This window comes from Zonotrichia leucophrys, chromosome 20 (assembly GCF_028769735.1).
Source record: "Zonotrichia leucophrys gambelii isolate GWCS_2022_RI chromosome 20, RI_Zleu_2.0, whole genome shotgun sequence".
In the NCBI taxonomy this organism is placed as follows: Eukaryota; Metazoa; Chordata; class Aves; order Passeriformes; family Passerellidae; genus Zonotrichia; species Zonotrichia leucophrys.
The window spans coordinates 12,776,848-12,848,338 of NC_088189.1; the positions used below are offsets into that span (position 1 = coordinate 12,776,848).

The following is a 71,491-nucleotide window of genomic DNA, read 5'->3' on the forward strand; positions in this document are numbered from 1 at the left end:
TTTTCCTGACATTTGCTGTCTCCCTTGGATTCAGTAATGAGATCTCTGGTTTTAAATGTCAGCTCTCACGAGGTGATGCTATTGTATTTAGCTCTGTGCCCTTCTCCTGGCTCCAAAACACTTGGCAGAGTTTCTATAAATAACCCAATAACAAGAGAGCCAAATGAGTGGTTACTGAGCAAGGAGAGGAAGCTGGAGCTTGGAAACCAGGAGAGCTCCAGGAAGGCTGGCTGCTGCAGGGGGGACAAATGGCCCTCCCCACAGCAGGGACAGGGGACAAGGCTGCCCAGGGGGACAGGGACAACTGCTCTGGGGCCTGGGCAGATCTGGGAGGTGGGAGGGTGGCATGGCCAGGTGCTCGTGTGTGGCATTCACATTCCCGGAAAAATCCCTTCACCCAGGGTTCTTGTCCTGGGAAGCTGAGAAGCCTCAGAGAAAAGGAAAACAATTCTTCTCTCATTTGCTTCTCCTGTGTTGTGCTCACATGTGGAATGTGTTTGGAGATTGTTTACCCACAGGTGATTGTTCCATTGCATTCTGCTGGGAATTGTTTTCACTCTTTGGCCAATCAGGGCCAAGCTGTGTCAGGACTCTGGAGAGAGTCACCAGTTTTCATTATTATCTTTTTAGCTTTCTGTCTGTATCTTTTCTGCATTCTTCAGTATAGTTTAGTATAGTATTTTTTTATATAATATAGTATAATAAAGTAATACATTAGCCTTCTGAGAACATGGAGTCATATTCATCATTCCTCCCTGCCATGGGGATCCCTGTGAACACAATACGCATGGCCTTGGCCAAGAGCTGCAGTGTCTCCCAGCCCAGATGCCCCAGTAAATTGGGGCAGTTCCCTCTGCCAGCCCTCCCTGGGGCTCAGCTCCTTGTTCCCTGCTGCAGCCTGGAAGCAGTGGGGTTTCATCCCAGGGACCTGCCTGGGCTCTGTCTGTGCTCACTGGGACACCCACCCAGCTCCTTCCTGTCCTACCACAGGTGTCACTTCCTAAACTGAGGTGAGAAAAATCCTGCATAGCAGAGGCTGCCTCTAACTCTTCAAAACTCACACCCTCTGAATTATTTGCTCTCAGCCACCAGCATTTGTGTGAGCCACCATGTCCTTGTGCCAGCTGGATGTCACAGAGAACAACATGCAGATGTGCTGAGCTTGTGCAGCAGCTGCAGGTCACTCCCAGGAGCCTTGTGGGCCACCAGCCCACAGCTGGGGAACCAGGGACCTGCACAGACAAGGACAATGCTTTATGAGACAGGAGAAGGCCCACAGAAGATGCTCCATCCCCTGCTGGGCTTGTGTGCTGCCCTGGCAGTGAGGCTCTCTTGTATTTGTGGGGTTCCCAGACAAAGGGAGGAATGATGAATCTGACTCCATGTTCTTAGAAGGCTAATTTATTATTTTATGATGCTATATTATATTAAAGAATACTAACCTAAACTATACTAAAGAATACAGAAAGGATACTTATTGGAATTATATGACATCACCCTGCAACAGATACTTACTGAATGCTAAAAAGATAATAATGAAAACTCTCCAGAGTCCCGACAGAGTTTGGCACTGATTGGTCAATAAGTCAGAACAATTCACATGAAACCAATGAAACAGTCAAACAGATTGTTGGTTAACAATCTCCAAACCACATTCCAAAGCAGCAAAACACAGGAGAAGCAAATCAGATAATGTTGTTTTCCTTTTTCTCTGAGGCTTCTCAGCTTCCCAGGAGAAGAATTCTGGGCAAGAGGATTTTTCCAGAAAATATGACAGTGACAAGTCTCTGTGCCCTTTGTAGAGCCCACATGTGGATTTTTGGTGCTGACAGGAAGGTCAGCAATGGGATGTTGCCCTTCACTGGCAGAGGGGAAGTGTTTTAATCTGGGGAGATGCATTTGCCACTTTCTTCTGCCTTCTCCTGGACTGCAGTGCTTTGGCAGGGGCAGCTCCCAGCACTGACACTCTCATCCCTCCTGCCTCAAACTGGAACTGGGTGATGCTCCTGCCTCTGCAAAGGGGTTTGAGGTGTGAACCACAGAATAAGAAAGGTTCCATGGGTCCCTATTCCCCAAGAACATCCTCAGAAAGAACTTCAGGATATCCCTGGGTTTTTTGAGTGTCCCCTTTGCAGAGGCAGCATAACTTTGTCCAGTTCAGCAGCAGCATGAACTGACCTGAGCATGGCTCACACCAGGCCAGGATGCACTGGAGACCTCTTCTTGGTGGGCTCTGCTGTTGTTTCTGTGAGGGGAACGGGATGAACATTAAAACATGAGCTCAGAGGCATTTCAAAGGAAGGATAGCATTGACCTGCAGCATGCTGTCACACAACAATTTATCTTTCACCACCAGGGCCAATCCTGCCAGAGAACCTCCCACATTCTGAGGTGTCTGAGCCCTTCAGTGTCATAGTTGACATGGTCACAAAACAAAGCAACACTCTGTTTTCAGAAGGCTTCAAACCTGTTGTATTCAAGCATGCATGCTTTTTATACATTCTTACAAAACTCCTAAGTTTACACTTTACTCACTGGTCAGGAAAGACCAACAAAGTGCTCATTGGAACAGGCAGTTGCAGGTTTCTCTTATTTATCCTTCTTCCTTTCTTGGCCTCTATGTCAACAACCTTGGTAGGAAATTCTTTCAGGGTAAACATGGATCCTCCTATCAAACCTCTTTGGCTCACAGAAGTCACTGTGAAACCTCTTCCACACTTCAGGATGAGGAAGGATGAGTGACACCACCTTTCCCAGACAAGACGAAACCTCAGGAAGAAACTGGAGAAGGCACAGAGCCTCCAGCAGCCATCTCCAGCCCCTGGCTCACCAATTAACAACAACCCAGACTAATTAGCAATTACCCCTTGGCTCTGCTCATCCAGGCTCTCCAGCAGCAAGTCCCAGAGCAGATCCCAAGTAAAGGGAATGGCTTTATCCATTAAACTGTTCCTGGGGTTATTAATCATGGAACAACTCTGAGCACTTCATGGCTGTCCCTGCCTCCCCTGCACAGCAAGGGCTGGGCTGGAACAGAAACCTCTCTGTCCAGAGCCCCTGCAAGAGAGGGAATTTCTCCATCAGCTGCAGAGTCAGACACAAGTGCACGGCACAAACCAGCTCTGGTGGTGCTGTCAGGCAGCAGGCCAGTGGGATACAGCCAGCCCACAAATATTAATCTCTGCTTCTGACAGGCAGCTGAGAGTGCCTTTAGATTGGCCAGATTCCCAAATCCCTGAAGATTTGAGGAATTTTTCTCTGTTTTTCACTTGTATAAACCAACACAACCTCAGGTTGGTGGCTGTAAAACAAAGGGTGCAGCTCCCAGGTTAGAGAGAAGGGTGGGAAAAGGCTGAAGGGCTTCCTTGGATCCTGGAGTGGAAACTCCCTGTTACAGAGCAGTGACAATTTCTAACAATTAACAGGCAATTAAGGCACCTCCCACCAAGAGCACCTGGACTGTGGATGCTGCAGCAGGAGCAGCACTGCTGTTCCAGTCTGAGGGCATCAAACCTGCTGGGCTGAGCACACCAACGTGGCAATGGAGCAGTTTTGCTGCAGGCTTCCTGAAATACCTTCAGAGGGTCGAAAAAATCTTGACTATCCTTAATTTCACATCCACACAAGGAAGCAGAGGAGCACTGGGAATTGACTGGGGATTTTTACTGTCCATATCAGCTCTCCAGCAGCAGATAATGGAGTAAATGAATTGTGCACTGATTCAGTGCCTAGATATCAACAATTAAGTAGCTTGAGATCTGCAGAAAAAAGAGGAGCATTGATTACTGACAGTGGGAGCCTTTAAATACTTTGTGCTGCTGCTAGCTGCAGAGCAAACCCTTCCAGTTCCCCACGTCTCATCTCCCTGGGCTGCTCTTTTTTTGTTGTTTGTATCTGTTCAGCAGCAGAGAAAACAGCCCATGGCATGAGTGCAGACAGCAAAGGGCTTGGCAGGTCTCCTCTGTGCATAGATCTCCTAGACCCAGGTCAGGCAGCAAAGCCTCATCTCCCCCAGGCTGCTGAGACGTGGAGGAGCTTCCTGAGTCTCTAATGTGACATGAAACCACCAAATCTCCCTCCTCTCCCCGAGCTAATAAGAGGCAAGGAGGCAAAAGCACAGGTATTAATGCAGCAGGCTGACAAACACGCTGCTGACAGCAGCAGAATGGGGGAAATCGCAGAGGGAGCAGAATAATAACCCAGCCAGAGTTAATAATAAAAGCTTGAGAGCATTCTCAGGGCTCTGGAGAATGGATGTGTCACTGGCTCCTTCCTGCCTGGGCCTGGGCACAGGGATGTGCTGGGTTTGGGGCTGTGTCAGCCTCCCTGTGCCCTCTGGGCAATGCCAGCTGCTGATGGGCAAAGCCCAGTGTGGAATGGGGATAATGGGATGGGGGGGTTGGCATGAGCTGATCTTTAAAGCCCCTTCAGCCCAAATTATTCTGTGGCTCTGTGGTCCCAGCCAGGTCAGCACCACCACAGATCTTTGCCCAGAGCTCAGTGCAAATAACAGTCACTGCAGAGATGCAGAAACCTCCATTTTTGTGTGTTTTTAGGCACCATTACTGCAGCTTTCCATGGTGGCAGAGGCTCTGGAAGCCCCCTGAGGTGGTGCTTGTGCAGCATGTCCTGAGCTGTAAGCAGAGCTCATCTCAAAAAAGAGCAGATTCTAACACAAGGTTTTGGGGCAGAGGTTTTGAGAGCTTCAGCTGAGTAAATACCCCAACACTGAGCTCTTTAACCAGAGTGATGCTCAGAGCAGCTCCCAATTAACCTTTTCCCTTGGTTATTCCAGCAGGCTCCAGGACACAGCAGGAGTGACAGAGCAGTGAGAACAGCACTTTAACCTGTCAGGGCAAATTTATAATTCAGCACCAGGATTAATAGCATGTATCACATTTAAAGTCCTTAATATATGTGGCCAGGCAGATTAGCAGATGAATATGAAATCAGTGCCCCAGTAGCAGGCACAAATTATTCAGGCACTGACTGTCCTACCCTGCAACAACAGCAGAGCCAGGGGGCTTTGGGTGCACCAGGAATATGGAGCACCCATAAATCTGTACCCAGCCCACATCCAGCACTGCAAGGCTGAACAGGGATAGGGAATTGTGGTGTTCACATTCTCTGGAAAAATCCCTTCACCCAGGATTTTTCTCCTGGGAAGCTGAGGAGCCTCAGAGAAAAGGAAAACAATTCTTAGCTCATTTGCTTCTCCTGTGTTGTGCTCACATGTGGAATGTGTTTGGAGATCGTTTACCTACAGGTGATTGTTCCATTGCATTCTGCTGGGAGTTGTTTTCACTCTTTGGCCAATCAGGGCCAAGCTGTGTCAGGACTCTGGAGAGAGTCACCAGTTTTCATTGTTATCTTTTAGCATTCAGTAAGTATCCTTTCTGTATTCTTTAGTATAGTTTAGTATGATATTCTTTAATATAATGTAGTACTATAAAAGAATAAATGAGCCTTCTGAGAACATGGAGTCAGATTCATCATTCCTGCCTTTGTTGGGACATCCCTGCAAATACAATAGGAAATGTCAGTGATTAGAACCTAGAGAGCTTTGTGTTCTCCAGGACACTGTGAATTCCAAACAGCACATCCAGAGAAGCAATTCCCACGTTTCACCCAAAGGATACTCAGCTGCAGGGAGAGGCTGTGCCTTCTTCTGGGCTCACCTGAACTCTGCAGAGTCCAGAGGATGAGTTTGGTGATGGAAGTGCCCAAGGCCAGGTTGGACAGGGCTTGGAACAACCTGGGATAGTGGAAGGTGTCCCTGCCCAGGGCAGTGCAATTGGATGAGCTTTAAGATCCCTTTTGACCCAAACCATTCAGTGATTCTGCATTTTCTGACCTTGCAGAGTTGCGGGTGACCATCCTTGCTGAAGGGGAAGGAGGAAAACTGCAGGGTGCTTTTTGTCATTAATGCTAATTTACCAAACTTATAAAACTGCCTGCACCCCCATGGGGGTGGGCTGTTGTGGACATTTTTCTATAACTGCCCCTGAAGGCCTCCAACAAAGACCAGCTTTCATATCACCTCCTGTACTAATATCATCTCAAATTTGTTGTTTCGTGTACAGGTTGTAAAGGCATCACCAGGGCACGGCCAGCAAAGAGCAGCTGCAGGGCTGGGGATGCCCCGTGTTGGAATGTTGGGGGACACAACACAGATGATGGCCTTGGACCTGGTTAACATAAGAGATTTGATAACAGGATGCCTTGGCAAAAACAAATGGAACTTTGAAAATTACACCTAGATTGGAAGAAGATTAAATCAGACAGGTTTACCACAAAAAGGAAATCCCATTAAACTCTGCAAGCAGATGTTGTTATATGCATAAGTTTGTGTGTTTGACTTTAACCTAATCAATGTAGTACACATTACTAGTCTCCCTAAAATAGTATATAAGTGTTTGTATCTCATAATAAAATCAGGTTCTGATCACCAAGTCACTCTCCCTGTCTCTCTCCATTGCTGCAGCCGCCATCCCCAGGTGTGTGAGTGACACCCAGCAGGGCTGGGCTGGTGACAGGCTTTAAAACCACACAGCTGGGACAGGGAGAAAGCAGAGCCTGCTCCTGGTGCAGCCAGGGTGGGAAGGACTGTGCGAAACAACCCAGCAGCTTCTGCTCCACAGCTGGCCCCAGGCTGACCACAGAGCCCAGCAGTGCCTGTCACTGCAGGGCAAAAAGGCATTGAAATAATGTGTAATGAGAAATATTTTTTTTTTATTTTATTTTATTTTATTTTATTTTATTTTATTTTATTTTATTTTATTTTATTTTATTTTAATTTTCTGACACCTGGCTACTTGCTTCCATTTCAGGGATAAGGAGGTGGAGCTGAGAAAGAGCTGGGCAGGTTCTGGTGCTCCTGGGGGCATTGGACATGGACACTCTCTCCCAAAAGCAAAGGAGAGAAACTGCTGGTGAAAATCTGGGATTTCCTCCTTCTTTCCTAATGCCCATCTGCAGCTTGAATGAAAGCCAGCACTGCCTATGCTCACCTGCTCACCTGCACATCTCCCTTGCCAAGGGCATCACCACAGGCTCTCATTCCTGCTGGGACTTCCAGTGGGTCCCACAAACATATTTTACACCTTTGGATCCTCACAGTGTTGCCTGTGAGTGCTGGTGGCAGGAATTCAGCCTTTGGGTTGCACAGCCTTCACTGCAGAACTGGACAGAGTAGGCCACAGATTGAATTATTTTTAATTGTTGTTGTTTGTTTCTTTGAATTGTTTTAATTTTATTAAAATCTGTGTGATTTTATCCATGTCAGGTTGCCACATGAGGGAGGCCTGGGTCCCTGATAGCTCAGCCTGTGCAGAAATGAGACAATTCAGAATTACCCTTGGTGCATCCCAGCCCTACCGTGGGGAACTTTAATGTCCCAAAGGGGGATTGGGGTCACCTCCACACCAGGGACATCCCTGTGCTCCTGTTTGAACTGAGCTGCACCCACAATTAACACATCCAGCTATTATTGTTCATTGCATGTGGTGGAGAAGCCTTCATTCATCATTTTAACGAGGATGTTCTTCGTTAAAAGAGCCCATATAGTTTATTTATAGCCTGGCTGAGTTTATCCTGTGCTTTTAGCTTCAGATCCTACCAGACCTCTGCTGTTAAATCTCTCTGCCTTATTTTGGGACCACTCGTCCTTAACCTCCTCTTGGCTAAGTTTATCTGACTGAACTTTGGGAATCATTCACCTGCCTGACTTTACCTCATTATTGAATCTTTGCTCTGGTGCATTCCTAAATATCTCCTCCAATTTAGGGGAATCCTCCTTTGGTTGTGGGAATTGCACAGGGATGGATCCAACTTCCCATGACTGTGATGCCTCAGGGTTCAGCATTTATATTTTTCAGATTCTGTGCTGCTTTAGTGTGTGGGTCTGGGCTTCATATGAGGGGATGGTACTGATCACCTGTGGCTGGGACATGCTGTGGACCTTCACTCCAAGTGCTGATTCCCCTCACACCTTCCCTGTCCCACTGATTTCCATCTCAGCCCTGCCCCACTGCAGCCTTTCTCCAGGGAATGGCCCCACATCCAGCCCCACTTCACTGCTCTCAGTTTATAACCCAGATAACCCAGCCTGCTTCCCAACAGCAGTAAGACCTCTCCACCAACTTTTTGCTGCCTGAAGCTTTCCGAGTCACAGAATGTCCTGGGCTGGGAGGGACCCCCAGGATCAGCCAGGGCAGCCCCAGCCCTGCACAGACACCCCAACAGCCCCACCCTGGGCACCCCTGGCAGCTCCTGGAGCTCTGGCAGCCTCAGTGCCCATTCCCTGGGGAGCCTGGGCAGTGCCAGCACCTCTGGGGAAGAGCCTTTCCCTGGTATCCAGCCTGAGCCTGCCTGGCACAGCTCCAGCCATGCCCTGGCTCCTGTCCCTGTCACAGAGCAGAGATTGGTGCCTGTTCTATATTTTCTCCAGGGTCATCAGTACAAATATTGAACAGCACAGAGCCCACATGCTCATCCTTGCAGGAGCTCATTCCAGCATCCTCCTGACCATGGCAGGGATTCACAGCTCAGATTCACCACTGGGAAGGTTTAAAGGTCCAGAGAGTGACAGGACAAGGGGGACTGGCTTTATTTAAACTGAAAGAGAGGGGGTTTAGATGGGATATTAGGAAAAAAATCCTTCCTGTGAGGGTGGGCAGGCCCTGGCACAGGGTGCCCAGAGCAGCTGTGGCTGCCCCTGGATCCCTGGCAGTGCCCAAGGCCAGGCTGGACAGGGCTTGGAGCAGCCTGGGACAGTGTAAGGTGTCCCTGCCATGGCAGAGGGTGCAATGAGGTGCTCTTTAATTCCCCTCTCAACCCAAACCAGTCAGTGATCCCATGGTTCTAAGTTTTCCATCTACTTAACATGCACCATGTTGAATTCATTACACTGTAATTCCTTAATTGCAATTAATCTTATTATATCAAGGAAAACATTATCCTCACACTCATCACAGTGCTTACAAGAACCACACAACCCCTTTGCAAAGCCCAGGCATGCAATTACTAAAATTATTAATTTTATAATTGACCACTTAATTTAAAATTAATAGAGAAGCACCGAAACAACCACTAGAAAATTTTTGGCAGTAGCTGGAATGCACCTTTCCATCCCAAAGCTCCTGGAGAGTAACTCTCAAAGCTCCTTGTGGACTGAGGAATCCTTCCCATTGGTTCATCTGATTTGATATAATTTCTGGAGAAAAATAATGAGGTTTTTATTCTGAAAGGACCCCAGGAGGGGATTTACCTCAGCAGGGCAACTCTACCTGGGCAGGTCTGGACCTCCTCATCTTCTCTCTTTCCTTCCCAGGTAGTGCTGGAAACATTTCTTCTCAAACTTCTTCCTGGGATCCCCTGCTCTGCCTGTCCCACTCTGAAAGAATAATCTGAGGGATTATTCACTCTCATGATCTGCTCCCCCTCCTGCCCCAGGAGAGCTGGAAGGTAAAAATCCACTGCAGAGATTTTGGGAGGAATTTTCTAGTGGGGAGAATCAGCAAAATGAAGATGAGTCTTTCAAAACCATGTTGCTACTCTTCAGCTCTCTGTGCACAGAGGCAGCAGAGGAGCAGGAGCTGTAGGCACTGGGTTTGAAGTCTGGCTGACAGCAGACTAGGGATGCTGGAATAATAGGGAGGCATTGTCAGTGCTCAACAAGGGCTGGAAATCACAGGAAGCTGGAGGAAAAGGAGTGAAAACACATAAAAAATAAAAGGATACAGAGGAGTAGCTGAGTGATGTTTCACTCCCTTGTGACAGTGCAGTGAGAGTGTGGATTTCTGCAGAGTGTATTGAGAATTTTGAATGTGCAGGTGATTCTTTAATTTTTTTTAAAAAATTAATGTCTTTTTAGTCAAGAAAAAACCTCCACTGGCCTTGTCTTGATGCTGCAGCTCCTGATGCCTTGCCTGAAAGTCCCTGGGGAAGAGGGAATATCTGAGAGCCACACCTGCTGCCAGAATGCTCTAACTTATTAGCAGGATCTCAGCAGCATCCCTTAGCACCTGCACCAGTGTCAGAGGGAGACAACAACTGCATTGATTTCAATTATCCTTTGCAGGGGGTGCTTAATGCCCAGATTTGTCTCTCCCTTGCAGTGCTCAAAGCAGATTCACACAGTGCAGCTTTAGCAGAAATGTATTTCAATAAAGGTAATGAAGAAGGAATCTTTATTTCCTCCAGTGCTTGTCTGAATTTCTTTCTTGGGCAATATCCCAGTGGGAGCCGAGGCCATGGATCAGGCCTGGGAGCACAGCTGGAAATGAGTTGATATTCCTCACACTGGCACCACACCACACTAAAAGCATTTGGGGCACTCTGAAACAGGTGTAAAAGCATCACTGTCAAAAACTGTGGCCTGCATTTATGGAAACAAAAGCCATCCTTGTGGGTGAGGAGTCCCTGAGGGGAAAATCGCTGGAGGCCAGGAGAGGATGCGCTGAGATCAGCCTGCCCTGGGTGTGTCCTTGCTCCCACAGTGACCACTGACTGCTGAGATGGTGTCCAGGCAGGGTGGAGCTTCTTTCCACGGCCATCCAGAGGTGCCCTTGTGTCACATCTCCATCTACAGAGAGATGCAGGACCTGCCCCAGCCAGGGTGTGTGGCTGGGGGGAGGAAATACAGCCCAGAGAGTGGAACTGTCCTGCTGCAAGGATGTGTGTTGTGTTGTGTTCTGTTGTGATTTCAGGGTTTACCCCAGAACCTCGGATCCCTGCCTGATAATTCCCTCCCAGGTGTGTCAGTCCCCTCTCCTTTCCCCTCCCAGCACTGTCTGTCAGTCCTGGCATTCAGAAGGGCATTGAGTGATTGGCAGATTCACAGGATGCCCTCTACCCCTGGGGGGCATTGGGCCATCCAGGTGTCCTTTGTCCCTTTGTCCCTCCCCTCCTGTCCCTGCTTGGTGGCTCCCTGCCCCTTCCCTGCCCCTCTCCCCGGGGTTAAAGGAGCAGCAACCACGGGCTCAGGGAGTTCTGTTGGAGCTGGTGCTGCATTCAGAGGCCTGTGGGCCAGAATAAAGCTCTGGATCCAAACCCTCCATCAGAACCGACTCCTTTCCTTCACCATCACCTTAAAGCAAGAGGGAAACCTGAGGAGCAGCCCCTGTTATGGGGGGAAGCTCCATCCCAGCACCACCAGAGCTCCTGCAGGCCTGGCCTTGTCCCCATGGGCCCAGCTCCAGCACCCAGCCAGGCAAAGGTGTCTGTGGGGTGAAACACCACACACCCAGCCAGCCCAAAGTGTCTGTGGGGTGAAACACCACAGTGCCACTGTTTGGTTCAGCACCAAGGGCCAGGCAAGCTCAGGCACGTCCCGACTGGCTATATTGGTATTATTCCAATATAGACGTGTTTCACCACTGCCCTGTGCTTGCAGAGAGTCCTGGCTCTGTCCCTGGCTGAAATGTCCCTGCTCCATCCTCAGTGTGCTTTAGGCTCCTGCCTTTGCCTCCAGGGAATCTCATTCCCTGTGATGCATTTGTTGTAATCTCCTGTGTCCACCAGGTTCAGAACCAAAATCAGCCAATAAATATTTGTCTGTTAGAAGGCATGAGCCAGGACCACTGAAGAGAAACATCTTTGTTGGATGTGTTTTTGAGCAATCTGGTCTAGTGGAAGGTGTCCCTGTCCATGGCAGGGGCTGGAGGGAAACGAGCTCTAAAATCCCTTCCACCCCAAACCAGTCTGGGATTCTGTGATCTGTCATTGATGCCCTGTGAGGGCTGACCTAGAACAGAGACTGGACAGAGCTAAAGAGTAAAATAGACATTTATCAAAAGGCCTAAATGGCTCCACCTTGGGCAGCAAGAGCCCAGCCAGGGCTGCACCCAAGATGAACCAAAATGGTCCCAAAATGCACAACCGGGCACAGGGTCTCTCCCTTTGATCAGTGTCGCAGACATCTTTTTGTGAAAATCCTTTTCTTTAGGATTTTCCCTTCTAAGAAGCTGAGAGGCCTCAGAAATAAAATGTAAACAATGGTTATCTGCTGCTGTAGAATGGAACAGGTGTGTCTGTGATTGGGCCATCTTGAATGTTTACAATTAATGGCCAACCACAGACCAGATGGCTTAGACTCTCTGAGCCACAGACCTTTGTTATTCATTCTTTTCTATTCTATTCTTAGCTAGCCTTCTCAAGAAACCTTTCCTTCTATTTCTTTTTAGTACAGTTATAATGTAATATATGTATCATAAAATAATAAATCAAACCTTCTGAACATGGAGTCAACATTCTCGTCTCTCCCCTCATCCAAGAACCCCTGTGACCACTGTCACAGATCAGTTCTGCTCCATTGTGCTGGGACAGTGCCCTGCTGTCCTGGGCTGCAGACTGGAACTGGCCCAGCCTAATTCCAGATCATGCCTGGGCTGCCTTTCTCTCATTTCTTCCTGTGAACCAGCCCTGGTGTGTTCTCCAGGAGCAGCATCTGCCTGGGATGCAACAAGCAGGACCTTCCCCAGGTATTTCCATTGCAATATCCTTGAAAATGTAACATAAATTGAAAATGTGAAATAAATTACATTCCCTGCAGCTGTGTGATCAGAGAAATGGGGGCACGCCTGCCTCCCAGAGCCATTCCTGGTGTCATCCATGGCATCATCCATGGCATCCTGACCCCCTCACACCCAGGCACAGACCCAGAGACAGAGTCATTACCCAGTCTCCCTGTACCCCAAACTTGCACAGCTCCCCCTGATCCCAAAACAGCTACAAAAGGGCTTGGGTACAGAGCTTGTGGCAGATCCCTGAGCTTGCCCTGGCCTCCAAGGACTCATCATTCCAGCTCCTTCCTGTGCAGGGGACCATGATGAGGTGACAGTGACACATTCACTGTCTCTTCCAGCTGTCCTCTCTGCCAGCCCCATCGTTCATTTGCCCCCTCCAGGACGTGTTGGCTCCCTGGGAATCACTCTGAGTGACAGAGACTTCAGAACTATAAACCACCTCCTTCTGTTTCCTCAGTGAAAGCCTAATTGATGGAACAAAAAGACTTTTGAGGCATGAGAAACATCAGACAGCGAGTTCCCAGGCTGCTCCCTCCTCTCTGCACTGCCTGCAGAGCAATCCTTGCTGGCATCCAGGTGCAGGATCACAGAGCCAGCTCTGCCTTTCCACATGACCCCGGGCACTTCTCATTATCCCAGCATGAGGAAGGATCCCCCCGAGCAGGGGCTCACACTGCCAGGACTCGTTAACCTTCTGCAGCCTGCCTTCAAAAACCTGCCTGAGAGGCTGCAAACATCTACCCTGGAACGGGCTTGCCCAGCTTTTGCTTCTCTTTGAAGGGAATGCTGGAATGGAGGGGTCTGGTGCAGGTTTTCAGGTGGGAATAGAAGCAGGGCAGTTTGCCAAGGGAGGGAGATGCAAAGCTCTCCTTGGAGTTCTCCATGGGTGGGAATGGAGCTGGGGAAGGGTCTGGAGCACAAGGAGGGGCTGAGGGAGCTGGAAAGGGGATCAGCCTGGAGAAGAGGAGGCTCTTGTGGCTCTGCACAGCTCCTGACGGGAGGGGACAGTGGCTGGGGGGTCGGGCTGTGCTCCCAAGAACAAAGAACAGAACAGGAGGAACTGGCCTCAAGGTGTGCCAGGGAAGGTTCAGGTTGGATATTATGGAAAATTTCATCACTGAAAGAGAAGTTGAGCACTGGAAGAGCTGCCCAGTGCAGTGGTGGAGTCCTCATCCCCGGAGGGATTCAAAGGATGAGTGGATGCGACACTTTGTAATATGGTTTAGTGGGAATGGTGGTGTCTGGTTGAAAGTTGGACTTGATAATCTTGGAGGTCTTTTTCAACCTCAGTTGTTGTGTGATTCTTAGTGACTGAGCCCAGCTGCATCATCCAAGGAGGGACCTTTCCTGGCTACAGGGGTGGCTCCTGTGCCAGGATGAGAACATTGAGTGTCCCAGACAATGAGATGGGGTGGGAAATGATGAGACTTAAAAGCACAGCCCCAGAAATCCCATCTCTGTTTCCTCTCCCTGCTTTCTTCAGCTTTGAGGTGCCTCAGGTCATTGTTTTCAAACTTTTCTTTCCAGTTTGGAGTCTCATTTACAAGGCAGAAGCTGGAGTTCAAAGCAATGCCTGGGAGCCAGGGTGCCAGAGCGTTATGGAAAAAAATAATAATTAGGAATCAGAGGAGTAGTGAGGAAGTTGGCAACTTGCTACAGACCTTTGCTAAATTCAGGCCACTGAGCCTGAGGTGTAAACAGCCCTATCTGATTGCTGCATCTTCATTTTCTGGTTTTGATCTTACCTTATTTATTTCAGATAGATAACAAGGAATGTGCTGTGCTGTAATGAGAAAGGCCCATCCTGAGAGCAGGCTGAATTTTGCTGTCACAGCCCCTTGTGAAACCAGGAAACTGCAACAGGAAAGGGCTGCTCATCACTGGTCCAATTTTCAGCCTGAACTGCATAAAAATGCAAGAAATAACCTGCTGTCATTAGTAGTCCAATTACAAAGTTCCTCAGACTCACAGAGTGGATTGTCTGCTTACACAAACCTCATTTCAGTAAAACATTTCAGTTAAATGTCAGGATTTGAAGACTCTCACCCACCTTCTCAGGAGCTTTGTCCATCCAAGGCCAGGTTAGATTGGAGTTGGGGTTGGAGAAATCTGGACTAGTGGAAGGTGTTCCTGCCCATGGCAGGGGGTGAGATAAGATTGAAATGAGGATGAGATTGAGATGAGGATGAGATTGAGATAAGGATGAGATTGAAATGAGATGAGATTTCAGGTCCCTTCCAACACAAACCATGCTGTGACCCTGTGATTCTATCAACACCAATGAAAACAGAGATAAAGCCGAACAAGTGCTGAAGAACAGCTCTGCAGTCTGACTCCTTGTGACCAGCCCAGGCACTGTTTGCAAAGTTGAGCCACCAGTTGTGTCCAGGGTTCCCAAATCCCATCACCACCATGGACTGGCACTGAGGACTCTGCAGAGCACAGCTGTTTCCAGCTGCCAGCATTGTTCTCTGGATTCTGAGGTGTCCCTCACCAAGCAGGGAGCCAGGAGGGTTTGAGGTGACACTGGGCACCAGCCAGGCTGCAAAGGCACCTCCTAGGAAACTGTCTGCCACCCTGGAGGATGGGCAGGAATCATCCTGGCTCCTTGACAATACCAATAATGTGGTTAAAGGAGAACAGGAGGCGCTCAGTGATACTTTGGTCAACTTGGTTGTCGCAGACATCTTTTATGAAAAATCCTTTTCTTACGATTTTTTCCTCCTGAGAAGCTGAGGCCTCAGGAACAAAATGTAAACAATGATTATCTGCTGCTGTGGAATGCAACAGGTGCATCTGTGATTGGTCTCATGTGGTTGTTTCTAATTAATGGCCAATCACAGTCAGCTGGCTCGGACAGAGAGCTGAGCCACAAACCTTTGTTATCATTCTTTCCTATTCTATTCTTAGCTAGCCTTTTGAGAAAATGTTTTCTTCTATTCTTTTAGTATAGTTTTAATGTAATATCTATAATAAAATAATAAATCAAGCCTTCTGATGAAACATGGAGTCAGATCCTTGTCTCTTCCCTCATCCAAGAACCCCTGTGAACACCATCACACTTGGTAACATCTAGAAGGATTTGCTGGAAAAAGTTATCTATGGATCAACTTTACACCAAAGCCACAAATGGATTATTGCTTTATTTCCAGGCAATTTGCTTCTAGCTTGGGCTTTCTAAATTCACCCTGAGTAAGGATTTTAAGCAAAGGAGAGAGTCCTTTGGTTTCCTGAGCAATGATTTGTTCCCAGAATTGAGGTTACCAGCAGAACATTTATAGAGGCAGGACCTCAATTATAACCTCTCAATTGCCTTCAATCCTCTCAGGCCCAGACAGCTTTTCTCAGGGCAGTGACACCTCTGAGGCTGAGACACCTGCACAAAAACCACAGTTTGTCTGGTATTGTGTAATTATAACCAGAGGAACATGCAAGATGTGGTCATCAAAACTTCATCTTTGCTTGGCTGATGTTAAACCAGCCACAGAGAGTCAGAAGCCTGAATGTCTGTGTTAGACTGAGCTGGCCTTCCTAAAGCATGAAAGATTGTTTGCCTGCCTAGAAATGTAGTGTATATGGGGCTGTGTGCATGTTCCAGTAGGGGAGATATCATAAAAATAGGTGGCAGGGAGAACAAAACACTTAAACTGATTTAGAGCAGGGAAGACACAAGATGGCACAAGTAGCATTTCAAGGATGCTCTGTGAAGTTGAGAAACGAGTCATTCCTGCACTGCCTTAAAGCCACAGCCCCCTCCCTGCAACACACTGAGCAGCACAATTGCACCATAAATCCTGGGCTTGCCCAACAAAGGTCCCTGGGCAGTAGCTCATGGGGGTGTCAGACAACCATGGGAGGCATCCTAAAGCTGTCTGAGCAGATTGTGTTATTCCACACACCTCCAAAGGCCCCAGACAAGGAGTTTGCTCTCAGGAGCTGCTCCCTGGGCTGGGTTTGCTGTGCAGCTCTCTGGGCCCCGTTGCCATCAGCAGAGTGCCCTGAACACACAGGGCTTGTTACAAAACCCACAGAGTGCTCTGGATGGGGCTGCTGCCTGATTGCTTGGTGGCATCCGCACAGGGACAGGGAGGTCAGAGCTTGTGGAGGACACACAGCAGAGCTGGGGCAGCAGCAAACACCCCTCCCTGTGCTCAGCCACCTCCTGGCAAGAGCTGAGCACCCTGAGCCCCTGCACAGGGCAGAGAAGATGAGGAGTCCTGGTGGTGCTCAGAACCCAAAGCTGTGGCTGCAGAGCTGAGCTGGTGTCCCCAGGAGCCTGCCCTGTGTCCTGCTGGCACCCCGGGGCCTGGCCTGGAGCCTGCTCACAAATCTGTCCTGAATGTGCAGCCAAGCCCTACTCTAATCCCCTCAGGCAGTTCAGGTCTCCAGGAGGAATTTGTAGCTCTGGTTTCTCTTCTCCCTTCCTGCAGCCTTGGGATGATCCCAGGGTGGCAGGCAGCAGGAGCAGCCTTCCCAAGTCACACTGACATATCAGCTCTGGGCTCTCCACTGGAGCACTCCCTCCTCCCCTTCCTCTGGGGTCCCCCACACCAAGGGCTTTGATTCCTTCTTTGCAAAAATGTGCTGTGCTATGATGTTAATGGGAGCCTTGAGACTGCAGCTGGGCCATAACATTATCCTGCTTTCCTTTCTTCCTTCATATCAGAAGCTTCAATTAAAGCACACCTTTCCCCCTGCTCTGTGTTGTCTGGTTGCTCCATTTAATGAGAAGTGTTTTCCAGGTGCTCGTGCTGAAGCACTGAATCCCCAGTCCTACTGCCAAGCCTTTTTAGTGTCTTGCTCACACTCTCCAACAGGGATTTCGATTTGAGATGCTCCTGCCTCCCCAGCTGTTGTAATTAGAAAAGCTACCCATTTTTTTAAAAGGTTGCAGAGTTCACAGGTTGGGCCAGTTGCTGTAAGGGTCGAGTTCTAACTGTTTGTTGTGGAAATCACCTGTTGTTATTAGTTTTCCGTTAGCTACCTGTCAGTTGATGGTTAAGAATTCCCCTTTTTGTCGGGGGCACCCTGCTGCTTCCTGGAGGATAGTACCTGGTGAAGAGGAGGGGACATCGGAGTTGGCATGCAAATGACCTCGGATCCAGCATACAAAGGGAGAAGCCCCTCACCAAACCTAGCAAAAACCTCTAAAAATAATGAGTCAACATGGAATTGAGGGATCAAAGTGATGTCTAGACGTGAGGAACAGAATCCAGTGTTCTCTAAGACCCTTTATACCCCTCACCCTAACCTAAAGAGATGTTGGCTGGAAAGAGGACCTCGAATATCAAACCAAAAAGCAGGGAATGTTTTAATGCTTTCGTGAGGGTGGAACCCTCTGCTCTGCCTGCAGACCAGCAGACACAGCTGCACTCCTCCTCCTCCTCCTCTGTGCCGCTCCTGGAAGCAGCAGCAGTGTGAGTGTGACCCATTGGTTCTCCCCACTCAAGCTGATTTTTAATAAAGGCATTAAAATGTAAAAAGATCTCCTGCCCTGTTTACTTCACCAGCTGAGCGCCTCACCTCATCTGCTGGGTGCTGTGGGCCCTGTGGGAGCCTGGCACAGAGCACATGGGGCTGGCAGTGCCCCAGCTTTGGGCAGGGAAACCCATGGAAAACACATTTCTGAGTGCTGGCCAGTGCCCTGCTGCAGGCCCATCTGCTTCTGCAGGGTTTCACCTTGAGGGGATTTGCCATTTTCACAGACCTGTGTTGAGCTCTGTGTTTCAGCAGTGCCCTCCTGTCCTGGGTGATGGAGGGGGTTGGACGAAGCAGTTCCCATCCCAGCAGGTGCACAGGGGAGGCCACAGGGCTCCCAGCAGGGACCACATCCCCTGGGCTGGCCCTCCACAGCCTCTCCAAAGGGTGCAGTGGCAACCTCAACATTCAGCCTGGAAAACTCCACCATGGGAGTGGCAGATACACCCGAGCCTCCAACACCAAAATTCCGTGTGTTTACTTAGAAACCCAGCACAAAAGGCATCCCTGCCTTAATTGCCAGATCCTTTTGACTTCCAGGGATCCTGGAATCACCTCTGTAATTAGCTCCCGTTCAGAAGATGCTCTGCCTTTGTGCCTCGCTCTTCCCTGACCTCGCTTCGAGCTCCTCTAATTGCCTCTCTGGAGCCGGCAGGGCAGGGCAGGGTTGCAGCAGATGCTTCCCAAAGCCCGAGCTCAGCACTGCCGAGGTGCTCAGGGTGTTAATTAGGTCGATAGCCCAATCACCGAGCCGCTGGGTAATGGTCAGAGTCTCCAGCCAGGGCTGCAGCCCGTGGTCGGTGTGTGGCTGCTCCCAACATCCCGCCTGGAAAATCCTCTGGCAAAGGGCACCGAGACCCCCCAGCTCTGCCTCTGAGCTTATCGGGGGCCAGCCTTTGCAGGGAGGCATGTGAAAATGTCAGCACAGATGGAGATTAAGCTGTCTTCACCTCACGTCAAAGCTGCCATCTGCTGCTCTCCTGCACGGCTTTAATCAGATTTTCTACAGAAAAAAAGAAAAAAGGAAAAAAAAAGGAGTGAGAGGGATGGGGAGGGCCCTGAGCACTCCCTGGACTTTCTGTGCTCGTGTGCAGAGGTCTGGAGAGCTGGAAAGGGTTTGTCTGGGCATTTCCCATGGAAAGGCTCTGTGTGGCTTCCTCTGGAAAGGCAGGAGCGGGCAGCAAGGACTCACATCCTGCTGTATGTAGAGCGGGCAGAAGCAAAGGCACTATTTGAAAAGAAAGCAAAAAAGTGGACCTTGTCCTCCAACACTGGTTTTGTTTGTTTAATCACCCAGCAAAGCCAAGTTTTCAGCTGATGAGGTTCCACCAGGAGCCTGCTTGGTTCCCCAGGTTGATCCCACCCCTGCACTCTCATGAACAATGAGCTGAGGAAGACAAGGGGGTAACAAAAAACCCCAACTAATGGGAGAGTTGGACAGTTTGCTCTACAGTCACATCACAATTTCAGTCTTGCCTTGCCTTCCAAGCCCAATATGTTCAAAGCTAAATATGCCATTGCTAAGTTGGGGACAAATCATTTCAGAGAACACAGAGTTTTTGTAGGGACACGGAGACTGGCTGAGCAGTAACCATATGTGTCCAAAGCCTACGAGATAAGCTGATGGAGGAGCTTCTGACATGGCTCACAAATCACAGTTTGTGTGGAGTGAGGCTTTGCCTTCTCCTGCTGAGCACCTGATCCACAGTAATCTCACAGACTTCCCTTCAGATCTGCTCATCAGCCACTCGTTCCCATCTGGAATTCCCACAGCTGGCCATTCCTTTCCAGACAGGCTTCATGCCCACCAAGCAGCATCTCCTTTTTATTTCAAATCATCTCCAAGTCAGCTCTGAATCTGTGCACTTCATTTGTGAGTCTGCTCATCCCAAATCCTGGCAGTCCCTTCCATGTGGAGGTGTCAGCCAGCTTGAGAAGTGTTTTCTGTGTTCCATCATCGGGACCATTAATGAAAGTGCTGAAAGCTCAGTCCATACTGCAAGCATCTTATTTTGACAGTAATCTGTCAATGATTGCTCCATCTATAATTTTCTAACCAGTTTTGCAACTACCCAATAATATATTCACTCAGATGGTATTTTTCTAGCTCATGGAAGTATCAGAGGAGACAGTGTCAAAAGCCTGACTAAAATCAAGATCTATGACATGGTCTGTTTCTTCTCTATCCAGAAGGCTTTTTGCACTGTCATAAAGGAAAATTAGATTGGTTTGACATATTTGTTCTTGACAAATCCATACAGACTGTTACTCATCCCTTTATACTCCTCTGTGAGCTCACAGATAGACTATTTGATTATCCACTTCAGTGTTTTCTGAAAACTGAAGTTTTATAGGTTTGAAAGGGAAGCTCCTGACTCTCTGTCTTCTTATTTAACATTTCAAAGGTTGGCATTTAAAAATGTCTCCTGTCTTTCAAGTTTTGCTGTGCCTCACACAGTGAATCCTTACAACTCTTGGTCAATTCTTCCAATATTTCCCCAGCTTCTGCTGTGGATACCACACAATGAAGTTCACCAAGACACGGGCAAATAAGAACATTGAGATTTTGGGGGGCACCTCTGTATTTCTCTTGGTATTTTCTGTTTTCTGGAGTTGTTCTTTGCATGAAAATAACCCAGTTAAGTGCACATTAATGCCTATCCCAGGTCCCTTGGGGAAGCCTTGCTCTGGTGCATCCCTGGGCTGTGTTATAAAGCTGCTTCCACTCCCCAGTACAAACTGGGAGCTGCTGTAGAACTTGAGTGCTTCCATGCCCTGGTGTGCCCCAGCCCATGGCAGAGTGGCATGGAGATGGCACAGGAATGGGGAATAGCTGGTCCCTTCACTGAGAGGGCTGCAGTTACCTGGAGGCAGCAGCCTGGAGCCAGAACCAGAGTTTTGCAGGACTGGCCTTTGAGGTGACCTTCAGATCAATCAGACTGATGAAGGGAGACAAGCCCTAACTCACCAGCCTGCAGAAGATGTCTTGTCAGCCTGTGGAGCTCTTAAATCATCCTTCTACTTGCAATCCATGGAATAGCCATGTGATCTGTCCTTCAGCATAAAGGCAGCTGCTGAGCTCAGAGAGGCTGAGGAGCAGCAGCACAGCTGATTTCTCTCAAGTCCGAAAGATCCAGCAGCTGTACCTGTCCCCATTTGGCTTCCTAATTTCACCTGCAAGTTCAAAAGCATTCCCAAGAGACTCAGTCTGCAGTCCAGAGCCTGCTGTCATTATCCACGACCCACCTGAGAGAGCAAAACATGCTCTGCTGTGCCCAGAACTGTGCTCCCAGGGGAGGCTAGAGAGGACACTGTTTCCCAGGAGGGATAAAAGGACCTGCTGGCCCTTTGCTTGACTGCTCTTCCTGCCCAAGTCAGATAATTAGGAGCAGCAGTTCCAGCTTTGGGGTTTCTACAGGGGAAGTTGTGATGTCTCCGAGCAGCTGCTCCTGAATTTGCTGCAGGATTTTGGGAAGTTTTTTACTGGATGGACTTCATAATATAAAGAGGCCACTGTAAAATCTGAACCTCCACTGCTGCTCTTGCTGCCTATGCTGTTACTCTGGGATCTGCTCCACCTTTGTGCAGAACTGCCAAAGGTCATTCATTTGTCAGAGACAATCAAATTTCCCTGCTGCTTCCTGAAAGATTGATGAGGTTTAAACATCTTTTATTTGATCATCTAAGCAGTTTGTGTCTGTCTATAGATTCCCTGTAGCTTGCACTTGGACTTTTATGTTTGTGCACACAGCAAAAAGGAGTGTGCAGGAAAAAAGGAGCATGCAGCATTTCTGGTGTAAAAATATCCCTTGGATTGTGTTGAAGTCCTTTGCCCATCGTGTTTTCCTCCTCAAACCATGACTGTGTTAATCAGGATCACTCACAGGGTTGTCTCAAGCCCAGACAGTATTCACAAGGCTCATTCCCTTCCTTTAAAAACTATTTCAGATAGAAAAGTGCCTTAGCGAGCCATAATTCATATAAGTGTCAGTAGAGGTTCATCTTGAAGATGGAATAAATGATTTTCATTATTAAAAAAAAAGAAAATATTTTATTTTGCAGGGGAAAAAAATCTAAACAAATTCCCCAAACTTAAAGGTAATAATGAGGGAAAGGGAGGACTTGCAAATGAAAAAAGTATATTTAAATAGAAACTCCTGCTATTTTTGAGAGTCCCTTGAAAACTGATTACCTGCATTGACCTGTGTCTAAAGCTATTGACAAAGATAAGCAAGGACAGGCAGTAGTCACTTCAGATTGAGTCCTGGTAGTTTGAATTAGATGGACCAAACAAGCTGGAATTATCCATTAAATCAGCAAAATCTGCTTGTCCTTTGCTTTAAAGCTTGATTAATGCTGACAAGCAGAGGACGTGGAGCCAGCCTTCCCCAGCCAAGCAGCACAGGAGATATGCCTGTCCATGGGTAGAGCCCCCCCTGCACCCCCTGTGCTGGAAACTGGGGTGGGATTCCAGAGGATCCTGAGTTGTAAAACATAATTTAGGGCTGTGTGTTCGGCCCCCATGTGTCAGAGCTGGGGCAGTTCTCTGCTGTTCCTGGGGCAGTTTTCTTTCTCTCTCCCACAGCCAACCCTCCCTCCAGGAGATCTCTGCTGTCCATGGCCACTGAGTGTCCCTGCAGGGCTGATCCAATCCCAGCATCCCATGGGGAGATGCTCCGCCCAGGGGAGGAGCCAAGCATTCCTCCCTGGATCCAATCTGAGCCTGGCCCAGCACAGCAGCCTTTGCCCCCTGCATTGCCAGAGGAGCAGCTTTCTGCTGCCCTGCATGGCCAGAGGGAGCCCAGGCCCATCTGCAGCAGCCCTGGAGCTGCAGAGGAAAACTCCCCCCTTGTGCAGGATCCCTGCTGCAGCAGAGCCACAGCTGGCACTGCAGGAGGGCTGAGCCCCCATGGGATGGGGCTGGGACACCCCCTGACACACAGGGGCCAGGGCCTGTGATCACTCTGGCAGGGTTGGTTTGTACTATTGCATTTATATTTTTAATTTTCCTAGTAAAGAACTGTCATCCCTATTCCCATATCTTTGCCTGAGAGCTTCTAAATTTCAAAATTATAATAATTCAGAAAGAAGGGGTTTACATTTTCCAAGGCAAGGGAAGACAAGGCTGCCTTTCAGCCCCCTCCCTTGCCTTCCCTTCCCCTCCTTTGCCTTGCCTTGCCTACCCCTCCCCTGCCTTGCCTTCCTGAGTTAATGGTTGGACTGGATGACTTCAAGGGCCTCTGCCCACCTAAACATTCTTTTATTCCACAAGTCTTTACATCTCCTGGTTGTAACACACACAATCCCTCTTCTCCCAGAACCAGCAGCAGAGCTCAAGCATGAAATAAAAAAATTGTTTCCAATAGGGAGTTTGAGTTAAACAAAAATTGTGCACAAGAGGCAGCAGAACGGAAACCTTTCAGAAACAGTCTTTTAACACTGACTTTAAATGCTTTGAAGTGAAAGGTTCAGATTTCCCTGTATGTTTGCAGGTTGGCTTTGCATTTTTCAAAGCCTCTTCTCCTCTGTGCAATCCCTTGCTCTGCATTATCTGGTTCCTCTTTGCCCTGGGCCATGAATGATTCCAGTTCCAGAGCTGGGGTTTGCCTGCTTGGCCACCCCCTCTCTCTGCTGTGCCCTTTGATGAGTGTTCAACCCCCTCTCCTGGGACATGTGGGAGGGGTGGAACCTCTTCTGGAGAGGAAGCAGGATGTCATTCCCAGGGCTGGATGTGTGATCCTGCTGTGCCAGACCTGAACTGATGCCCTGTGAAGGCTGACCTAGAAAAGAGGCTGGACAGAGCTAAAGAATAAAGCAGGGATTAATTAAAAGCCTCAATGGATCCACCTTGGGCAGCACAACCCAAAATGGTCCCAAAATGCACGACCGGGCACGGGGTCTGTCACTGTGATCAGTTCTGCTCCATTTGCACCTTGCAGTTCATGGTCCCATTCCAGCTTTAGCCCAGGCAGTCCCACTCTGCTTGTTTTTCTCTCTCCAGCCCACGGTGTTTGTGCTCCTGGGCTGAGATTTGGATCATTTGTCCTTAGTGCCCAGCTGGAGCAGGAATTGTTTTGTCTCCCTGCTCTGTGCACAGAGCTCACCATGCCCTCATATGAAGCCCTAACCCACACACTAAAGCAGCACAGAATCTGAAAAATATAAAAGCTAAACCTGAGGCATCAGAAAAATGAGGATTATGGTGCCATTATGGTTCCAAATCTCTCTTGGATGTACCAGTGTGGCTGTTGGATGATGAAATGGTTTTTCTGGTTATGAAAAAAATTCCTCATTCCCATCCATGTCCATGTTAAAGAGCAGCTGACAGGATCCAGCTGCAGATCATGACAGGACAAAGGACACAGTGACAGGGTGAGGGGACATGGCCTCAAGCTGCCCTGGGGGAGGTCCAGATTGGATGTGAGGAAAAATTCCTTCACAGAAAGGGTTGCTAAGCATTGGAAGGGGGTGCCCAGGGAGGTTTGAAGTCTCCACATCTGGAGGTGTCCAGGGAATGCCTGGATGTGGCACTCAGTGCTCTGGGCTGGTGACACAGTGGGGGCTGGTCATGGGTTGGCCTGGCTGTCACTGGAGGTCTCAGTGATTCTGGGATCAGGTGAGGTGCTCCATCCTCACACACCAAAACATTCCAGAAGCCCTCTCCTGAAAGAGAGGAGCCAGACCTTGATCTCTGCAGGAGCCACTCCAGGCTGGAAGAACTGGACTCATGGATTGATGAACTTATTTTTACAACTAATTTTTAAGGCAATTCTTACACTTCCTGGTTTTGGGGGGCAAAGCACAACCACAGGATCCCAGGATCACTGGTATTGGAAATGTCCTCCCAAGTCACTGAATCCAACCTGTGCCTGATGCCCACCTTGTCCCCAGCCCACAGCACTGAGTGCCACATCCAGGCCTTCCTTGGACACATCCAGGAATGGAAACTCCACCACTGCCCTGGGCATTTGTCACTGTGATATTTTCTGAAAAATTCCTGCACCAGGATTCTTTTCCTGGGAAGCTAAGAAGCCTCAGAGAAAAAGGAAAACAATAATTATCTGATTTGCTTCTCCTGTGTTTTGCTGCTTTGGAATGTGGTTTGGAGATTGTTTATCCAACAGGGGGTTATTTCATTGGTTTCATGTGAACTGTTTTTACTTAACGACCAATCACAGCCGGGTGTGTGGGAGTCTGGAGGGTCACAAGTTTTTCATGAGTATCTTTTCGCCTTCTGTCTGTATCCTTTCTGTATTCTTTAGTATAGTTTTAGTATAGCATTCTTTAATATAATATAGTAAAATAAAATAAAAAATTAGCCTTCTAAGAACATGGAGTCAGATTCATCATTTCCTTCCTGCCACAGGGGACCCCAAAAATACCACAGACAGCCCCTTCCAGAGCCTGGGCACCCTTTCAGTGCAGGAATTCTCCTGAATTGCCATGTCCATAAGCCCCTGGCCCACTCCTCCTCTGGTGGAAAGACTGCCCTGGCAGTGCTGGTAGATTTTGCTACTCTTAGGCCCCAGCCCAGGCTGGAGAACCCTGAAATATCTGTGGCAGCTCTAGCCCTCCTGTTTCCAAGGAAAATGCCCTGTCCTGTCACCATCATATTTTGTGGAAAAATCCCTTCGCCAGGATTTCTCTCCTGGGAAGCTGAGAAGCCTCAGAGAAAAAGGAAAACAATAATTATCTCATTTGCTTCTCCTGCTTTGGAATGTGGTTGGAGATTGTTTATCCAACAGGTGAATTGTTTTGACTTAATGACCAATCACAGTCCAGCTGTGTCAGGACTCTGGAGAGTCACGAGTGTTTCATTATCATCTTTTATCCTTCTGTTGGTATCCTTTCTGTATTCTTTACTATAGCAGAATAGAATAGAATAGAATAGAATAGAATAGAATAGAATAGAATAGAATAGAATAGAATAGAATAGAATAGAATAATAACATAATGAAATAATAGATTAGCCTTCTAAGAACATGGAGTCAGATGCATCATTTCCTCCTTTGGGGAGGAGGAGGACTCTGGGTGGAATCTGAAAATACCTCACTGTCCTGCATCCCCCTGAGCACCTACACTCAGGATCCCTCCAGGACACTCCCAGCACTTCCCCAGCTCCCTGTGGTCTGGGGGAGGCCTGGGCAGTGCCTGGGGAAGGAGGAGAGGGCAGCACAGGGAGGGAGAAGGCTTTGAGAAGAGATCACAGAATCCTTAATGTTGGAAAAGACTCCCAAAATCATCAAGACGAGTATTCCTCACACTTTCCTCAGTCCACAAAACCAGGCAGCCAGGAGGTGATACATCCTTCCTCCCAGGCTGAGACCAGCAGCATTGCCAGGATATTGGAGAACTTAAAATATTTTTAAATATCAAAAACAAACTTCTCCTTGGACAGCTTGGCTTAGGATGATGGGAGAAGTTTCACAGCAAAGAATTTTTGAAATGTTTTGCTACAGGAGCATCAAAAAATGTTGGTTAAACTTACTGGGCCAAAAGCTTTGGTTGCTGGGGTGCTCTGGACAGAAGTTGTCTTCCAGTTCAAAAGGAAAACATGTCTTTTATGATGAATTGAAATTGAAAATACAAAAAACAGAATTGTTGAAAAGGATGTATTTCTCCTGTTAAAAAGAAAATAAATCAAAATAAACATTGAATAAAAAACCAGAAACATTTTCAAGCAGGGAAAAGTTCCATTTAGAAAGTGCCAGAACTGAATGCTGTGAATAATTTAAATGAAGGATTCAGCTCTGAGATTAAAAAATATCTCATTGTTGCCAGATACACACTCTGCCCTAAAAGCAGCAGGAAGAATTCAGATGTTTGTAGTGAAATACTCGAGTCCAGGGATTTGAACAGCAACATTGGTGTCTGAGCTGGGATCCAAACCAGCTCCAAACCCAGGCCCCCAGCTCAGAGGCACTGGGATGAGCACAGAGCACACAGGAAGGCTGGGACAGAGGCAGGAGCAGCTCCCTGAGCACAGCAGAAATAATTAGAATTTATTTTTGAGGCAGTTTGGTACCAGGCTCTAACTCCTGGGATTTTCCAAATGAATCAGGAAAATAACAGGAAGCAGGGTTTCAATGCAAAACCAACATGTGATTTTTGGTTTTCTTTGGAGTTGTCACAATTTCCACTCTTGCCAGGGTCTTGTAGCTGGATTTGGCTTGAGGAAGGCAGGCCAGCAGGTCTGGAGGGCTGTAAGAGCACCAGGAGAACAAACCTGGAGAAGCTTGCAGAATTATGGAACATTTGATGGATAACAGCAGTGCTGGGGAACACGTGGAGCACAGAGCAAAGCAGAAAGGAAGCCATAATTAAATATTCCTGAGTACAACCCCCAAATTACAGTGGACTAAGAAGTAAGCAAATGACACCCAGGAAGAGAGCAGCTGATTCTGAGCTGATTATCATAATGTAAATGCCAACAGCAATTTACTCAAATCACAGAGGTTTATTTGCGGTGTGGAAAGTGGGTTTAGTCCTAATCAAAATAAAATCAATGTATATTTCAAAACAGATTACTGCTGGTAAACAAAGCAGCCATGATTGTTATTCATTATCTTCATCAGCACCGAGAGGCAATAATTTCTGTTACTACTTAATTACAGAGAAGTTAACAATTAATTAAGGAATGTGGTGATAGCCAGTGATTTGGGGAATGGAGAGGAGGTTGTCCTCCCTTACTGTGGTTTTGTTGCCTCAGCCCAGCTCAGACCATGCCTGGTGACACTGCTGGGTGGTGGCAGCTCGGGGAGCAGAGGCAGGGACAGGCTGCTCCACTCCTGCCTCCCCCTCCCCATTTCACAGCTGCTCAGGCCCTGCCTTTGGGGGGTCCCCAGAGTCCCAGCCCTGGCTGTCAGTGCTCAGCCCTCCCCTGGCTCAGCCACCAGGGCTTGCATCTGTGCCTTCCCTGGAAATCATCACACATTTGGGACTAAAATCTCCTTGCTGGGAGTGGAAGGAGCTGGAAAGAGATGGGTTGGGTAGGGCAGGAGGCAGAGCAGGGCATCCCCAGGACACCTGCAGCCACCATAGGTGCAGGGATGCTCTGGGATTGCTCACCTCTGTCTTGGTTTGAAAAGCCTCCTCCTGCTAAGGAAGGCAGGAGCCTCCATGAAATGGAACATGCAAACCCCCTCCCTCCAAATAATAATAAATTAGAAATTAAGGGGCTCTCAGGCAAAGATATGGGAATGGGAATAACAGTTCTTTAATAGGAAATGTAAAAATACAAATGCAATAGTACAAACAAAAAACCAAACCACTGACAGAGTCAGAACACGACTTGGCACCCCAATATGATATGGGAGTAGGAATAACAGTTCTTTATTAGGGAAGAAAATTAAAATAAAATTAAAAATGCTGTAATACAAACCAACGCTGCCAGAGTGATCACAGGCCCTGGTCCCTGTGTGTCAGGGGGTGTCCCAGCCCCATCCCATGGGGGCTCAGCCCTCCTGCAGTGCCAGCTGTGGCTCTGCTGCAGCAGGGATCCTGCACAAGGGGGGAGTTTTCCTCTGCAGCTCCAGGGCTGCTGCAGATGGGCCTGGGCTCCCTCTGGCCATGCAGGGCAGCAGAAAGCTGCTCCTCTGGCAATGCAGGGGGCAAAGGCTGCTGTGCTGTGCCAGGCTCAGATTGGATCCAGGGAGGAATGCTTGGCTCCTCCCCTGGGCGGAGCATCTCCCCATGGGATGCTGGGATTGGATCAGCCCTGCAGGGACACTCAGTGGCCATGGACAGCAGAGATCTCCTGGAGGGAGGGTTGGCTGTGGGAGAGAGAAAGAAAACTGCCCCAGGAACAGCAGAGAGCTGCCCCAGCTCTGACAGATGGGGATAGAACACACAGCCCCATTTCCAGCCTAAGAGAACCCCACTCCCAAAACAGCCCCAAGAGTCACATGGGAGCAGTGAGGCACCCAAGAACTGTTCCTTTATCCTGGTTTGTCCCTTCTCCTTGGCACACAAGTTGTCAGCTCAGAGAGGATCCTCAGGAGGCTGATCCAGGCCTGTCTCTGTGGTTTGAGTGCCCAGAACATCTCAACCCAACACCATCCCCAGCTGTCCTGAGACTGAAGGAAGAACTCATGGGACAGTTGAGTTGAGTCAGTCAGTCCCAGAGTCAGTGTGATCCTGAATCCCACTTCCCAAGGTGTCACCCCTGTCCCTGCCATTCCAGGTGCCCAAGGTGAGGAGCCCAAACCTGTCCCCTGCATGGAGGGCTGAGCTCCCAGCAGAACCCCAGCTGCAGAGAGCACACATGAAGCACAAACAGAGGACTCTTCAACTAATTAAGTTGAAAAAAGTGTATCTATTACAGCACTGGACACACATGGAATCATTTTCAAACTTGTGTAAAAAAGTCACAAACTCCTGCTCTCTGTTTATCCAAGAAGGTTTTACATATTCAGATTGTTTCCAGGATGGTTTCTACGATGCTTATTATATAAACATTAGCTCTCACCTCATATTATAATTAGCTGAATGTCCATTATGGCTGCCCTCTTTAATTGGGTCAGTGAGCTTTAGGGGAGGAAGTAAGACCTCTTCCTCATGGTAAAGCCCCTCCCAAGGGCTCCTTGGCCTGCTGGTCACAGTCCAAACCTCCTCTCACTCTCAGAATCCAGTGGTATTTATGGCTCCTGCCCTTTTAGAATACTTCATGTATCACCTGTCATTGCCAGCCTTGTTTCAGTTATCCCCAGCTGGTCTTTGCTAACTACATTTCTAACTTAACCCCTTCTTCATTAAAATATATCTAGCTTTCACTATCTTAGCTGCATCCCTAGCTCAACCCCTTGACTTACACGTCCTTTTGAACCCTGCTGGTCCATCCAGAGGCATCAATCCTGCTCCTGGGACCTTGGGAAGTGACTTTAATGGCAGCCTTGCCTAAAGATTTTCCTAACTCCTGACTGCAAAATTGGTGGCCTGACACCAGGAGCTCCGGGTTCAGGGGGTCCTCAGTGTTGGGTTTATTGCCAGAGACTCTAAGTAATTGTTTTTAACAGGATTTTCCTTATACTCTGTTGCAGGAAAAGTGGCCCATTTATATTCATTGTACTTTATAAATGTTCCCACCACAACAATTGTTCTTGATTATAGTGGACTTTGTTTTCCTTTGAATTTAATAGCAAGAGAAAAATGACACATGACAGAAATCTAAATAACATTCTGCTCCCCTCCTCTCTGGTTTCTTTCTAAAGTGTGAGCCATAGAATTGAAGAATGATATTGTTCCCAAATATCTTGGTTTATTTTTTTTTATTTTTGGAATGGGGAGAAAAGCACATTAATGAGTTGGATTTTCCATAGTGCTGATCAACTGAGTTTTTCCTTGGGTTTTCATATCCTTGACAGCTCAAAACATCAGGCCCTATTTTTTTTGTAGGAAAAGTTTGACTTTCAGGGACAGGAAGCTGATTGCCAAATATGCATTAGAGATTTTGTTTGATAAACTGGATTCAGGATGTAATCATAGCTTTCAGTATATTTTATTCAACTAATTTCTTGAAGGAGGTTGTTTAGGAGGGTGGACCTTGTAGGATTTATGAAGGTGTAACAGAGTCTGTTTTTTATTGTAATTCAATTAGTTTAATTAATTGAATTAAAGAGAAGGCTGGAGATGAAAGCATTTGGAATTGTCACCCCGATTTTTTAAGTTTTTCTAAGCCTTCTGATGTTGACATTGTTGTAACAAACTTTCTCACACACTTCATGTAAATAACTTATTGTTTTGCATTCTTTTATGGAGGAGGAGAAATTTGATGGACTGTTGGTTTGTCCAGTGTCATTGGAGAGGTGGCACTGTCACCCTCCAATCCACTGCCACTTTTGGAAAACTATAAATGTTGGAGTCAGAAAAATAAAGGTCCCTTTTTTCCCTTGGAAAGAGCAGCGAGTCCATGTCGTGTTGTTTCATGTCTTATAGTGACATGGATTGAGCCCTCCTGGTCTCTCCTTAGTCAATTTTTGCCATTAACATTACTGAGAACCAACCCAGGCTCCTCTGAGCACTGAAAAGTCACTTTTTTCAGCCAGCTAATGGGTTTTATCCTCACAAACACCATGCAAATGTGTTTTCTGGATATGAGGTGGATAGACCCATCACCTCCTGTTACATCTCCCTCGCTAGCCAGGGCTGCAGGAACCTGCAGAACAGAGAAATCTCATTCCATACATATCCTGGCAGGACTTCTACACCTCCCTAGAGGTGTCTGATTGAACCTGCTATTGCCACAGATAATATTTAGTGTGCTACAAGTGGAATACATTCATATTTTCCTGCAATGTGCCTCTCACCCCAGGGTTTTGGCTGCCTTCATCTGCATGCTTTTAGTCTGCATTGTACTCAGCCTGCGTGGGGAAATCATTGTTTCCTTTGTGGAGGGAGGAGCACTCAGCCCTGGCAGCTTGGAGTGTTTGGGATGTGAGGGACAATTTTTAGGCTCTTTCTGCCATTCCTTACCCATTAATGAGCCTTTGTTGGAGCTGTGTGTTCCCACAGGGCAGGAATCAATGGGATAAATGTTGATCCCAGCTCCAGCCTCTCAGTGCTGCCCTGAGCCTCCCAAGGAGGAGCCAGCAGTGCTCTTGTGATCTGAACCCTCAGTGTCAGATTAGCCCCTTTTCTGACCCAGAGATGGGGCAACTGAGAGGTGTTTCAAAAACTTTTATTCCATTTTCAGTCTCATGAGAAGGGTGAGATAATACAGACGTTATAACTCACACCATCACAATCAGAAGCCAACTATTTCCCAATTACAAAACATTATAAGCATTTCTTGGCTTATCAGCTTTAGCTACACCATGTTGTAAATGTACCCCAAAACACACTGGAAGCCCTGGCAGATTTGCTCTGGTGCATCTCCATGTTCCCTCTGTTCCCCTCCAGGTGGTTTGCTAATTGCTGCTGCTAATTAGCCACAGGGGCCAGGGGAGCCCTGTTGAGTACTAATGTTCACCCTGGGCCATGCCACCCATGGCTTTGGTAACCCCCACTTATGGCTTTAGTGTTCTTTAGTATATTATATTACATATATATATACACATATATATATATGTTATGTTATATTATGTTATGTTATGTTATATAGTATAATAAAGTAATAAATTGTGGTCATGCTCTGGCACTCTCACAGCTGAAATCTCTTGTCTCCCTGCTTTGGGACTTGTAGAATCTTTCAGCTTTCTCTTTTATGGCTGTTCAGGAGCTGACCAAACATATCTGGTTTCCCAAAAGCCGTGGGCAGAGGGTGCAGAGCAGCTCAGTGAGCAGCCAGCAGGAGGGGAGGCGGCTGAGCCACTCTGTGCCCCCTGCCTGGGTCGCTCGACTGGGCTCTTGCTGGGGTCTTTCTCCTCCAGCTGCCTTTGGCTTCTTGCTGCTCCTCTTCCTCCTCCCTCTCCTGCCTGTGCCACCTCCTTTTCCAGCCAGAACAGTGCTCCTGTTCTGGAGGATGAGCAGCAGCACCCTGGCAGTGCCTGCTCCAGCATCCCCTGGGAGATTGTGGCATTCACATTCTCTGGAAAAATCCCTTCACCCAGGATTTTTCTCCTGGGAAGCTGAGAAGCCTTAGAGAAAAAGGAAAAAGGAAAACAATTCTTATCTCATTTGCTTCTCCTGTGTTGTGCTCACATGTGGAATGTGTTTGGAGATTGTTTACCCACAGGTGATTGTTCCATTGCATTCTGCTGGGAGTTGTTTTCACTCTTTGGCCAATCAGGGCCAAGCTGTGTCAGGACTCTGGAGAGAGTCACCAGTTTTCATTATTATCTTTTTAGCATTCTGTAAATATCTTTTCTGTACTCTTTAGTATAGTTTAGTATTCTTTAATATAATATAGTATCATAAAGTAATAAATGAGCCTTCTGAGAACATGGAGTCAGGTTCATAATTCCTGCCTTTTTCAGGGCACCCTGCAAATACAATAAGAGCTGACACAGCTGCTCTCCCAGTGCTCAGCAGCTTTCTTGACTCTTTTCTCTCTCCACACCATCAAAGAGCAGGCAGCACCCCCAGCTTTGATGTTTTCATGGGAAAAAGGTGGAAATCAGACAAGGATAAATGGGAGAGAGATCTCAGGAAACTTAAGCAACAGTCAGGACATGAGCAGAGAAACTTGGTGGCCACAGTGACACCTTTTTTCATAAAGTACTGCCCAGATCTCTCTAATACCCTGGGTTTTAAGTTTTTCTGTTCTATTTTGGTGTGCAGCTTTTAGCTTTGTATTAATGTTACTGGGATCTTTTCACACACCAATCCTATCCTAGCTGGAGACTCAAGGACAATCTCTGCAAACTTCAGGCCCAAAGCATCAACAATGTGAGAAGAGGAGGGCGGGCAAGCAAGCAAGGAGGATGAAATGTCATCATTTGAAGCTATTAATAGGGCAGTTCACTCCTGTATGCAAATGGACTAAAACTTATCAAAATGTGAGATCTCATGGCCAAGCTCTCTTTTGCTGCCATCTTGGAGCCATCCAGGCACTGCCAGGGTGTGGCCTTTGAAGGCACCTCAATAAATCTCCACTTTATTCCTCTGAACTCTGTCTAGCGTCTGTTCCAGCTCCCTGAGGCATCATCCTGGGCCACCCCCAGTGTCTGTGGTGCCTCTTTCCCCCATGGGCAGTGCCTGTGCATGGTGCACTCCCAGCTGCCACTTTCCAGCTTGGGGATATTTGCCAGCACGGAGTGTCCTGCCCTGGCTGTACAGTTTGGGCTGCCTTGGACACCATGGTCAGAATGCAGTCCTGTCTCCCAAAATCAACATGGTTAAGGAAAGAGCTGATGAAGGATGAAGGGAAAAGGGCTGCTGAGAGTCTCCTTTGAGTGTCTCTTTCCAGGCTGGCAGAGCAGGATGAGAACTGGGTCTTGGATTGCTCCCAGCCTTGTTCAGGGCAGCAATTCCAGCCCAGGGGCTGAGCAGAGGTGGTGCCACAGCAGTAATGAATGGGGCTGGGAGGTTGTTCAAGGGAATGAACAGTTCACAGAAGCCTTAGGGCTGAAAGGGGCCTCTGAGGATCATCCAGTCCAACCCCTCTGCCCCCAGCAGGAGACACACAGGTGATTTTGGGATGCCTCCACACCCTCCCTGGGCACCTCTTCCACCCTCAATGTAAAGAAATTCTCCCTCTTGTTCAGGTGGAACTTCTTGTGGTTTAGTTCATGGGCATCACAAATCACAAAAAAATGTTTGTTCCACAAAAAGCTTTGGTTTGTGGGGAACAAGCTTTACCTGCCTGGGAGCCACAGTGGCTGGAGGCAGACAGAGACATCCCACCAAGGGCATTCCTCTCTCCCCAGCACCTGGAGCACCTCAGAAGTATCCAGGCCTCTGTCCCTGCATGATGCAGGGAATGCAGGAGGCTGCACTTGAGGGAAAGCTGTGGAACAGGAGAAGCCAGGCTCTGAAACACAACATCCCCTGAGGGCCAGACCTCCCCCCTTCACACACTCTGAGCAGCAGGTCCCTGGGCCGTGTCCCCTGAGGCCTGGCCTCAGACAGCCCTGGAGGCTGTTCTCCCTCTCTCAGGAATTCCATTTTGGGTTTGTGAACACTTTGAGGGACATGAAGCGTATCTTGTAATGTGCTTGGCTCCTGCTGGGGATGCCCTGCCTGAGAGCTGCTGAGTGCTCTCAGGAGCACAGATCATTTTAGAGGAGGACTCTTCTCTCAGCCAAGGGTTTCCAGGCTGGGAAATGAAGGAACCAGGCCTGGCCCTGCCCTCTCTGCCCAGCCAGGACCATCAGAGAGGCTCATTTCTCACCATCCAGAGCCCTTGTACCATTCCAAGGCATTCCTTGTCCCACCAGCTCTTTTCCAACACCACCCAAGAGCAGAGCCAGAGCACACCTGGGACACCATGCTGCGTGCCAGAGGCTGCATTTTGGGAGGAGGCTGGCCTGGCTCCTTGATAAAGGTGTTGAGCTGTCTACCCCTGGCCCTGTCCCTGCTCAGTCCCACAGGGCATCCCCAGCTCAGGCACACCCTGAGGAAGGAGTGGAGAAGATAAATGTGTGAGTATTTCTCAGCGTTTTAACATGAAGATAGAAGTGCTGAGCAGGCAGTTCTGTTTGGTCTCTTTGATCTATTTAACTGCATTTCCCCCTTGCCTATGCATCAGATTTTTTTGTATTTCTGCTTTCCCCTGCCTGTGCTGACCAGCCACAGACATTCTGCTAACACCCAGCAGAGCTGGAATCCCAAAACTCCCATCACCCAGAGCTGGCAAAACCAAGGCAAAACCTGATCAGAGAACCACAGAATGAGCTGGGATAGAAGGGACCCTAAAGATCACGAGCAGGAAAAGTCCTGTAAGGCCTTGGAGGGCAGGGATTCCCCCAGCCCTGCTGTGCCCCCCACCCTGGGGGTCTCTGTGCTCTAAGGAGGCTCCTCCTGCTCCTCCTCCTGGAGAAAAGGAGACTCAGGGCTGCCCCCATCACTCTCACAGCCCCTGAAAGGTGCCTGTGCTCAGCTGGGGCTGGGCTCTGTCTGCAGCAGCACTGACACAGCCAGAGCACACAGCCTCAGGCTGCACCAAGGGAAATACAGGCTGGAGATCGGGAAAAAGCTTTTCATGGAAAGAGTGATAAAGTTCTGGAATGGCTGCCCAGGGAGGTGGTGGAGTCCCCATTCCTGGGTGTGTTTAACAAAGCCTGGATGTGGCACTGGGTGCCAGGGTTTGGGTGAGGGTTGGGGCTGGGTTGGACTCGAGGATCTTGAAGGTCTCTTCCAACCTGGTCATTCTGGGAGTTCTGTGAAATCTTCCCTTGGCAGAGCATCTCCCAGCAAGGCTTTGCTCCCAGGGAGGCTCTCAAGTGATGCTGAGTTTCAGGCTGTGCTGGTGACCTCCTTCCCTGCCTCCTCCTGCAGCTCTTTGCTCTGTCTGGCTGCCAGAGGCACAAATCAGACTTGCAAGAGTTCAGGGCTATTGCCCAGGTAATTATATTTACCTTGGAGTCTGGCTCTGTGTCATGGTTTGAGCCTGGCACAGAGCCAGTGCCCCATGAAAATGCCTCACCCAGGTGTCTGCTGTGAGATGTGACCAGGAATAAGCAAAACAGGCTCCAACTTAAACATAAATAACACTTTATTACCTAAAACTACAGGAAAAAAGAGGGAAAGACTATAAGAAAAAGAAAAAAAAATTGAAAACCTTACAAAAAACCACTTTTCCTCCTCCCCACTCCCTAACTTTCCCAATCCAATACATTCTCTTAAAAATACCAACTGCCCAGCCCGGCACGACACTTTAGTATACTCAAACTGCAGTTCATGAAGAGGGAAAGGAGTCCTTCTTGTTCCATAGGCTTCTGGAAAACACAGTGAAATCCCGGATGCTTCCTTGTCACTTCGGCACCGCCCGGAAAGTCCTTTTGCCGCTTGTGACATGTTCCTTCCATGCTCAGTGCTCTCACCACCGAGACATGGCCAGAGCTGCTTTTAGGGTGGTCTTTTCAAGGATGCCTTGTCTCACTCCAAAAAGGCACAGTCTCTGCTTTTGGGACAACTGTCCCCCCCATATATTTCCAACCCCCTGGGGCCGGGGGGTCCTCACAAATGAACCCTCCTGGTTTTGAGGCACTGCCTCCCCCTAAATGCAGTCTGTGTCACAGGAACAACTGAGTCCATGGCTACAAGAAAAGTCCAGCTAAAAGGCCACTCCAAATCATCTCTCCCCATCCAATCATCTCCACAATCTCCGGGCCAAAGTCCTTATCTCTCATCTCCCTTCTTATTCAGCTTCGAGGAGGATTAGCATTTTTGCAAGGCCCCAATCATGCAAGAAAGGGTTAAAAGTTTTCAGTCTCTGTCTGTCGGTCCCGGAGCGGCTCCCACGCATGCTGCCCACACGCTGCCGCTGCGGCCGGGCAGTCTTCCTCCCCCTTCTCGCTGGCTGCTCTCCTGGGGGGGGGGAGGAGAGAGGGCTGGCTGCCCGAGGGCTGACTCTCTGGGACCTTCCACCCTTCCATCCTCGAAGCCCCCCCGAAGCCCCCTCAACCCCATTTCTGTCCAGGCCCCGGGCCTACCACGTGGCTGGCCCCTCCCCCGCCCAGCAGCAGCGGGCCGGGCGAGGGAGAGAGGTCTGAACTCCTCGGCCGACGAGGTCCAAAGAGGAAATGCCAGGGCAGTGCCCTGCTTTTACCCCTGTGTATTCTCGGAGGTGTGTCCAAACCCCACTGGCTACACCAGGTGTCAGTATGAAACCCAAAACCTTCATTGGTTTGACCACAGCTTCCCAGAATTCCCACTCCTTCCGGGTCAAACCATGACACTCTGTTAGGACTGAGTGTAAACCCAGGCTGCAGTGGGGTGGTCAGTGACTGTCCCTGCATGAATTTATTGCTGCTGTGGAGTGACACTTTGTGCTGTTATCTGCTGTGGGTTTCAGCCTTTTAAATCATTCTGGAATTCAGGACACATTTGGCAGCTAAATCCTAATGGGCTCATTCCTTGTCCCACCATTTCACCATCTTCCCATGCAGGTTTATAATTACAGATGGGATTTTGACAAGTCACTTTCTCTGTAATGGCAAATTTAAGCTCCCTGATGTGAATCAGAGGAAGCCACGATGATTTTGCAATGCATATTTATTAAGGGTAGTGGTAGCTGGAGTCACTTTCTCTCCCCAGAGCTGCATTCTGGAATTTATATGCTACAAGTCCTGATTTTTAGTGAAAAATGGATTTTACCCCCTCACACACACAAAGCAGCATAATCCCTATTGCTGTTGATACAGAAATGCTCATTTTATGAGCATGCAGAGGACACCTACCAGTGTCCAAGAGCTCCAGGAGCTCCAAGAGCTGGAGAGGGACCTGGGACAAGGACCTGGAATGCCAGGACAAGGAGAATGGGATGCACAGAGCAGGGTTAGATGGGATATTGGGAGGGAATTGTTCCCTGTGGTGGTGCTGAGGCCCCGGCACAGTGTGCCCAGAGCAGCTGTGGCTGCCCCTGGATCCCTGGCAGTGCCCAAGGCCAGGCTGGACAGGGCTGGGAGCAGCCTGGGACCGTGGAAGGTGTCCCTGCCATGGCAAGGCTGGCACTGTACAGGATTTAAGGTCCCTGTGAACCAGCCCCTGCCAGCCTCTCCACCCTCACAGCCCCCTCCCCACAGCTGTTTTAGCACCTCTGCAGACTCACACATCTGGAAATCCCAGGGTCCCTGGCCACAGGATCCCTGCCTGGCTCCACCAAACCCAGCATGGACCTTTCACCCTGAACAGAGATCTCTGCCGTGTGTAACAACATTTGGGCACCTCTTCAACTCTTCTTTTGTCGGGAACTCTAGCTGGTCACAGTGACCCCAAGAAAAGTTGGAAAGTCTCTTTTCCCAGCTTGGTGCTTAAAGAAGCAGTCAGGGCTCTTCATTTCTCAGTCTCAAGGTTGTTTATTGTTCCTTATCTATAAAATTCTTTCTCCTGCCCTGCCGATGTCCATCCAGCAGGACAATTCCAGGCACTCTGCCTGCCCCAGGGCAGTGTTATGTCTTTATACTAAAAACTACCTGTACAAAGTTTACAATTACTTTCCAATACCTATCACCTGTGTTACTGAGCTTCTACTCTAAACCAATCTGTAAGTGCCACCATCACAGCAGAAGATGGAGGCCAAGAAGGAGAAGGAGAAAGGCTGGACACACCCAGATTCCTCCATCTTGCCCCCCCGAACCCCCATACTAAAAACCCCAAAATCTACTTTTTCACCTTGTGATAAGTTCACTATCATTCTACTTAATTTGTCATGGCTTGCAGATCTTCATATAAGGTTGGTAATTTGCTCCATGGGTCATAACCAAAACCACAGGGGCATCTTGGGCTCTGTGCCAGGGTCTCTGAGCCCCTCCAGGGATCTTGGCTGCTCAGGACAGCCAGAGGGATGTCCTGGGTCCTGACATTCTTTTTGGCCAAATTTCTGCCTTGGTGCCTGAATTGCACCAAATCCTTCTGCTCCTCACACCAGGGCAGCTCTCTGAAGAGACTCAAGCAATGGAGGCCTTTACCCCCGTCCAGACCAATGTAATGGGGAAAAACTAAAAATTTCTGGCTAAATTAAGAAGAAATGAAAGTGCCGCTTTTGGCTTGCCCCCGCACCCTGACAATTCCTGCCCTGTTTCAGTCAAGGACAAGAATGCCCTAGGAGCCACATTCCTTATGAAAATAGTGATAATTTTCCTTCCCTAATGTTTTCCAGGTTGAAAGCCCTGCACTCCCATTATGGCAAAGAGCTCAGATTTCTACATTTCCCTATATTCTGTTTTCTTCTAAAGGTGTTTTTTATCTGCATTTTATTCATCTGAATGAAAATGGAAATGACCTGCTCGGCTCAGGCAGGGACGGCCCTGTTCCAGCAAGGCTGCACTGTCCCAGTGCCACATTCCCATCCAGGGAAACTCTCCTTGCTGCTGGCATTTAGGGGCTGTTCAGTGGCAAATTAATATTTCAGCAAAGCTTTCCTGACTCTAACTCTGGGAGAGAAATCCAACTTTTTCAAACCCAGAGCAGCCCAGGGTGCTGGGCATGTCCTGGGACACAGCTCTAGGGAAAGCCAGGATCACTCTTCCTTGTCACCATTTGTCCTAAAAGGAGTTTTGCTGACACTAAAAAAGGGAAAAAATCAGCCAGGCAGACTTAAGGAAGTGCAGAACTCCCAGCATTGTGCCTGAACTGTGCATTTACCTTGCTCCTGGCCATGCTCACAGGCTCCATCTCATCCACAGGAATAATTCATGAGAAATAAAAACATCTCTATATAAATTCCACATCCTCTGCAGCATTTTTACAGGGATGAGGACATGACAACAGCAATTAAGCACCAGAATGACTGGAAATGGTCTCCCTGTGGTCACAGGGAGGATTTTTCAGACAGGCAAATTTAATACCTGCCAAGAATTGGGGTTTAGCACCCCTAGGACCCCACACTGCAGCATGAACTGCCCTCAGAGTGCAGCTCCTCACCTCTGACCATGGTGTGCAACGTTTGGCATCCTCTGTGCAGATCCATGTCTGAGGCTGGAAATGGGGCTGTGTGTTCTGTCCCCATGTGTCAGAGCTGGGGCAGCTCTCTGCTGTTCCTGGGGCAGTTTTCTTTATCTCTCCCACAGCCAACCCTCCCTCCAGGAGATCTCTGCTGTCCACGGCCACTGAGTGTCCCTGCAGGGCTGATCCAATCCCAGCATCCCATGGGGAGATGCTCCGCCCAGGGGAGGAGCCAAGCATTCCTCCCTGGATCCAATCTGAGCCTGGCACAGCACAGCAGCCTTTGCCCCCTGCATTGCCAGAGGAGCAGCTTTCTGCTGCCCTGCATGGCCAGAGGGAGCCCAGGCCCATCTGCAGCAGCCCTGGAGCTGCAGAGGAAAACTCCCCCCTTGTGCAGGATCCCTGCTGCAGCAGAGCCACAGCTGGCACTGCAGGAGGGCTGAGCCCCCATGGGATGGGGCTGGGACACCCCCTGACACACAGGGGGCAGGGCCTGTGATCACTCTGGCAGGGTTGGTTTGTATTGCTGCATTGTTTATTTTATTTTTATTTTCCTCCCTAATAAAGAACTTTTATTCCTATTCCCGTATCTTTGCCTGAGAGCCCCTTAATTTCAAGATTATAATAATTGGGAGGGAGGAGTTTTACATTTTCCATTTCAAGGGAGGCTCCTGCCTTCCTTAGCACACGCCTGTCTGTTCAAACCAAGACAATCCAAATGAAGCTTTCAGTTGCTTTGGAGATGTGGGACCCAGCCAAGGTCCCAGTGCTGCAGACGTGGTGCTGCTGGGAAAGGTGATGTAGGAAGTGTGAGGATTTAATGGGATCATCACTAGAAACCATCAGGATTTTAGAAATCAAGGCTTAAAAATTCCAAGTGTTCAAGGCAAAGTTGGACAGGGCTTGGAGCAACCTGGGATAGTGTAAGCTGTCCCAGCTCATGGCAGGTGGGTTAGAACAAGGATGATCTTTAAAGTCCTTCACAACCCAAACCATTCTGTGATCCTCTTCATCTGTGAACTTGTAGGAACTCAGAAATTAGTTGAAAAACTTGTTCATTCACTCTCTACTTTGGTTTTGCTGAGCCTGTCCCAAGCTTTCCACAGCAACAGGAAAAATCAAGTTTATAATCACAAATAAATGTGCAAGGAGAAGTGCAAAGCAAATTGCTGGACTCACAGTAAAATCAATGAAGATTTTGATTTAAATATTTGATTTGATGAGCAAAGAAAAAGTAGTGGCCTCTTTCATATATGTGTACCACAGTTGTAACCACTAACTCTGTTGTATTTTACTTATAGATCACAAGGTTGATATTTTCAGAGAAACCAGGAACAAATCCAACTCAGCACATTCTGTGATTCTGGAAATATACTCTGCAAATCAGATCATTTAAGGTATCTTCAGTTAACAGCTAAGAATGGGACTGTCTGCCCCATCAGGGTAAAATTCCTCCTTTGGGATTTCAAGGAGGGCTCTCCAGGCCCACCTTGGCTCCTTGGCTCTTCAGCCCAGCTCTGAATTCAGCTTTTCCTGCCTGCTTTGCTTCCCTGGCCCTGCTGCCAGCAGCTCTCCCTGCCTGTGGGTGATTCCTAAGGGAGGGAAATCAGGAGCCTGTCCTTCCTATCCCCACAAACTTCTCCTGCTCCAGGGTTTGGGTTGGGTTCCTCCTGGCCTGGAATCCTGCCAGAGGATTTTTGTGCTGTTTTACAGGATTTGTAAATCCATTGCAGGGGGAAATACGTAAATATTGCTTGTTAAAATATATTGCATATGTAAAAATGGCTTACAAAGGGGTCAGGCTTAAATGTAAAAATATTGAATATTAAAAATTGCTTAAATGTAAAAATATTGCATATGTAAAAACGGCTTACAAAGGAGTCAGGTGTTGTGGGGACACATCACAGTTAAAACAAGCAGCTTCTCAGGCTGGGTTCCAGTGGGAAGGTTTAAGGATTTTACAAGTCCAATGTGAGATGCAGAATGAGACCTCCAGCACAGAGTTTTCTGCTCTAAACTAAACTACAGTTTTCTGCTCTAAACTACTCACAGCCAACAAGATGATTGACTAAATAATCCTCTCTTGTTTTCCTTTTCTCCTACAAATGTTCTGCGTCTCTGCATTTTCGCTGCTGCAGCCAGCAGGCAGAGCCAGGTGTGTCCCAGCCCTGCTGTCAGTGCCAGGCACAGCCTGAGGTGCCCCCCAGTCCCCCAGGGTGGCTCTGCACTGGGAGGGACCCAGCTGTGCCTCCTTCTTCATCTGCAGCTTTCCAAAGCAATGCCATTAATGCCTGTCCCCAGTGTGCTGCTTTTCCAGCCTGTTCCTCATTTCCACAGGATCCCAGGATGGTTTGGGTTGGAGGGGACCTTAAAGATCATCCCAGCACCCCCCTGCCATGGCAGGGACACCTTCCACTGTCCCAGGGTGCTCCAAGCCCTGTCCAGCCTGGCCTTGGGCACTGCCAGGTGTGACGGTGTTCACAGGGGTTCTTGGATGAGGGATGAGACGAGGATCTGACTCCATGTTTCATCAGAAGGCTGATTTATTATTTTATGGTATATATTACATTAAAAATACACTAAAACAATAGAAGAAAGTATTTCATCTGAAAGCTAGCTAAGAATAGAATAGCAAAGAATGATAACAAAGGTCTGTGGCTCAGCTCTCTGTCTGAGCCAGCTGGGCTGTGATTGATCATTAATTACAAACATCCAACACAGGCCAATCACAGATCTACCTGTTGCATCCTACAACCGTGTGACCGCTGTCACAAGGGGACACTGCTCTCCAGGCTGGCAGCAGGGCTAGGGCTCCATGGAAATGGCTTTTTTCATCTCTGGATGCACCAGAGCAATGGGCTTAGACCCAGGAAGCTGGGTGATGTGGGAGAGGCTGAATGGGAGAATCCTGACATGGCTGAAGGTGGGACAGTGTGACCGTGTTCGCAGGGGTCTCAGGTTGAGGGAAGAGACAAGGATCTGTCTCCATGTTTCATAAGGCTGATTTATTATTTTATGATATATATTACATTATAACTATACTAAAAGAATAGAAGAAAAGGTTCTCAGAAGGCTAGCTAAACTAAGAATAGAAAGGAATGAATAACAAAGGCAGCTGTCCCAGACTCTCTGTCCAAGCCAGCTGCCATGATTGGCCATTAATTATAAACATCCAAGATGGGCCAATCAAAAATCTACCTGTTGCATTCCACAGCAGCAGATAACCATTGTTTACATTTTGTTCCTGAGGCCTCTCAGCTTCTCAGGAGGAAAAAAATCCTGAGGAAAGGATTTTCATGAAAAGATGTCTGCGACAGGACAGACCAAGTGGCAGCCCCGAGGTCCCCTCCAGAGGGAGGAGGGTCCATGAGTTCACCAGCAGCTCCTGTTTGGTGTGGTCATGCCCATAACTGAACCTTGGAGGCAACAAAGCCCTTCCCAGGCAGCTGCCCAGCCCTGAGCAGATATCTACTGATAATCACCCCTGAAATGTACAGAAATGGGGTAAAACAGCGGCTGTGAGGGGCAAAATCCAGTTTCTAGCAGACCCCAGACACACTTGCTCCTCCGTTTCCAGCAGTGCACAGACCTGGCCATGGACAGGAGCTCTGGGAGCTCCCCAAAGGTTTCCTGCCCCCCATGTCAGACACAGCCCTCGGCAGGAAAAGCCTGGCAGAGGCACCAGACCCTTCCTGCCAGGTGTTCCCTCCTCTGCACCAAGATCCAGGGGCTGACAAATGTGCTGAAGTCACTGCTAAAGCAGATTGCTTCTGCAGCTGGTTCCTGCCCAGACTGCAGGTAAACCCGAGCTCATTCTGTGCTGAGGAACACAACCAAGAGCTAAAAATAAAGAGGGTGATGGGCAGAATGCACGAGTGTCTCAACAGAAACAGAGCCTTGCAGCCCCTCCACAACACTCAGGGCAGAGCTGGGACTGGGAATGGCAATTTGGCTCTCCCCTGCTCCCATTTAGGGAATTTATTTTAAATCAAGCTAAGGAAAATTGGAATTTCTGCAGAAATGTTGACATTTTCCAGGGAATACAGAGTTTGGAAAGCTTCCAGTTTCAGTTGCTGGTAGAGAGAACTCAGTGGGGCTTGGACCAGGCTGGGAAGTTCCACCTCAGTGGGAAGAAATTCAGTTTGTTGCCATTGAGCCAAGGACCAGATAAAACATTTGATTGTAAAATTAGGTGTTTCTAATGCCTTTTTGGGGTTTTTTGCTTTTTGCTTTTTTTTTGGGGGGGGTGTTTGGGGGGTTTTTTGTTTGGTTTTTTTTTTCTTTGTTTTTTTGTGGGGTTTTTGTTTGTTTGGGTTTTTTGTTTTCTGTGTTTTTTTTGTTGTTGTTGTTTTTTTTTTTGCTTTGTTTGTTTGGTTGGTTGGTTGTTTTTTTTTTTTGTTTTTGGTTTTTTTTTGGGGGGGGGGTTTGTTGGGTTGGTTTTTTTTGTGGTTTTTTTGGGTTTTTTTTTTTTTGGTTGGTTTGGTTTGGTTTGTTTTTTTGGTGTTTTTTGTTGTTTTTTTTTTGTTTTTTTTTGTTTTGTTTTGTTTTTTCTTTCATGCTAAGAACAGCTGCTCCTCAGAGCTTCCCAGAGCTTCTCCAGGGACAGCACCTGGCAGAGTCTCACTCATGACACGTGGGACCCCTGAGCCTGGCAGGGGTCTCAGGAGCAGAAATCTGCACTGGGGGAATGGCTCCAGCCTCCCCAGACCCTGCAGAAGTTCTCCAGGTCTGTTCATCCTTCCACAGAGAGGTTAAAGAGGGGTGTAAAAACAAGCTCCTAAACTGTTCTGTGTGCAATTCTGGGTGCCCAGTGAGAGGTGACCTTGTCTCATGGATGGGGCATCCCAAAGAATCAATCAGGAGTCCCAGATTCCCAGAAAGGTTTGGGCTGGAAGGGATCTCAAAGCCATCTCATCCCAAATCTTCCTCCAGAAGGTGCCCCCTGAGCCTCCTTTTCTCCAGGCTGATCTCCAAGCCCTGCCCAACCCGGAATCCCAAATGCTTTTAGAAAAAAAGACCCCACACTGCAAGAGTCACCCCAGCTCCAGCTGTGTGGGAGCAAAATCTTCCAGGCTCTCCAGGATCTGGGCAGAGAAGGATTTCCTCTTCCTTTAGCACAGAATCAACATTTTGTTCTTGGTGCTCTTTTTATTTTAGAAACCCTGCTTGATAAATTACTGGAGGGGCTCATTAACTGCAAAGATTTGTCAGTTTTCCCAAAGCAATCAGGGTGTTAGTTAGACCAAAGGAGCAAATGGGAAACTGAAGGGGAAGCCAAGCACAGCCCCATTAATCCTGGGTTATGGATCGACATTTGTCAACTCTATTGAAGTCTGTTGTACCAAATAGAGCCCAGGAGACCACTCAATTACTTTATCTCTGAGCAATTAGGATCCTGCTCTTTCAGGTCAATCTGTTAGCAAAGAGGGAAAAAAAATTTGGATACAAGATTAACAGTAGAAAATCCACTGCCTTGTGTTGTGGGGTCTTTTCGAGGGGAAAAAAAAAAAGTCCAAGCAGATTTTCCCTTTGAAATGCTGGGTTTGAGAAATAAAGTTCACTGAATACAGCATTTCAAAGGGGCTCCCAATATTGCTGTGTCCCCCAATATTCTCCTCTCCATCTCTTCCCAAGCATTTCTGTGTTTGCCAGGTGACTGCAGAAGGATCAATCCATTCTTGGAGCCAAAAATGCCCCAGGGCTTTCTGTGCACTCTGCAATGGGACAGGTCTAGGTGAAGTGGCCACCCTAAAGTGGCTCTTGTGCCAGGTAAGCAAAGCCTGACAGGGTTTAGGCTGGGAAAAGCAGGAGCTACTTTTGGCTCTTCCTTAGTGAGAGTGAGGGATTATTAGAGAAGTGTCTCAGGTTGAAAATGGGGGCTGTGTGTCCTATTTGCCATCTGTCAGAGCTGGGGCAGCTCTCTGCTGTTCCTGGGGCAGTTTCCTTTATCTCTCGCACACAGCCAACCCTCCCTCCAGGAGATCTCTGCTGTCCATGGCCACTGAGTGTCCCTGCAGGGCTGATCCAATCCCAGCATCCCATGGGGAGATGCTCCGCCCAGGGGAGGAGCCAAGCATTCCTCCCTGGATCCAATCTGAGCCTGGCCCAGCACAGCAGCCTTTGCCCCCTGCATTGCCAGAGGAGCAGCTTTCTGCTGCCCTGCATGGCCAGAGGGAGCCCAGGCCCATCTGCAGCAGCCCTGGAGCTGCAGAGGAAAACTCCCCCCTTGTGCAGGATCCCTGCTGCAGCAGAGCCACAGCTGGCACTGCAGGAGGGCTGAGCCCCCATGGATGGGGCTGGGACACCCCCTGACACACAGGGGACAGGGCCTGTGATCACTCTGGCAGGGTTGGTTTGTATTACGGCATTTTTAATTTTATTTTAATTTTCCTGGTAAAGAACTGTTATTCCTACTCCCATGTCTTTGCCTGAGAGCCCCTTAATTTCAAAATTATAATAATTCAGAGGGAGGGGTTTGCATTCTCCTTTTCAAGGGAGGCTCCTGCCTTCCTTAACAGACACCTGTCTATTCAAACCAAGACAAGAAGAAAAGGAATTTTTTGGGCACATGTCCTTTTTTCTTTAGCTCATAATTCCCCTTCAGAAGGCACAGATGTCAGGAGATGCACAAGTTTGGAGAAGTTTTTAAAAGGGTACAGAAACTTACAGAATTTATAACTGAGTCATAATTTTCCGATACTTGGGGACACTCAGATTTAACTTGAAAGCTTCAGCTTCTGCTACTGACCTTAAATAAGGCCCATGTGTGTGGAGATGGGTCCTTTAAAGCTGGAATGCCTGGGATAAAAGATGCTGCCTCTCCTAAAAGCCCTCCCTTCACATCCTCATGCCCAGAGTGATGGTGGCACTTGGGAGAACTTGGCAAACAAAGCTGAGTCCACATCATGACCCAGGGATGCCAATGCCACTCTGCTGAGCTGCTCTGACCCAGCTCATCTGAGCCCAGGCTGCCAACTCCTGGGGTGTTGGATTGTCACAGTCACATTTTCTGAAAAATCCCTTCACCCAGGATTTTCTACTGGGAAGCCTCAAAGAAAAGGAAAACAATTCTTAGCTCATTTGCTTCTCCTGTGTTGTGCTCACATGTGGAATGTGTTTGGAGATTGTTTACCCACAGGTGATTGTTCCATTGCATTCTGCTGGGAGTTGTTTTCACTCTTTGGCCAATCAGGGCCAAGCTGTGTCAGGACTCTGGAGAGAGTCACCAGTTTACATTATTATCTTTTTGGCATTCTGTCTATATACCTCCTATATTTTTTGGATTGTACAGTATTCTCTAATATAATATAGCATCATAAAATAATAAATGAGCCTTCTGAGAACATGGAGTCAGATTCATCATTCCTGCCCTGGTCAGGGCACCCCACAAATACAACAATGGATGGACCTAAGGGACACCTGGATTGTCACAGCTTCCTTCCACCACTGTTTTGGGAGGGCTGCTGAGGTTTCACAGAGCTGCAGTCAGGAGCTGCCCACACAAAAAAAAGCCTCCTCTAAATCTGCAGCCTGGTTTGGTCATTCCATGGTTGTCTGTTGAAGGATTCTTTTTGTCATATCAAGTAGAGATGCTGGAGAACGAGAATGGCAAAATCTTGGATCTGGGGCTGGTCCATAAGGCTCTTGAGATAATTGAAATGCTGGTCTATAAAAAATGGCCTGGAATGAGCAATGGGAAACAGGATAATCAAATTATTACCTCCAGGTTCAGGATGCTGTTTGACTCATTGAAGACTAGAGAGATGGAAAGAGGTTTCAAAAAACCCCCAAAAAGCCAAAAATCCTATGATAAATGGCTTTCAATGAATGATTCCACCTCTTTGTACAGCTTTTCTCTGCTATTTTAGAAGATGGAAATCATATACTGGGATTAATTTAACCAGTGAGTCAGGTTTGGTGACTTAAATCACTGGCTCCCCCCTCCTCTATCATTTCTGCAATCTCAATTCTTCTTTTTCTGTTCGTGAATCATCCCTGGTTTCCAGAATTCCATCCCTCACTCTCAGCTGTTGAATGAACAGAGTGAATGGATGTGTTTTCTCCTCTGCACTGTTGACTCACTGCTGTTTTTTCAGGAAAGGCAGCCTGACCATTAGACTTGAGCTGCTGGCAGGAGGGTTTGAAGAGGAGGAAAATGAGCTGAGCCTGTGCAGCTGGGTCACTGAGACCCAGCTGATGATCACACACCCTGCTCCTCCTGTTCCACCTGCAAGGATTTCATCAGCTGGCAGCTCTCTGGGGTTGCAGTGATGCTTTCAGCCATTAATACCACTCCGTGGAGATGCTGGCTGGAAATTTATTTTATTTTCCACTTTGCAGATAGGAAACTAAGACTGAGGGAGAGCTTCTGACACACAGGAGGGCTGGGTAACCCCAAATATCACAGGCAGGATGTTTGGGCACCAACTGAGCCCTGTGTCCTGGGGCTGTTTGTGCCTGACCCCACCAAGAGCTTGGCAGGGATGTGCAGGGATTTGTGTCAGGAAGGGCTGAGATGGGACACAAGGAAAGCTCTGCTGCTGCTCAGGAGGAGGGCTGGGAGTCCTCTTGGCTTGAAATTCCAACTCCCTGTGCCCAGGAGCACCAGGAAGGCTGAGCAAATATATGGAGATGTTGGCTGAGAAAATCACAGAAGCCCCAAATCCTGCTCCTGTTTGCTAAGACTCGTGTCTTGCTATAGCCTCTGCCTAAACTGGGAACACTTCCCAGTGTGCTGGGAATGTGCACGGGAGGCACCTTTTGTGCTGCTGTGAGGAGAACAACTCCAAAATTAATATAAAGGTGTGCATATATTTCTGGCATGTGTGTATATATATATATATATATATATATATATATTAGAAACTTAGAGATTATATAGATATTTATATAGGTGTAGATTATATAGATGTAGGTGCAGCTATAGATAAAGATATAGATATATAGATAAATATATAGATTAGATATAGATTGATGTAGATATAGATGTAGATATAGATTAACTATAGATATAGATACAAAAGCAGCAATTTTTTCTGCCCTGTAAACCCTGTTGGGTTTTTATTCCATCTTTGATGGCTTTTCCCAGCTTCTGCCAGCCCTGAAATATCCCATAAAATAACTTTTCCACAGTATCCCTCCAGATGCTCTCTGGATCCCCCTTTATGCAATTTCAGAGGGTTGGAGAGCTTTCCATGCTACATTGCCCTCAGAAATGGAATTCTCCTAAAGCACAGCTTTGAGCAGCACGTACAGCAGTGTCTGGAATTATGCTAAGCACTGCTCATCAGAATTATTATATTAACTGGAAAGGGGGAGCACACACAATTTAACAGGGGAGAAAGAGAAACAAATCTAAGAAGAAAAATCTGTGTTTTACAGAGAGAAGAAAGCCAGGAAAGCAGTGGCTGTAAAAGCTTTGCTGCAATTAAGGGACCTTTTATTGTGGGGATTTAAAAGCTTTTGCTTTTCAGGGTACACATTATGGAAGGCAATCCAGGGATCTGCTGGGCACAAGGGTGTTGGCAGGCGCCCAGGCACCAGGGCTGACAGCAAAACCTGGCTTTTATTGAAGCAGGCTTTGGTAGAGCTCAGAACTGTGTCAGACATCAGCAGGACAGTTACTGGCTCCAGCCTGCCTGAGGATGAGGCATGAGTGACAGCAGGAGAAGGATCTGCTGGATTGGGGATTTCTCCTTCTCCCAGCCACCTGAGGCTGGGCTCAGCTCTGTCCTGGGTTCAGTTCTGTCCTGGGCTGTCTTGGTTTCCAAAGACAGGAATCTGCTAAGGAAGGCAGGAGCCTCCCCTGAAATGGAGAATGTAAATCCCCTCCCTCTGAATTGCTATAAATTTTAAATGAAGGGGCTCTCAGGCAAAAATATGGGAGTAGGCATAACAGTTCTTTGCTAGGGATGAAAATAAAAAGATAAAATAAACAATGCAGTGAACTAAACCAACACTGCCAGTCAGAACCCAGCCTGACACCCTGTGGGTCAGGCTGTTGGCAGCAGTCCCATTGGAATTGTGGCTCAGCCCTCCTGCAGTGTCAGGGCTGGTTCTGCTGGAGCAGGGATCCTGGAGAAAGGTGCAGTCTCTTCCTCTGAAGATGCAGTGGGAGAGGCAGCTGCTGTTCCTCTGGGGAATCCAGTGGAGAAGCTGTGCTGGTGTTCCAGAACCTCCAGATTATATCCAGGTAGGAATGCTTGGCTCCTCCCTCTGGGCTGACATCTCCCAATGGGATGCTGTAGTTCTTATCAGCCATGCAGGGACATTCAATAGCTGTTATCAGCAGGTGTCTGCCCTGAGAGAGAAGTGATTGTGGAAGAGATAAGGCAAACTGCCCACTGAACAGAAGACAGCTGCCATACAGATGGTAATAGAACACAATTTGCCTTGCAATTGGGGACATCAGCTCAGCTCTGTCCTGGGCTCAGTTCTGTCACCCTGAGGCTGCTCTTGGCACAGACCAAAGCTGTCCCAGCTCTGCTGCCAGGGATGCCTGAGGAAGAGAAGCCAGGGGTAGAAATGACATTAAAATATTTGTCTGCAGAGAGTTAATGGCTCCTGTGGCTGTTCATTCAGCAGGGGAGAGGTGTGCTAGGATCAAAACAAAGAGAAAGGGAACCAGAAATCCTTGCCTGGTTCTCCCTCAGCTCATTCCTTTGCAGTGGGAAATGGTATTTAACCACCTAAGAACTTTTCTTTCTCATTTGGAAACAGAAACAAATATGAAAATGTGCATTTAGAGACAAATGCAAGCCTGTGTGAGCACAGGCATCTCTGGATGTGTTTATGAGCATATTTTACAGAGTGTTGGGAGTCAAATAATGAACATTTTGGAGTGTTTGCAGCTCTGTTGCTGACAGCAGCTGAAGCAATGCAAAGCATCATTCAACGTTTCAGAGCTGCTCCTGCAGTGCATGCAAGGAACTCAGCTGGGGGAAACAGAGGAACACATTGTGTTGTGTTGTATTGTGAGAAAACTTAATTTGTTTGATGGTTTTGCTTTGAATATAAAAAAGACCAGTAAAGGAAATGTTTTGTTATTACTGCAGAGCATATTGGCTGAGATCTCAGAAGCAGTGGGAGGTTTATTTATCATGGAACAGCTGCAGGAAGAGCTAATATGGACATAAACCTCCCCAGACCCAAAGCAGACTTGAGGAAAGAGTCCCAAAAAGACTCTGAGAAGACAATGCTAACTCATAAAGTATTGGTTTCTTATTATATTGATTATATTGCCATGATAAAATATAAATTTGGTGTATCCAGCAATGACAGCTTTACTGCCTTATTGTGCTGATTATTACAGAAAACATAAATTGGGTCATAATTCTGAAGAGTCATCGAAAGCCATGTGCAACTGTGAGTTATTAATTTGAAATGAGGCTTGGGAGGCCTTCAGGAGGAGATCAATACATCAGTGAGTGGTGCACGAGCAGGCTCTGACACACACACACACAGACACACAGACACCCCTGGGTTATCTCCCTGCACATCTGGGCAGTCCTGGCTCCCCCAGACCCACATGCAGCTCATGCTCCTGATGTCCCCCAGCCCCAGGAGTGCCTTAACACCTCTGCTGTGGGGGAATGCTGAGGGAATTGGGGTGTCCAGCCTGGAGAGGAGAAGGTTTTGGGGTCACCTAATTAATTTCCTGAAAGGGAGCTGTCAGAAGGATGGGGAGTCACTTGGGGAAAGGGATGGAGTGCCAGGACAAGAGGGAATGGCTTCAAACAAGCAGAGGGCAGGGTTAGATGGGATATTGGGAAGGAATTCTCCCTGTGAGGGTGGGCAGGCCCTGGCACAGGGTGCCCAGAGCAGCTGGGGCTGCCCCTGGATCCCTGGCAGTGCCCAAGGCCAGGCTGGACAGGGCTGGGAGCAGCCTGGGATGGTGGAAGGTGTCCCTGCCATGGCAGAGGGTGGGATTAGAGGATTTTTAGGGTCCTCTTCAACCAAAACCATTCTGTGATTCCATGATTGATGAGTAATCCAGGGCAGCAGCCCAATGCTGTTTGCAGAGGTGATTAATCACAATAATCAGCATTTCACTCCTCTCACTTTTGATGCAATATCAGACTTTGGTAAAAATGTGTCCCACAAGCTGAAGGGACTGAGGAGAGCACAGGCCTTGTCACCTTCCACCTCCAGCTCTGAATCCTGGCCATGTGCCCCTGGAGTGTCCCACCTGAGAGATCCATGCTGGAGAGGGAAAGCCATCCTGTCACCCTGTTCTTCTAAGTTCTTCTAAGCCTTCTGATGTTTGACATTCTTGTAAGGAACTTTCTCACGTGCTTTTCTGTAAATAATTATTCTTTTACATTCTTTTCTGGAGGAGGAGAGATTTGATGGACTGTTGGTTTGTCCAGAGTCATTGGAGAGGTGGCACTTTCATCCTCCAATCCACTATCACTTTTGGAAATCTATAAATGTTGGAGTCAGAAATGAAAATTCCCTTCTTTTACTTTAGAAGTTCCACTGTCTGTGTTGTGTTATTTCATGTCCTAGAGTGACACCATCCTGCTGAGTCTTTGGCTGGGCAGGCTTGACCCTGTCACCCTGAGGAGCAGCCCTGCACAGAGCATTTTGGCCTTTCCCTAAGTGCTAAGCAAACAACCACTCATCTCCTCCATGGGCTGGTTTCACAGGGTGTCACGGACATATTTTATGAAAAATCCTTCATTAGGATCTTTTCTCCTGAGAAGCTGAGAGGCCTCAGAAACAAAATATAAACAATAATTATCTGCTACTGTGGAATGCAAGAGGTGCATCTGTGATTGGTCTCAGTGTGGTTGTTTCTAATTAATGGCCAATCACAGTCAGCTGGCTCAGACTCTCTGGTCAGTCACAAGATTTTGTTATCATTCTATTCTTTTTCCTTGCTAGGCTTCTGATGAAATCTTTTCTTCTATTCTTTTAGTATAGTTTTAGTATATAATTTTCTTTTAATATAATATATATAATAAAAAATAAATCAGCCTTCTTAAACATGGAGTCAAGATTCTCATCTCTTCCCTTGTCCTGGGACCCCTGTGAACACCACCACAACAGGGGACACAGAATTCTTGGGAAAAGCCATTCCAGCTCAGCTCCCAGCCAGCCCAGGGCCCTTCTGTGCCTCTCCCACAGTGTGAGATACTCTGCCATAAGGCCAAGCTACAAACCTGCCACAGCTTGGCCCAGCCTGTTTGGGTTTCCCAGAAGCCAGAGCTGGTTTTGAGACCACAGCATTGCCAAGAGCATCTCCCAGTGCTGCCCTCCAGGGGAGCAGGGGCTGTGCGTGATGGTTTTCTCCCACCCAAGGGGCAATGCCCAACAGCCTGGTGTTCAGTCTCACAAATCCCAGGATGGTTTGGGTTGGAAAAGACCTTAAAGCTCATCCCATTCCACCCCCTGTCCAACCTGGCCAATATCTCTTGGGAAGTTTGATTGCAGTGAATAATTGGTCACTCTGAGCCTCAGAAAGAATGTAATGGTCTCCAAGTGCAAATACAATAAATTTGGTGAAGTTAAAGGTACCACAAGATCAGATACATGCTTCTCAAGTAAAATGGAACATGAAGTCCTCTCTCTTCCATTGAATTTTATCAATTAACCTTCAGCAAGCACAAAGGTTTCCCTGGATCTGGTGCTCCTGCTGGCATCTGGAGAAAAAGATACAAACTGTTCAGATTTCTCTTTTTTAAGGAGAACACCTTTAATAACCAAAAATGTTTCTGCACTTGGAATAATGAGAGTGGCTTTTCTCTTTCAAATGCTAAATTATTTCAAGCTGAGCTGTTGGGAACCATTAATAATTCAAGGAACTCTGCTTTCGGTAAGAACAACATCTGTTGGAAGGTGTTAAGGCATAGGAATAACCTGACTTTCAAAGTTATTTTACCATTTCTTTATTCTCTTTGTGAGAGAAAAAAGGGCTACTTTGGTAAATTACAGGAAGGAGCTGCTAAAGTTCCACTTGCAAAACAAGGAGGGCTGGATGTCTGCAGTGCCAGGGGCACCAGCTCTGCTCTGCTTTGCCTTTCTGGCTCTGCACAGCTCCTGACAGGAGGGGACAGCCAGGTGTGGCTTCCCAGGAACAGGGACAGGAGGAGAGGGAACGGCCTCAGGCTGGGCCAGGGGAGTTTAGACTGGAATTTAGGGTACATTTCTTCATGGAAGGGGTTGTCCAGCTTTGGCACAGCTGCCCAGGGCACTGTTGGAGTCCCCATCCCTGGAGTGATTTAAAAGCTGTGTGGATGTGGCACTTGGGGACATTGGTCAGCAGTGGCCTTGGCAGTGCTGGGTTAACAATTGAACTCAGTGATCCTGGAGGTCTTTCTTTATTGTAAATGCAGGCAACCCCGATAAGGGGAGAGAATGATGCATCTGACTCCATCTTATCAGAAGGCTAATTTATTATTTTATTATACTGTAATATATTAAAGAATACCAAACTATACTAAAGAATACAGAAAGGATACTTACTGAATGCTAAAAAGATAATAATGAAAACTGGTGACTCTCTCCAGAGTCCCGACACAGCTTGGCCCTGATTGGCCAAAGAGTGAAAACAACTCCCAGCAGAATGCAATGGAACAATCACCTGTGGGTAAACAATCTCCAAACACATTGCACATGTGAGCACAACACAGGAGAAGCAAATGAGATAAGAATTGTTTTCCTTTTCTCTGAGGCTTCTCAGCTTCCCAGGAGAAAAACTCTGGGCAAAGGAATCCTGTTCAGAGAATGTGAATGCCACATTTCCCAACCTAAACCACTCTTGGATTCTGTGATTCTATAATTTCCAAATAATTTTGTCCCTTCCTAGGAAAATCCATTCCGGTTCTCTACAAATGACAGCTGTTTTGGTGGAAATCAAAGGGCCAGCTTTGGGTACCCTTTGTGCTTGAGCCCCCCTAATCCCAGTTTCTGAAATGGCGATGTTTGTCAAGGCCAAGTGAATTTAAAGGCTAAGCCAAGTCCAAGCTTCTGCAGCCTCCAAATTTGGGGATGGAGTCTGATTGGAAGGGTTTGGATCTGAGCACAGATGAAAGCCCTGTGCTGTGGTGATTTGACAGCAACATTACACAGCTCATGTTATTCATTGAACCTCATTAATTTAAGCTTAGGGTTTAAGAAGCTGCTGGAAGGGGAGTTGTTGTAGGGGTCACTCCTGTGCTAACTTGTCAATGTGAAGGGCTCCTGTCGGATGGGATCTGAAGGAGATGTTAAAAAAGCACATTGAGCAGCTAAGGCAGCCATCAGATACTCCATGCTGGGCTTCTCTTTATACTGCTGTGCAGTGTTCAACTGGGATAAATATTGATAATATTGGGGTCTTGTGGGCATTGTGAACAATTAATGTGGTTTGGAACACCTCATTCTGGTGCTGATGGAGCTGCTCATTCAGGAGGTTGCTCACTGCTTGTGACAGACGGAGCAGAGGTGGCTGTTCAGCCACAGAGATGGCAGGGGACTCTTGGCATCTCTTATGGCTCTACCCACCTAGAGAGGAGGCCAAGCAAATTACCTCAGAGAAAAAAAAATCTTGGGAAGAAATTAAGGATTAAAGCACCTCAAAATTTTTCTGGTGGATGAGAGGCTGCAAAAGCACAACCTTTAAAAGAAACAATACAGGACAGACTTATCCCTCACTACAGGGAGACTTTCCTTCCAGCCCAGAATGCACTGATGTATAAAACCACAGTGGAGAGTTGGGAGATCACTTTGGAAAAGGCTGAGGTGTGTCCCCTGCTGGTGGTATAAACTCCCTCAAAGCACCTGTGGGCTCTCATGGCACCAGGGAGAGAAATCCTTGCCACTGACATTGAGGCATCATAAAGGTCTCCTCATGTGCAGAGCCTTTTCTTTCCTTTGAAGAAAATTCTTCTAGGGCTGAAATGATCAAAGGATGGAAGAGATCCCTGCTCCTTGGTCCTGCCCTCCTCAAATCTAGGAGGGCAGAGAGGACCCAAAGTGCTGAAGGGCTGCAAATCCCACCACCCCTGGGCAGGGGAAGAGCCACTCCTGAGCTGCTGAGTTCCTGTGGGTGAGGTTTGGTTCTGAGGCTTTTGGGAAGTGTCCTTCTCCACCAGGAACCTGGAAGGATGAAGGATTGGCTTTTGTTGAACAAAACATATTTGTGCAACAAAAACCTGTTAAGAGCAGATCTTTCCTGTGTTCTCCCTCCTGTTTTACTGTGTCTACATTCCATCTTCCCAGTTTATAATCTCCTATATTTAAAGCCTGTTCTAAACCCTCAAGTTTTATGTTGGACTGAAGAACCAGCTCGTTTGTCATGCACTGCACTTCCTTGCCTTCCTCTTTGCCTCTCATTTTGTAGGACTCTGGAACAATAACCAAGTCAAGAAGAAAGTTATCCAATAAAAACCTTCTGGAGGACGAGCATTGATTTTCCTGACACAATTTGGAACTCATTAGCATTTTCTGTTGCAGTGTTACATCACCCTTTCTATCAGGTGAGCTGCCTTGGACTGTTTTTTAAGAGGTTCTGTGCTGAGAGCATGTGGACTGTGGGGTGAAATCCAAAGTAAAATTCCCAAGGGAAGCTTAGCAGTGCAGTTACGAGTGATAGAAATTAAAGGCACGGGATCAGTCCTGCTTGATGCTCTGCAGATGAAAGTTGCTGAGTGTCACCCTAGTTTTTTAAGATTTTCTAAGCCTTCTGATGTTGACATTCTTGTAGCAAGCTTTCTCACACACTTTCTGTAAATAACTTATTGTTTTGCATTCTTTTATGGAAGAAGAAAAAGTTGATAAATGGTTAGTTTGTCCAGTGTCATTGGAGATGTAGCACTGTCACCCGCCAATCCACTCTTAGAAAACGATAAATGTTAAAGTCAGAAAATAAACTTTCCTTTTTCTTCACCTTGAGAACAGTGGTGTCTGCTTGAGTTTTTTCGTGTCCTATAGCGACAGCTGAGAGCTCTGGCTTGTACCAAGGTGTCCTGGTGCAGTTCCCAGCCTCCATCACCACCAGGAGTCCTGGCAGATGCAGCCTTTGGCCATGAGCTCTGCTCTTCCAGCACCTCCCTCACAGCCCCTGGGAGCTGGCAGGGCAGGAGTGGGAAGGGCGGGACAGGCACAGCCAGGCAGAAATCCTGGGAATTCCACCCATGCAGGCACAGCCACCTGGACTTTTCCATGCCTGGCTGGAGGAGACAGGGTCTTCAGAAACAGCAGGGAACCAGATCTGCCTACAGCTCCTGAGTCCTGTTTTCATTTCATGGGATTCAGTGGCTGAGAAAGAGAGGAATCTCCTTTCATTATCCTGGCTCAGGGTCTTAGGCTGGAAATGGGGCTGTGTGTTCTGCCCCCATCTGTCAGAGCTGGGGCAGTTCTCTGCTGTTCCTGGGGCAGTTTTCTTTATCTCTGCCACAGCCAACCCTCCCTCCAGGAGATCTCTGCTGTCCATGGCCACTGAGTGTCCCTGCAGGGCTGATCCAATCCCAGCATCCCATGGGGAGATGCTCCGCCCAGGGGAGGAGCCAAGCATTCCTCCCTGGATCCAATCTGAGCCTGGCCCAGCACAGCAGCCTTTGCCCCCTGCATTGCCAGAGGAGCAGCTTTCTGCTGCCCTGCATGGCCAGAGGGAGCCCAGGCCCATCTGCAGCAGCCCTGGAGCTGCAGAGGAAAACTCCCCCCTTGTGCAGGATCCCTGCTGCAGCAGAGCCACAGCTGGCACTGCAGGAGGGCTGAGCCCCCATGAGAGGGGGCTGGGACACCCCCTGGCACACAGGGGCCAGGGCCTGTGATCACTCTGGCAGAGTTGGTTTGTATCACTGCATTGTTTATTTTATTTTAATTTTCTTCCCTGATAAAGAACTGTTATTCCTATTCCCACATCTTTGCCTGAGAGCCCCTTAATTTCAAAATTATAATAATTGGGAGGGAGGGGGTTTGCATTTTCCATTTCAGGCTCCTGCCTTCCTTAGCAAACACCTGTCTGTTCAAACCAAGCCACTTAGACACAGCAAAAAAAGCAAAGATTAATGCCTTTAAAACATAAGGAATTGGTCCTTAAACACAACATGGCAGATTTACTCTGAGCACATTCCAAAGTGTGGAGTTTTAAACAGTGGTAATAAAGCATTAAGAGAGACATTGAAGCTTGAAGGAACAGCAGAGAAACAGTTGTGTGTAGTGGGAGCAGGAATGAATCCCATTCCATGTGGAGCCTGTATGGAAATGGCCTTTGAGCCTAATGGGAGAGGGAACCATTTATTCCCTGGGCATTCTTATAACAACTCCAACTGCTGAGCAATTTAAAACCTATGCATTTTTATAAGTGTCTCATTTTTTACTTTGGATGAAAAGAGCCCTTTGGCATTGGTTAAATGATAAATAAGGCAAACAGGGGGGATGCAATGCCAGCATACCTATGGGACAGCTGGGAGGCACCAGCAGCACTGCAATATTCAGTCAGTTTGCCTTAGAGCACACCTGTGGCAAGGTGTTTTCATGGGAAAAATCCCAGACCAGCAGTCCTGGAGCTGTACAGCCCTGTGGGAAAACCTGGCAAGCCGGGGAGGTGCAGTGATGTGGGGAGGGGTCTGCAGAAGGGGAGAGGGGAATTGTAGGAATGTGGTGTTTATGAGGGTCCCAGGATGAGGTGAGAGATGAGTCTGACTCCTTGTTCTCAGAAGGCTGATTTATTATTTTATGATATGGTGCATCATACCATATAATATCTCATATCTCATATCAATCATATCATGTCAATAATATAATATCACATATCAATCATATCATATATCAATCATATAATATTATATTCTAAAACTGTACTAAACCATAGAGAAAGGATACATCAGAAGACTAGAAAAGGATGAATAATAAAAACTCGTGACTCCTCAGAACCTTGACACAGCTGGACTGGGATTGGTCATTAAATGAAAACAATTCACATGCTGGCTAAACAGTCTCCAAATCACACTACAAAGCAGTAAAACAGAGGAAAGGAAAGGAAAGGAAAGGAAAGGAAAGGAAAGGAAAGGAGAGGAGAGGAGAGGAGAGGAGAGGAGAGGAGAGGAGAGGAGAGGAGAGGAGAGGAGAGGAAGGAAGGAAGGAAGGAAGGAAGGAAAGGAAAGGAAAGGAAGGAAAGAAAGGAAAAGGAAGAAGGAAAGGAAAGGAAAGAAAGGAAAGGAAAGGAAAGAAAGAAGAAAGGAAAGGAAAGAAAGAAAGGAAAGGAAAGAAAGGAAAGGAAGAGAAAGGAAAAGAAAGGTAGAAAGGAAGGAATAAAGGAAAGGAAGAAAGAAAGGGGAATGGGAAGGAAAAGGAAAGAAAAAGGGAAAAGGAAAACCAAAGGAAAAAGAAAGGAAAGGAAAGGAAAGGAAAGGAAAGGAAAGGAAAGGAAAGGGGAAAGGGGAAAGGGGAAAGGGGAAAGGAAAAGGAAAAAAGTGTTTATCCAGGTCTGAAAAGGAGGGAAAGCAAGGTTCTGCTAGATTTTAGCCATCAGAAATTAATTCCTTATTTGTCCTGTGGAACCTGGGGGAAACCCTTGTGGATGCAAGGGAGAAGCAGGCAGGAAAAGCAGCCTCAGTGTGAGCGATGAGTGACTACATTTCAAAAATGCAATTTAAAATTCCTCCGTGTTCCCTGTGTGCTGTGCAGCCCCGGGGCTGAGCAGAGTTGGGAGCCCAAACTCACAGGGGATTTCAGCATCTCCAGCTTGGCTTCATTCCCAATCAGAGCTGAACAAGAAGCCTTTGAAATGATCTGCTGTGACAAGGGCACATCACTGTTGTTTGTTCCCATTTTGCTGTGATGTTTTTTTCTGGGAATTCAAGATTCCCTGGGTGTGGTGCTGAGCCAGGGGCTGGCTGGGAGATGGTGCTGGAGGAGCAGGAAGGGACAGAGCTGGGCTGAGGCTGGAGGGAGGAGCAGAGCCCAGGAGCCCTGTCTGGCTCAGGGAGCAGGAGTGGCATTCCTGCAGGGTTGGAATGGGCACCGAGGCTGCCAGAGCTCCAGGAGCTGCCACGGGTGCCCAGGGTGGGGCTGTTGGGGTGTCTGGGCAGGGCTGGGGCTGCCCTGGCTGATCCTGGGGGTCCCTCCCAGCCCAGGACATTCCATGAATCCCCAGGCTCTGGAAGTTGCTGGTGTGGACGAAACCTCTCCCCACAGATCCCTGCTCAGGGAAGGAGAAAGAGGATGAGCTGAGGCTTTTCCAATGTGCAGAGTGCCTGCCTAGAATGCCTATTTTAAGCAGCAAAATGCATGCATTTGATGTTGGAATGAGGTATTTTGACACCCCTGCAGCTGGAATCCATTCCCATGAGTTAAGAGGAGCACAGAAAGCTCTGGAAGAAGGGTGAGGGCTGCAAGGCTGAGCAGCTGCTGCAGGTGTGGAGACGCTCCTGCAGCTCCTTCTAGAATCGCAGAATGGGGATCTGGGCTATGCCTTGTGCTGGAATTGCTGTAGGAATTGCTGCCCAGTGTTTCTGAGCGGGCTCAGGGTGAGTTTGGCTCCTGAGCCCCCACTGCTCCCATCAGCTCCCTGCTGAGACCCAGCAGTGCTGGCTGCTGCAGGATTCATTATTCAGGCTGGATGCAGCACAGGATGGATTTGCTTTGAGGAAAGGGCGGCAAGGGCAGATGAAGGCTTTGAACTTTGTTTTTTACCTGGATCCTGCAGTTCCCCCCAGGACCAGCTGCTGCTCCAATGGAACTGTGAACAACTTTTTCCAGCACAGCTTTCCTTGGGTCGTGGTGTGGATGAAGGATGTGGCTGTTCAGGATTCAGCTGGGATGAAAAGCAGCTTCTCTCACAAGCCCCTTGCAGGGACCAAAAGAAAATATTTAGGTATCAAGCCAGTTTTTTAGTGAAAAAAAAAGAGTTTTTAGTGCTATTCTGCTCCAAGCAGAAACCCCAAATGGTGAAGTTCTCCATCTTTCATGACAAGTTTTCATGCCCTACACCTTTCTGCAGAACATCCACAATCTCACTGGGCATCACCACCTTCTCATGTGGTAAAAAGTGAATTTTCAGGTAGGAAATTGAGATGTGATGGATTAGCCATCACCTCCTCTCTGCAGGCTGCTCCCTGGCAGGGTGTTGGAGGCAGATGGAATCCCTGGGAACAGAGGGAGTTGGGAGGCTCAGGGAACACGTGCAGCTCTGTCCCACACTGCCCATGGAGGTAATTCAGCAGCAGACACTGAACAGACCCAAGGGATGCACTAAACACAGACTGGGATGTCTAATTATCAGCAGTTGCTTACTGGAAGCAGGATTTAAAGCACAGAATGTTTAGTGCCTTTAAATATTTTAGAGAAATCCATAATATTTGCCATTAAAGACATTCTCATATGATCCAGTGTCACTTGCACTGCTTAAGAGATCCATTATGCAAGATACACCCTAGCACCAAACACACATCTGTGACGTGTTTGAAGTGGCACTGGAGACAATTTCTGTGTTAGTTATGAAAGGATTATGGCAAAATTATCACCTTTTTTTTTTAAAAAAAGAAAAGCTAGTTATTGAATCTTGTTAGAGTGTCATCATTAAATAATCATGATGAAATTCTCAACTGGAATGAAATAGAAAATATTTATGATAATGGTAAGAAGAGAAAAGCAACTCCTTAGGCACCTAAATCATCCTTCTCCAGTGACTTCTGCTCATCTTTTTAATTACTGGAGGGTGTAGGATTCTTCTTTTCATTTTGGGTTTGTCATGATCCAGAGCTGGAAATACATTCAATTACTCATTGCTTGTGTTTGGGAACAGGTGAGCACCTCCAAGCTGCAGAGCACACCATTCCACACTGGCTTCATCTGAAAGGCAGCAGAGCCTGTGGGCAGGAAATGGGGCCCTGCAGCCATCCCCATATCAGAACCCAGGATATTCCTTTGGCTGCCCTGGGTGATTGGAGACCCTGGCTCAGAGACTTTGGCATGGAGTCAGACACCCGTGCCTTTGATTTTAACCCATGGAAACAATTACCAGCTTTGTGTGAAGACGCACAAGCCACAAGAGTTTGAATAGAATGATAGTGAATTTAGCACTGGGTAAAAATGTAGAATTTTGCGGTTTTTAGAATGGGGGTCCAAGAAGCAAGATGGAGGAATCTGGGCGTGTTCTGTCTTTCTCCTTCTTCTTCTTCTTGTCCTCCATCTTCTGCTGTGATGGTGGCACTTTTGGATTGGTTTAGAGGAGAGACAAACTGTCTAACATAGGTGATAGGTATTGGAAAATTACTGTAAATAAAGTACACCCAGTTTTTAGTATAAAAAGATAACACTGCCCTGAGGGTGGTCAGTGTGCCTCAACCTGACCTGCTATACAGACCTCAGCAGGTCAGAGAAAGAATGGAATAGATAAGAGAAAATAAACAACCTTGAGAAGGAGAGGTAAGGAATCCCATCATCTTCTTCGGTCTCAGGGCTGGTAAAAAGAGACTTTCTAACACCTCGGGGTCATCTCAGTACCAGAGACCTCGACATCCTCACACTTGGGATGAGCTGGGAGTGCTCCCATGGGATTAGCCCAGGAGCAGCTCATTCCCTGCCCAAGACAGGGCAGAGGAAAGGTGAAGCTGGAAGATATTTGGGGCAGAAGAGCCCCAGGACTGGAACTGGCTCACTGGGGAAGGGAGCCCCCTGCTGGGTCTCTCTGTGCTGGGGCACCTGTTGCTGATTCCCCAACTTCTGAGTTATGGCTTGGCCCTCCCAGGGGGCTTCTCTGTTCGGGGAGACTCTCCTGGGGTGGTTTTCTGTCAGGAAAGAGAGATGCACTGCACTTTTTTGGTCTTCAGGTTCTTGTTTATTGTTATCTTATCTAAAGTTGTGCACGCTGTCCACACCAGGCTCAGCATGCTGGAAAAGCACCACAAAAATGGCCAACAACCTCTTGGTGCAAGGTCTTATAAAGCTAAACTGTCCAATTAAGAGCTGACACCTGGATTATTTTCCCTTTTAACCCAATAACTGATCCCAAAGAGCTGCAATGGGGACTTTTCTGCCCGATTACAAAATGCCACCCAAACCCATGGAGAAGGAGGAAGAAGCAGCACGAAGAAGAAGCCCAGGATGACACCCTGTGCCCTCCATCTTGCTTCCATCCACAACACACTAAAAATCCCAAACCCTCAATTTCTCACCAAGTGATACACCTACACTGCTCTCTACAATCTATTGCACACTTTTGTGGATTCCAGTCTAGGAAGTCTAGGAAACTTTCTCCATGAATGAGGGTCAGAGTCAGTGCTGCCCTGGGGGTCAGGGCACCCCAGAGCAGACAGAGAAATTTTCCCTGTGCCCTGGGTTTCCACAGCTCTGCACAGCTCACAGGGATGGGGAGGATCCCTGCTGCTCCAGGATTGCAGCGAAGGGAGGGCACAGCTGCACGGACCAAGATGCCCCAGCAGAGATCCCATCACTGAAACCAAGGATTGGCCTGGTGCAGAGAGAAACAAAACACTGTGAAATGAAAATTGGCTTTCTTTGGGTGTTTTCTACCCTTTGCATGTCATTTATCCTTGGTAGGTGTGGTCTGGGCCCAGCCCTGGGGCTGTGGCTGGAAGGAGAGGGCTGTGACGGCAGGAGGATGCCAGAGGCATTCAGGTGTGTAAATCTCTGGCAGAACACGCAGAAATACCTTCAAAACTATTGCTCTGGAAAACTTGGCTGCCAGTCACACATTCCCCAGAGAAGCACAAGCACAGGGACATTTTTTCCAGGAGAGGAGCTGGCAGTGCTGCCTGTGCCCTCCCTCCCCAGGCAGGCTCCCTGTGGTACCCCACACATTATTTCCAATGCAGAGCCATTAACATGCTACTGAAGAATTCCCTGGACCTGCTATTTTTTCGTGCCTCTGTCACTCTTTGAGTTTGAATCAAAAGGGGAACACAAAGTCCTTTGTTTCTCCCTCCCAAGAGACCAAGGGATGGCAATTATCCTTCAAACACAGCAGAAACTTTCTGAAAACTCTGGGGGGAAACTGGCTAATGAATCCAACTTCAGCAGCAGCACAGAACTCGCACACAGCTCCTCTTCAGATCACATCATGTCAGCCCTGAGCACAGGAAAGCTTGGCCATTTGGCTGGGTCCCCTCTGGGACAGAGAAATTAAATGAGTGAAAACAGATGCTCCAAAGTTATTCTGAAACTGGGAGATGTCAAGTGCCTTGTAATTCTCTCACTGAAGCCACATGAATTTAACATTGTGAGGAAGAAATCTGTCCTAGGGATGAGTGTCCTTCTAGGGAAATTTAGGGTATTAAAATTCAGTGTGTGATCTTAGGGCAATATTTGGTTTGATGCTCTTTCACACTCACAGGCTCACAAGCACGAAGACAGATTTACCCAAGTGCAGGGACCAAGGTGACACATGTGTGAAACAGAGAACAAGGAGTTCTGCTTCTCTGGGTGCCTCTGGATTCCCTTAATTTGGCAACAAAAATGTAGGCACGACAGCTCTCCAGATCCCCCTTTAGTGCAGATTCAGTGTGTGTCTTGGTTTGGAAAGCCAGGTGCCTGCTAAGAAAGGCAGAACCCTCCCCTGAAATGGAAAATATAAACTCCCTCCCTATGAATTATTATAATTTTGAAATTAAGGGGCTCTCAGGCAAAGATGTGGGAATAGGAATAACAGTTCTTTATTGGGAAAATTAAAAATACAAATGCAATAGTACAAAAAACCCCAAACCAACCGTGCCAGAGTGATCACAGGCCCTGGCCCCTGTGTGTCAGGGGGTGTCCCAGCCCCATCCCATGGGGGCTCAGCCCTCCTGCAGTGCCAGCTGTGGCTCTGCTGCAGCAGGGATCCTGCACAAGGGGGGAGTTTTCCTCTGCAGCTCCAGGGCTGCTGCAGATGGGCCTGGGCTCCCTCTGGCCATGCAGGGCAGCAGAAAGCTGCTCCTCTGGCAATGCAGGGGGCAAAGGCTGCTGTGCTGGGCCAGGCTCAGATTGGATCCAGGGAGGAATGCTTGGCTCCTCCCCTGGGCGGAGCATCTCCCCATGGGATGCTGGGATTGGATCAGCCCTGCAGGGACACTCAGTGGCCATGGACAGCAGAGATCTCCTGGAGGGAGGGTTGGCTGTGGGAGAGAGAAAGAAAACTGCCCCAGGAACAGCAGAGAACTGCCCCAGCTCTGACACATGGGGACAGAGCACACAGCCACAGCCACATCTTGTAACCCAGGACAGGGACCCATCTGCTCCAGCTATGATCTGCAAGTGCTGCGCAAGGGAAACCAGGGATTGCTGTGTTCATCTGGGCTGGGTTAAATCCCTGGAGCAGCTCAGCTCTTCAGTCCCTGTCTGCAGGGAACCACAAAACTGCTGCTGCCAAACCCCTCAGAGCAGCTCCCTGTGCTGCAGGATGTCCCTGCACAACCAGAGGACACCCCTGAGAGCCAGGGGCTGCCAGGACAGGAGGTGGCTTTGATGGGAAGGACACTTGGCCAGCAGGGAGCTGGGCTGAAGCCACCTCCTCATTTCACACAAGCTCCTGAAGAGTCATCAGTCAGTGATTGTTGTATTTGCTGGAATGTCCCAACAAAGGCAGGAATGATGCATCTGACTCCATTTTCTCAAAAGGCTAATTTATTACTTTATGATAAAGGCTAATTTATTACTTTATGATACTATATTATGTTAAAGAATACTATACTATGCTACACGAAAGAATACAAAAAGGATACTTACTGAATGCTAAAAAGATAATAATGAAAACTTGTGACTCTCTCCAGAGTCCTGACACAGCTTGGCCCTGATTGGCCAAAGAGTGAAAACAACTCTCAGCAGAATGCAATGGAACAATCAATCACCTGTGGGTAAACAATCTCCAAACACATTCCACATGTGATCACAACACAGGAGAAGCAAATGAGAGAAGAATTGTTTTCCTTTTCTCTGAGGCTTCTCAGCTTCCCAGGAGAAGAATCCTGGGTGAAGGGATTTTTCAGAGAATGTGAATGCCACAAGAGATGACTGCCCATGGCACTGGAGCCTGGAACTGAAACACTCCACAGCCCCTGGCCAGCCCTCTTCCTACCCTCTCTCTTTATTGGCCTCCTCCATAAAGTCCCAAACCACTCCCACCCATGAGCTGGGATGTGCTTTGAGTTCAAACCACAGGAACTGCTGAGACACGCTGCTGCCACTGCAAAGCCAGAACACTTTAATGTTCTGGAATAAATCAGGGATTTCTGGGAGCCATTTAAATATTTACAGCACTTTGCATCTCTACCACGATCCCTGTTGTCTATCTGTGACCTTTCCCAGACCTTGCAGGAGAAAATTAATTAGTTTTCTGCATTTCACATCACTCCAATTACACTCACCTTGCTCCTCACTCATTATGATAATTTTCCTTTGAGAAACTTGACTTATTAAAATTACTCCCTTGTAGAGTTTAAAGTATGGTTGTTTGCTGCCTTAGAGTGTGGATGCTCACTCGTGTTTCTGTCACTGGAAATGCTGAGGAGGAGCAGCTTGGAACTGGCAATAACAACAAGGTTTGTCATTTATGTGGCATTGAGGCCTAATTGAGGCTGTGAGGACCCTTCTCTGCCAGGCCCTACACAAGTACCCAAAGCACTCACAGTCTGCAATGGGTAAATGCTGCCTTATTAACACAATTTTGCAGAGGCACAAAGGAGACGCGAGATTAATGGTGCTTTTGTCACTCCTGAGTATCCAAAAATCACAAATCAATTCATTCTCCCCTTCAAATGATAAGTGACTTTAAAATTAAAATATGCTTTGGGTCCTTCTCAGCATCCATTGGCAGTTAGGTTTTTATTTGCCTCCTCTCCTCCTAAGCTCCATTTCAAGCATTCTGTGCAACGACAGAGAGTAAAATATTACAAAAATGAAAACTGAGACATTCACTTGACTCCAGGTGATGTGACTTCAAACAGAGTGATAAGTAGAGGAAGACTGCAGAGTAATAACTCCCTTGCCTGTGAGTGCGGACAGAGCCAGGAGTTAAATCTCTCCAGTTACATTCTAGTGCAGGGGCTCTGTATTCAATACCCAAATCTTTCAGAGTGAAGAAAATTCAGAAAAATATCTGTATTTCCTGTCATTCTTTTTATCCCCTTGCTCAGCACAGCTCTAACTTGTATCATCAGGCTCTGACACATGACAGCAAAATCTCTCCCCATGTTAAGAGCTGACTCTCTCCAAAAGGAGACTGTTCCTCAGATAAATACCCTGACAGGATTTGGGATTCCCCACTGTGAGCCAGGCACCGTGCTGGGCCAATTTTGGTAAAGCTGAAAGAAACCAGAGCTGGAGTGGGCTCTGCAGCTCGTGCCTAAGATGCCTCTTCACTGCAACTTCAGAACAGAGCAGGAGATAATAATTTCCTTTTGGTTTTTGATTAAGGATCTTTAATTCCACATGGCATATGGCTACATCAAAGAGCCTTTTCAGCTTTGGATAAACAAACAACAGTCACAAAACCACTTTAGAAGTTGGTCCTTGGAGCAGGCACAAGAAAAACCTTCCCTTGCAGTGTGACTGTAACCTGCCCATGTCTGTTAATGACTCCAGGCTTGTTAGCTGGAGCAGCAGCTCTGTCCATTGGGACAGCTTCTCATTCCAGGCTGCTTGGTTGCAGTTCAGTCTGGAATATTGTAGTGGTTTCGGTTTGTTAATTTGAGATTTTGCTAATTTTGAGATTTTTTTGGTTAATGTATTAATGAGCGTGGTGGGTTTTAGTGTTGGTTAATTATTAGGGTATTCACATTTTGCTGTGAGGTAGGATTAGGAGAAAGGCAAAGTAGGTTTAAGACTTTAAAAGAGTATAAAGAAAGGTTTATTAATAGTAACTGAAGAAAGAGTAATAAGAATCAGAATAAAACCTTTAGAATTCTTCTCATCTTTGTTGGTGTATACAACTTCCCAATAGTTCTACAGACTAGCAATTACACAGAAGATTTTACATCACTTCCCTAAATATGTCCCATACAAAACCACTGCAATTATCAACAGCAGAACCATGGAAGGTTTGGACACAGCCAGTGGCACCATCAGAGCACAGCCTGGCTGCTCCTTCTGGGCAAGAATGGCTGTCACCAGGCTGGGTTTGGTGGTGGATCATGGCATGGGAGTCCCAGCATGGCTTGGGCTGGAAGGACCCATGGGCAGGGACACCTTCCACCATCCCAGGCTGCTCCAAGCCTGGCCCAGCCTGGCCTTGGACACTTCCAGGGATCCAGGGGCAGCAACAGCTGCTCTGGGCACCTCAGTGAACCTTTGGGAAGAAAGAACCCAGAGATGCTTAAGGTACAGGAGCCTCCATCCAAACACAGCCTCTGCCCATTGAAATGGCTTGTTCTGGATTGCCAAGGAAGTTGTATTCTCTTAGGCATCTATATGGCAGTTATCTTTTGTTAAGTGGGAGTTTGCTTTATCTCTCTCTCTGAGTGACCACAATCACTCCTCTCTCAGGGGTGACACCTGCTGATAACAGCTATTGAACGTCACTGCATGGCTGATAAGAACTACAGCATCCCATTGGGAGATGTGAGCCCAGAGGGAGGAGCCAAGCATTCCTACCTGGATATAATCTGGAGGTTCTGGAACACCAGCACAGCTTCTCCACTGGATTCCCCAGAGGAACAGCAGCTGCCTCTGCCACTGCATCTTCAGAGGAAGAGACTGCACCTTTCTCCAGGATCCCTGCTCCAGCAGAGCCAGCCCTGACACTGCAGGAGGGCTGAGCCACAATTCCATTGGGACTGCTGCCAACAGCCTGACCCACAGGGTGTCAGCTTGGGTTCTGACTCTGCCAGTGTTGTTCTGGTGTGCTGCATTGTTTATTTTATCCTTTTATTTTCTTCCCTATTAAAGAACTGTTATTTTCTGCTCCCATATTTTTGCCTGCAAGCCCCTTAATTTAAAATTTATAGAAATTCAGGGGGAGGGGGTTTGCATTTTCCATTTCAGGGGAGGCTCCTGCCTTCCTTAGCAGACACCTGGCTTTCCAAACCAAGACATGGCTGCATCCTCCCTTTTCTCTCACATCTAACAAATTAGAATAAAGTTTCTCCCTGCCTGGTAATGTTTTCCAGTTCTTTAAAGATCTGACACATTTGAAGTTGAAAGTCCTGTTGAGATGAAAGGCCCATTCCATGACAAGTGGTATCTACAGAAGACAAAAGCAAGGAGGGAGGCTTTGGGGGTTCTTGCTAACAGCCTGAAAAGAGAGTTTGCACTGGCTGCAAAGCACCAATCTGCCTGACTGTTGATTATTTATGTTGGTTCTTCACCAAAGAAGTGGGCAAAAAAACCAAAGTGGAGCCAGGCACAGTTTCTGGGTGGAGAAGGGATGGATCAGCATGGAACAGGAGCATACACAGCATACACAGGAGCTGACAGATGAGGCCAAACCATCCCTTCTGGCTCCTGGGACAGGAGTCTGGTGAGAACCAACACTCTTCCCTGGCAGAAAACCACCAGAAATTCTCTTTTCTTTTCTTTTCTTTTCTTTTCTTTTCTTTTCTTTTCTTTTCTTCTCTTTTCTTTTCTTTTCTTTTCTTTTCTTTTCTTTTCTTTTCTTTTCTCTTCTCTTCTCTTCTCTTCTCTTCTCTTCTCTTCTCTTCTCTTCTCTTCTCTTCCCTCTCCTCTCCTCTCCTCTCCTCTCCTCTCCTCTCCTCTCCTCTCCTCTCCTCTCCTCTCCTCTCCTCTCCTCTCCTCTCCTCTCCTCTCCTCTCCTCTCCTCTCCTCTCCTCTCCTCTCCTCTCCTCTCCTCTCCTCTCCTCTCCTCTCCTCTCCTCTCCTCTCCTCTCCTCTCCTCTCCTCTCCTCTCCTCTCCTCTCCTCTCCTCTCCTCTCCTCTCCTCTCCTTTCTTTTTTTTTCTTTTTCTTTTTTTTTTTCTTTTTCTCTTTTTCTTTTCTTTCAGGGGCTGTTATGGGGTCTGCATTTGGCAGCCATGGGGAGCAGCCATGGCTTTCCCCTGCTCACAGATTCCTCCTGTGATGTTGAACCCCTGCTGTCACTGCTCACAGTCAACACTAAAAGAGCTTCTGATGGAGCCAGGGCAAAAAGTGTTTTCTGAGCTCCCTGTGCTGGGAGAGATGTGTGTGAAACCCTGTGCTACACGGAAAGGAAGAGAGATCAGGACAAAGGCCAGCTGCCTGGGGAGAGCCGCCAAATTGATCAGCTTTTACAGAGGACAATTAAGTGTCAGGGCCCCAGAGGCCTCTGTGTCACATCATCTCTCTCCTGCTGCTTGTGGCAGAAACGGCTCAGGGAGCAGCAGCTGCTGCTTGGGAGTGCTCTAAGGGCTGCTCACTTAAAGGTCGTGATGATGATGATGATGATGATGATGATGATGATGATGATGATGATGATGATGGTGGTGGTGGTGAGGGGAGACGTCTCCAGGCTCTGCAGCTTCCCCCTGAGGGGCAGTGGAGGAACAGCCCCGATCTCTGCTCTGTGACAGGGACAGGGCATGGCTGGAGCTGTGCCAGGGAGGGTCAGGCTGGATACCAGGGAAAGGCTCTTCCCCAGAGGTGCTGGCACTGCCCAGGCTCCGCAGGGAATGGGCACAGCCCCGAGGCTGCCAGAGCTCCAGGAGCTGCCAGGGGTGCCCAGGGTGGGGCTGTTGGGGTGTCTGGGCAGGGCTGGGGCTGCCCTGGCTGATCCTGGGGGTCCCTCCCAGCCCAGGACATTCTTTAATTCTATGATTTTCTCACTCACTGGTGCACAAACAGGCACTGGGGACTTTGGGAGCTGTTGGGGAAGATGGAGCAGGAAAGCCTTATAAATGTGATTGTCTGGCACAAGATTTTGAGAATATAGAAACTATAAGTGAATTGAAATGAAAGGAAGCTTTGCGATACCTCAGTTATTGAACAAATGGAAAACAATGGCATGGCCAGCTGAAGGTGATCCCCTTTTGATGGAACAACACCCTCTGCTTGCAGACAGGCCCAAGGGTCAGAGCAGACCCCACTGGCTTGGCAGAAGGGGCCCAAAGAGGAGTTTTTAGGGTTTAAAATACCACAGTATAGTGATGTAGTGCTTTTTATATGCTGTATGGAAATGCTGTAGGATTTGTATCTTGTATTAGATTGGTTAGTGAGAATTAGAATATTCAACAAAGAAGAAGATTTATTGTATTGGAATGGGAGCCTCGCTCTCTTGCCTCTCTTACTCTCTCCCCCTCTCATCCTCTCTCCCCATCTCCTCTCTGGGGCCTGCTCTGAGCTGTGTCTGGCAGCTCCCAGCAGGGCCCTGCCCCCAGGCCCTTTGCAATGAACCCCAAGTTCCAGCCCTGGCTGCAGAGATCTCTCGTGTCCGTCTGTCCTGACTGTCCTACCCCTGATGCTCCTACAGGGAGCCCTCTGCAGAAGAGCAAAATTTTAACCAGTGCACAGTTGCCTTTCTGCTGTTTACCCAGACACTGGAACTGTGACATTGAGCAGAAAAGGAACATTCCTCCAGGCCCCAGAATGGGGAGATCATCCCAAACCCTCCTCTCTGCACCTCCCGGAGCCCTGGCTCAGTGCCCTGAGCAGTGGGTGCAGAGGTTGTCA

General features: G+C 47.8%; 1 long non-coding RNA gene across 1 annotated transcript; it reads left to right on the top strand.

Moving 5' to 3' along the window:
• The first annotated feature begins 6,598 nt into the window (after window positions 1-6,598).
• Window positions 6,599-9,448, top strand: LOC135456446 (uncharacterized). Its single transcript, XR_010442550.1, has 3 exons — window positions 6,599-6,711; window positions 6,831-7,191; window positions 9,332-9,448. It is a non-coding gene; the product is annotated as an uncharacterized LOC135456446 (long non-coding RNA).
• The last annotated feature ends 62,043 nt before the right edge of the window (window positions 9,449-71,491 follow it).